The sequence below is a fragment of the Cetorhinus maximus genome, chromosome 31, assembly GCF_964194155.1.
Source record: "Cetorhinus maximus chromosome 31, sCetMax3.hap1.1, whole genome shotgun sequence".
Classification (NCBI taxonomy): Eukaryota; Metazoa; Chordata; class Chondrichthyes; order Lamniformes; family Cetorhinidae; genus Cetorhinus; species Cetorhinus maximus.
This window is the reverse complement of record NC_135909.1, coordinates 1,109,102-1,181,023: the sequence shown is the minus strand read 5'-3', so window position 1 is coordinate 1,181,023 and position 71,922 is coordinate 1,109,102. Positions and strand designations below refer to the sequence as shown.

At 43.9% G+C, this 71,922-nt stretch overlaps 2 protein-coding genes across 6 annotated transcripts; one reads left to right on the top strand and one right to left on the bottom strand.

Annotated features, from left to right (window-relative positions):
- Nucleotides 1-24,628: 24,628 nt before the first annotated feature.
- LOC144670428 (RNA-binding protein 4-like) lies at nt 24,629-69,962 on the bottom strand. 5 transcript variants are annotated; one of them, XR_013573878.1, is made up of 8 exons: nt 69,724-69,962; nt 62,850-63,156; nt 57,747-59,103; nt 55,248-55,359; nt 52,025-52,056; nt 30,417-30,487; nt 26,823-26,891; nt 24,629-25,539 (listed from the first exon to the last, which is right to left on the bottom strand). XR_013573878.1 is itself a non-coding variant. In XM_078532908.1 (4 exons), the coding sequence occupies exons 1-3, from the start codon at nt 69,826-69,828 to the stop codon at nt 58,529-58,531; spliced, it is 987 nt and encodes a 328-aa protein (XP_078389034.1). In that variant the 5' UTR covers nt 69,829-69,962; the 3' UTR covers nt 57,276-57,665; nt 58,522-58,528. The 5 variants fall into 5 exon arrangements, 4 of the variants coding, with proteins under 4 accessions (XP_078389034.1, XP_078389035.1, XP_078389033.1 ...); XM_078532908.1 differs by lacking the exons at nt 24,629-25,539; nt 26,823-26,891; nt 30,417-30,487; nt 52,025-52,056; nt 55,248-55,359 and adding an exon at nt 57,276-57,665 and having other exon boundaries at nt 58,522-59,103; XM_078532909.1 differs by lacking the exons at nt 24,629-25,539; nt 26,823-26,891; nt 30,417-30,487; nt 52,025-52,056; nt 55,248-55,359 and adding an exon at nt 57,276-57,665 and having other exon boundaries at nt 59,025-59,103.
- Nucleotides 38,492-44,290, top strand: LOC144670439 (prokineticin receptor 1-like). Its single transcript, XM_078532930.1, has 2 exons — nt 38,492-38,946; nt 40,472-44,290. The coding sequence occupies exons 1-2, from the start codon at nt 38,492-38,494 to the stop codon at nt 41,163-41,165; spliced, it is 1,149 nt and encodes a 382-aa protein (XP_078389056.1). The 3' UTR covers nt 41,166-44,290.
- Nucleotides 69,963-71,922: the final 1,960 nt, after the last annotated feature.

Here is a 71,922-nt window from a genome sequence, read left to right as displayed (position 1 = left end):
AGGCCAGACCAGGTAAGGATGGCAGATTTCCTTCCCTAAGGGGCGTTAGTGAACCAGATGGGTTCTTACGACAATCGGCAACGGTTTCATGGTCATCATCAGACTTTTAATTCCAGATTTTTTTATTGGGTTCAAATTTCACCATCTGGGATTTGAATCCAGGTCCCCAGAGCATTACCCTGGTCCCTGGAATACTAGTCCAGTGAAAATACCACTATGCCGCCACCTCCTTGAAATAAATACAAGGGGCAGCCACACTGCTAGGAGCGTACTGTAGACACCCAGATAGTGAGAGGGAGAAAGAAGAGCAAATATGTAGGCAAATTTCTGTGTGCAAAAACAATAGGGTAATATTGTTGGGGACTTCGACTACCCTAATATCAACGGTGATACAAACAGTGTGAAAGGCACACGGGGCACAAAATTCTTGCACTGCATTCGAGAACCTTTTTTAGCCAGCACGTAACAAGCCCAATGAGAGGGGGCACACTTCTGGATTTAGTCTCAGGAAATGAAGTAGGGCAAGCGCATGAAATAGCAGCAGATGACCATTTTAGAAATAATGACCATAATACAGTTAGATTTAGCATCATTACGGAAAAGGACAAATATAGAACAGGAGCAAAAGTTCTAAATTGGGGAAGACTAATTTTATGAAGCTGAGAAGTGATCTGGCGAAAGTGGACTGAATACAACCGCTTGAAGGAAAATCAGTGATGAATCAGCAGGAGGCATTCAAAAGCGGGATTCTACGGGCTCAGCGTAGACATGTCCCCACAAAGAAAAAGGACGGTACTGCCAAATCCAGAAGCGTACAGGGTAAAATAAAGTAGAAAAAGAAAGCTTATGACAGTCACAAGAAACTTAATACTGTAGAAAGCCTAGAGGAGTATAGAAAATACAGGGGTGAAGTAAAAAAGGAACTTGGCAAAGCAAAGAGAGGATACGAAAAAATATTGGCAGTTAAAAATAAAGGAAAATCCGAAGATGTTTTACCAGTACAATAAGTGCAAGAGGATAACGAAGGGAAAGGGTAGGGCCTATCAGAGATGTACAAGGTAACTTACACATGGATGCAGGTGAAGGGCTCTTAATGAGTACTTGGTCCCTGTCTTCAAAGGAGAGGGATGATGCAGACATTCTAGCTGAAGAGGAGGATTGTGAAATATTAGATACAATAAGCATAATGAGAGAGGAAGTACTGAGGGACTGTCATCCTTGAAGGTGGTTAAATGACCAGGGCCAGATGGATTGTATCCCACACTGTTAAAGGAAGCCAGGAAGTATTGAATGACCTGAGGATCATTTTTCAATTCTCACTAGATACAGGAGAGGTACCAGAGGATTGGAAGCCTGCGAACGTTGTACCATTATTTTAAAAGGGTGCGAGGGATAGGCCGAGTAATTGTAGACCAGTCAGTCTGACTTCGGTGATGGGAAAATTATTAGAATCAATTCTGAGAGATAGGATAAACTCTCACTTGGAAAGGAATGAATTAACCAGGGATAGTCAGCATGGTTTTGTTAGGGGGAGGCCGTGCCTTACTAATTTAATCAAATTTTTTGAGGAAGTAACAAGGAGAATTGATGAGGGTAGTGCAGTGGATAAGAACCTAAGAAATAGGAACAAGAGTAGACCATTCAGCCCCTCGAGTCTGCTCCGCCATTCAATAAGGCCACAGCTGATCATCTTGTGTTTCGATTTCCATCTAACCCCGATAACTTTTGATTCCCCTGCCTAACAAGAATCTATCTACCTGTGCCTTAAAAATATTCAATGACCCCACCTCACCACCTTCTAAGGCAATGTGTTCCAAAGCCACACAACCCTCTACAAGAAAAAATTTCTTCTCATCTCTGTCCTAAAAGGGTGACCCCTAATTTTAAAACAGTGCTCCCTAGTTCACCCACAAGAGGAAACATCCTTTCAATATCCACCTTGTTAAGGCCGTTCAAGATCTTGTACACTTCAATCAAATCACCTCTCACTCTTCTAAACTCCAGTGGAAACAAGCCCCGTCTGTCCAGCCTTTCCTTATAAGACAACTCACTCGTTCTAGGTATCAATCTAGTAAACCTCCTTTGAACCCCCTCCAATGCATTTACATCCTTAAATAAGGAGACCAAAATTGCACACAGTATTCGAGGTGCAGCCTCACCTATATACCTCCTGTATAACTGAAGCAAAACATCCTTACTTTTATATTCAATCCCTTTAGTAATAAAGGATAGCATTCCATTAGCCTTCTTAATTACTTACTGTACCTGCATACTAAATTTTTGTGACTCGTACTAGAAAACTTAGTTTCCTCTGCACCTCAGGATTATGCAGCCATTCTCCATTTAAGTAATACTCTGCTTTTTTTGTTCTTCCTGCCAAAGTGAACAACTTCACATTTTCCCCACATTAAAATCCATTTGCCAGATCTTTGCCTACTCACTTAACCTATCTATATCCATCTGCCGCCTCCTCATGTCCTCTTCACAACATACTTTCCTACCTATGTTTGTGTCATCTGTAAATTTAGCTGTCATGTCTTCACTTCCTTCATCTAAGTATTGATGTAAATCGTAAAAAGTTGAGGCCCCAGTACAGACCCCTGTGGGACTCCAGAAGGGTCTGTACTACATTAATTTTAGTACATGAATTTTAATAAGGCATTTGACAAGTCCCACTGGGCAGACTGGCCAGAGAAGTAAAAGCCCATGGAATACAAGGAAATGTGGTGAGTTGGATCCAAAATTGGCTCTGCGACAGGAAACAAAGGATAATGTTCGTTGGATATTTTTGCGAATAGAAATGGGTTTCCACTGGTGTCCCACTCAGTGGTGGGGCCCTTACTGTTTGTTTTATGCATTAATGGTTTGGACTTTAATGTGAGAGGCATGATTGGAAAATTTGCAGATGTCACAAAAATTGGCCGTGTAGTTGATCATGAAGAAGATAGCTGTTGACTCCAGAATGATATCAGTGGTTTGGTTGAGTGGGAGGAAAAGTGGCAAATGGAATTCAACCCAGAGAAGTGTGAGGTTTATGCATTTGCAGAGGGCAAACAAAGCTGTGGAATGCACAATAACTGGGAGGACATTGTGAGGGGTAGAAGAAGTGATGTCCACAGGTCCCTGAAAGTAGCAAGACAGGTGGATATGATGGTGAAGAAAGCACATGGAATGCTTTCCTTTATTGGGCAAGGCATAGAATACAAAAGTGGGGGTGTAATGCTGGAACTGTATAAAACGCTGATTAGGCCACAGCTGGAATTTTGTGTACAGTTCTGGTCGCCACATTACAGGAAGGACAAAATACTCTGGAGAGAGTAAAGAGGAGATTTACAAGAATATTGCCAGGGCTTAAAATTGCAACTATGAGGAAAGATTGGATAGGCTAGGATTGTTTTCCTTAGAACAGAGGAGGCTGAGGGATGACTTGATTGAGATGTACAAGTTTATGAGGGGCCTAGATAGAATAGACAGGGATGCCCTGTTTCCCTTAGTGGAGAGGTCAGTTACCAGGGAGCACAGATTTAAGGTGATTGGCAAAGGGATCAGAGGGGACATGAGGAAAAAATTCTTCACCCAGAGGGTGGTGGGTGTCTGGAACTCGCTGCCTGGTCTGGTGGTGGAGGCAGAAACCCTCACCTCATTTAAAAGGCACCTGGACCTGCAGATGAAATGCTGTAACCTACAAGGATACGAACCAGGTGCTGGAATTTGGGACTGGAATGGGCAGCTAGTTTTTTTTTACTTTTCCCATAACTTTTCTATGGTTTTAAGACACAGTCTTCTGGGATTGGGTCCCCTTTCTTTCAAAGTAAGGATTCAAATGAAATGAAGTTGGAGCATTGTCAACCTAATTCCTGCTGGCCATTGACCCTTAACACAAAACCAGCTCTAAGAGGCTGATTGTACAGTCAGCAACATTGTGTGCTAGGTGTCACCTCAATAGTTCAGTTCTATATACTCCCTATGCAGATGTGCACTGGATTATAGGATGGGGTGTCTAATGAAGTAGCACCTGCTAAAGGGCTTTTTAAAAAATCAATTATTTCACGGATGTTGACATCGCTAGCAGTGCCAGCATTTGTTGCCCATCCCTAATTGCCCTTTGAGGGCAGTTAAGAGTCAGCCACATTGTTGTGGGTCAAGGGGTTGCATGTAGGTCAGACCAGGTAAGGATGGCAGATTTCCTTCCCTAAAGGATTTAAGTGAACCAGATAGGATGCTGCTGACAATTGCTGGTGACTTGTACATTTTAACATCCCTGTTCTCACTTGGGTGTGGCAGCATGGAGGAGAGGAACAGGAATTGGCTTCAGGGTGACAATCTTGTGGTGGAAGATTTTAGCCAAGTCAGTCCTCTGTAGCAGACTGGATATCCAATGCCTGAACTAAGTAAATCCAAAGTACTGCCAGCCAGCTCATTCATGGGATGCACTTTCCACTGGAATTCTTCCTGCTCTGCACAGGAACACAAGGAATGCCAATTTCCAAGCCAGAAGAGCCTTAAGAATGCCTGGAATGGTAAACTGGAAGCCAGCTTTCTCAGGTTAAACTCTAGAAGTATCCCTGTAACACTAAGCCTTGGTGCTAGTCAATTATATCTAACCTCTCTGGACTTGAGTAAGTGAATGAGTCTCTCCAGGGACAGAGTTCATAGATTGTACGAACAGAAATTTACCCATCTGGACTTACCATTAGCTGGGGGCATGATGATGGATTCCGCTGACAAGAAAAGTGATCCCTGGTGGAGAGTGGCCTGTAAGACTGGCAGGGTCAGGGTCAATCTCGGCCTCATAATCCGGCAGACTTTCGAGGAATGAACAGCCACTTGGACAAGGCACCGTATACCCCAGCAAGATTCAGAAGAGATGGGGGGGGGAAAGCTGAAAATAAAAAAGGGAGCATGGAAAAAAAATATTATTTTAAACATGTTGCAGAACAACTGGGTGAAATGGAAAGCAATGATAAAATGGTAGTTACAGCATAATTTGTAACTGAAAGCAGACAAGTAGACTAAAACCCTCAGTCACATCAATTAAACCATCTCTCATGTATTACAACTTTATAGCTGCCCTTGGTGTTATGAGTACATTTTATAAACTGCTTCATGGTATGTGGCTACAAGAGCAGGTCAGAGGCTGGGAATTCTGCAATACATGATTCCCCAAAGACTGTCCACCATCTACAAGACACACGTCAGGAGTGTGATGGAATACTCTCCACTTGCCTGGCTGAGTGCAGCTCCAACAACACTCAAGAAGCTTGACACCATCCAGAGGAAAGCAGCCCATTTGATTGGTTAACCCATCCACCACCTTAAACATTCACTCCCTTCACTACCGACGCACAGTAGCAGCAGTGTGTACCATCAACAAGATGCACTGCAGCAATTCTCCTTCGACAGCACCTTCGAAACCCACGACCTATACCAACTAGAGTGATTAGGACAGATGACACATGGGAATAACACCACCTGCAAGCTCCCCTCCAAGCCACATACCATCCTGACTGGGAATTATATTGGCCGTTCCTTCACTGTCACTGGGTCAGAATCCTGTAATTCCCTCTCTAACAGCACTGTGGGTGTACCTACACCACATGGACTGCAGTGGCTCAAGAAGATGGCTCACCACCACTTTTTCATGGGCAATTATGGATAGGCAATAAATGCTGGCCTTGCCAGTGATGCCTACATCCCGTGAAAGAATAATTTTAAGAAAGGCAATTAACCTGTACTGAACTTCTTGGGCAATAACAGCAAAAAACTGCTTCACAGAGGGTGGAGAAAAGATCCAAGAAAACAGTTCCAGGAATGAGGGGTACGAGCAAAATACTGCGGATGCTGGAGATCTGAAATAAAAACAATGTGCTGGAAAAACTCAGCAGGTCTGGCAGCATCTGTGGAGAGAGAAATGGAGTTAAAGCTTCGGGTCCAATATGACTCTTCTTTGGAGCTGAAGAAACATTCGGAAAAAGGGTGATATTGGACTCAACGTTAACTCTGTTTCTCTCTCCACAGATGCTGCCAGACTTGCAGCACACTACGGCCAGGATTTTCCACCCGGCGATTTAGGGGTGGGGTCCGCTTGCCGAGGGGAAAATTCCTCCCGACCTCATCGCAGTCCCTTTAAATTTTTAGGAAGGCGGGCGGACAGCGAAATCAGCTGTCCGCCCGCCGACCTGTCAATGGCCAATTGAGGCCATTGACAGGCTAATTAAAATAATTAAAGACCCTGCCCGTCCAAGCTTAAGGCTGGCGGGCAGGCCAGGAGCTCCAACGGGCTCCAGATTATTCATGAAACTTCATCCACTGGCGGGATGAAGTTTCATGTCTGTTTTATAAAAATGTAATAAATTTTATGTGTTTATTATTAACGTGTCCCATCTCGTGTGACATTGTCACATGAGGGGGACATGTTAATAATTTTAATATTTATCTATTTTTAGACTTGACTTACCTTTCACGAATCTCCCTGAGCCAGCACTTTGTCTCAGGGAGCAGTGCGAACTTTGACAGATGGGGATCCATAGTGCTTCCTGTCGGGAAGGCCGCTGGGTGGGCCTTAATTGGCCGGCCCACTCAAAATGGCAGCAGGCCCTGTTTCGGTGGCAGGGAGTCAGCTGTCCGTCCACCGCCGAGCTGGTGGGGCCCGCACGCCATCCGAGGGCAAGATTCTGCCCTCTGTTTTTATTCCAGGTATGAGTGAGTTCAGTTACACGCACAGATTGGAGAAGCTGGGGTTGCTTTCCTTGGAGAAGAGGTTGAGAGAGAAGAGAAAAGGTTGAGAGGAGATTTAATAGCGGTGTTCAAGATCTGGACAGAATCGATAAGGAGGAGCTGTTCCCATTGGCAAAAGGGTCAGGGGGCCAGAGGATACCGGTTTAAGATGAATGGTAAAAGAGGCAAAGATGACATGAGGAAAGCTTTTTTTTGTTGATGCAAGTGGTTCGGATCTGTAATACTCTGTTGGAGAGTGTGGCGGAGGCAAATTTAATTGTGCCTTTTAAAGAAAAGAGTTGGATCAGGACCCAAAGGAAAAGAATTTGCAGGGCTTTAGGAAAAGGGTATGGGCTCAATGGGCCGAAGGGCCAATTTCTGTGCTGCAACCATTTTATGATCCCAAGATAATTGGGTTCAAGAATATTTATTGACTTTCATAGGACTTAAGCATACAGAGATAACCAATAGTAATAACAATTATACAGATACTCAGGCTCACACTTGCAATCAAGGTAGTTTGGTAATTCACAAGTTTGGAACGCGAAGGTTTAATGGCCACTATGTCTTGTCAAATCCCTTCCACTGCCTTTCCTTTATATATTTGTCAAAGGACTTATAACCTGAAAAGGAAGGAGGCCAGGGAGTGGCACTAGGTAAATCGCCCCTTCGGAGAGCCAGTGCAGACACGACTGGCCGCCTGTGCTGTACCCATTCTGTGATTACCTTTTCCTGCTATTCACTTAATGAAAATCAGTCTCACTAAGAGCAGGGCTGTCCCCAGTGGGGTGCGGGGCCCAGGGCAAATCACACTGTGTGGGGCCCCCGGTAACATTTTTATAAAGGTAAAATCTGGTTACAATTGAGCGTCAAAGGCAGCTGCAACATGCAGGTTGATGGCGCCCAGCTGTATAATTACAAAGTAGTTGTATTATCTTGTACTACTTGTGTATAATTATAACAAAGTTCATATAATTTTTTTAAAAATCACGTCACGATCAGTGTCATGCTGCATACATTCTGAAATCTACCTTCCTAGACTTCCTTGCAGCAAACTCTTGCTATCAAATGGTGGTAATCCAGGTTAGACGGAATTGCCAGTCCACCCAGCCGACCTTGAGACACTAAAATGTCTATCGTCTTGTTGACGAATAAATCTGGCCAATTTGCTGGATCATACGTTTCTGCTTCAGTGGAAATAGCGTCGGAAGCATCGGCTATTTCATCAACACGTGTACATTTTGCACTAATGTCCTCTTCCTCAGCCCTGGTACATTCACTGGAGTCCATTAATTCAGCGTTTTCCTCACTAGCCAAAACACTTACCATGAACTTTTCCAGCGAACTTTTCAGAGCCCAAGCAGTCCATGTCTCAATGCGGTAAGACCTGGACAATATCCCGGCTTGGGCTGACAAATGGCAAGTAACATTTGCACCACACAAGTGCAAGGCAATGACCATCTCCAACAAGAGGGAATCTAACCATTGGCCCTTGATGTTCAATGGCATTACCATCGCTGAATCCCCCACTATCAACATCCTGGGGGTTACCATTGACCAGAACCTGAACTGGACTGGCCATATAAATACTGTAGCTCCAAGAGCAAGTCAGAGGATAGGAATCCCACGACAAGTGACTCACCTCCTGGCCCCTCCAAACCCTGCCCACCAACTACAAGGCACAAGTCAGGAGTGTGATGGAATACTCCCCACTTGCTTGGATCGGTGCTGCTCCAACACTCAAGATGCTCGACACTATCCAGGACAAAGCAGCCCGCTTGATTGGCACCCCATCCACAAACATTCACTCCTTCCACCACTGACGCACAGTGGCAGAAGTGTGTACCATCTACAAGATGCATTGCAGAACCTCACCAAGGCTGCTTAGCCTGCATCTTCCAAACCCATGACCGCTACCATCTAGAAGGACAAGGGCATTAGACACATGGGAACACCACCACCTGCAAGTTCCCCTCCAAGCCACTCACCATCCTAACTTGGAAATATATTGGCCGTTCCTTCACTGTCACTGGGTCAAAATCGTGGAACTCCCTAACAGCACTGTGGGTGTACCTGCACCACATGTACTGCAATGGTTCAAGAAGGCAGCTCACCACCACCTTCTCAAGGGTAATTAGGGATGGGCAATAAATGCCAGTCCAGCCAGCGATGGCCACATCCTGTAAATTAAATGTATTTATTTGTTTTTTCCTGCCTTTTCTCCTCATCCAAGCTATATTTTCTCCAAAACAAAAACAGAATTACCTGGAAAAACTCAGCAGGTCTGGCAGCATCGGTGGAGAAGAAAAGAGTCGACGTTTCGAGTCCACGTGACCCTTCAACAGAACAGCTATATTTTCTCCATTTGTCTCTGTCTCTGCTAATCCTAGCCATTGTATTCTAAATAACAATAGGGCCGCACCTTTTGCGTTAATTAAACTGACGCTTTCAAACTAAACCTCACACCAAAGGTTGCGCCCTTTCAAAAGTCACCCCCATGGTGGCTTCTGGTTCCGTCCCCACGTTGAGTGCAATTCTGTGAAAAGCTAAAGACTTCACTTCCCAGGTACCTATGGTCTCACTGCCCTCAGTGGAGTTTTTTTTTAATGTAAGTACTCATTCGCAATGCACACTCTCACCCTGATGAGTGCGTGGGAAGTGTTACATCCGACACGGTGATGTCGAAGCGCAGGCTCCCCCGAAATGCAAGCCCCCCACCAAACCACGGAACCTGGGGCTGTTGCCCCGATTTGCTGTTCCTTAGGGACAGCTCTGACCAAGAGCCTCCCATACACCTTAACAAGGTTTTACCTCGGTCAGGCTGCTCTGCAATGTTCTCAGAGCAGTTGACCATCTCTGGTAAAGGATTGCAGCATTAACTTGTCCCTCTGCCAAGGCCTTATTTAACGAACAAAGTCTGCTTTTGCCTTTAGCTTAAACCAAGGGCTCCCAAACATTGGGGTCGCAGAACGAGATTTTGGGGTCATGAGTTCCAAGGTCATAATGGCAGCCGTGGAGAGGTTACTCCATCGTGATAGTCCTGGACCAGCTCCAATGATACCCAATTTTTTTTTCCCCTCCTCGCAGTTCACTCAGAGGGGAGGGGAGTGAGCAAGCTTCTCACAGGCAGCCTCAGTATCTGCCTTGAGTACATTCGATTTATATTTTTAGCACATTGGTCTGCATCAAACCTCAATACTGATCAAGCCTGGGTGTCACATCGGAGATCAACCACACTGCCAGACTTCAAGATACTGTGTCACAACGTGCATGCCCACGTGTCTCATTAGGCCCAGTGAATAAGATAACTTTCACACAAAATAGTTTAAATTTAGAAACACGTTTTTTGTATGTTAAAAGTGAGTGTGCACTTTAATAATTAATTAGTTTTGTTTGATCTTGGCACCATCCCCCTGCTCAACAACTCTTGTACCTCCACCTACCTTTCACTCTGGATCATACCAAGCCTGAGGCATTATTAAAATGGGGCCACACCAGGAAAAAGTTTGGGGAGCATTGGGCTGAAATATTGTTAGCTTCCAGTGAAACCAGACTGACATTTGCTGCCTTCAAGAAATTAATATAAAATAAACAAGTGCTTCCAATGGGAGACATTAAAGGGATGACCAAAAACTTGGCCAGGGGTGAGTTTTAAGGAGGTAGGAATTCAGGATGGGAACTCTAGACCGTGATACAGCAATAGCCAAAGATTCAACCACAAATGGTGGGGCAAAGGGATTGGAGATGCACAAGAGATCAGAGTAGGAGGAATGGGGGCGGGAATGTATTGATGGGGAGGAGAGTTGTAAGGTGACATTGTAAGTTGTAAGGTTAATGATAGTAAGGGGTGATTCTGAGGCTTTTCTGGTTGAAAATAAAACAGGAAGGCTTTGCACCTCCACATCTGTCTTGCCAATGAGATTGCAACTTTGTGCCCAATTATGGTCAACTTTGAGTTGACACTTCGTCAACTTCATTTCATTTGCGTTCTGATGAAGGGTGTTTACCTGAGTCATCAACATGCCCTTTTTTTTTAACTTTTCGTCGCTAAACAATATTTCTGTTTTCATTACCCGCCTTACAGCTGTCGATTTGCCTCATTGCTGCAGGCTTCTTCCAACCAACAGAGAGAGAGAGAAATTGTTCATCCCATCATTCTGAGCACGATTGAAATGTCAATCCAGGCGATGAGTGGCCAATATCCAACTCACTGCACCATCTGATCCTTTTTATGGAGCTTTTTTAAAACAACCAGTGACACAAGTGTGACAGAATTAAACCCCGTTAACAAATACAGTATTTATTAGAATCAGTAGAATATTATTGCATTTTTTTTTTAAAAAGCAGAAAGAATTCCGAAGGCATTTGAAAGCATGAGATGCATAGTTAAATCTCAGGGTAAAGGGGAGGGCTGGTAGCTCAATAGCAAGAAGACTGCAAAGTGCTTTAATGTGGCTGGTGGGTGGTAATATTTTTATATTTTTAGAGTAATTCTCAGTGAGCCTCTGCAGGCTGAAGCTGTTGAATTTACCTGCTGATGTCTCCCTGAATGTTCTGATTAAACTCAACCACTCAAAGTCGTGTCTGCGATGGCTAAAATGATTCAGAAGGAATGGAGATTCTGTACCCTTAATAACCATCAAATGAGCATTCATTGTAAATACGTTTAATGCAGTTATCTCTGCATTTTTTACATTCATTTGCATGTCTGAGTGAGACAGGTTGTTCCAACCCCCTCTCCAAATGATTATCTTTGATGATAAAGCCTGACTTTCATTACCTGCATCATATGATTATGTCTGTGGGTGCGTTTTCTAGCTTCGCCCCCACCCCACCCAAAACCCCAACTTGATTAACTGGGCAGTTTTCTGTTAGCATGTTGCTCCCTGTATTCACTGACCTACATTGACTGGCACCCAGTCTGGAAGCACCTGGAGTTTAAAGTTCTCGTCTTTGTGTTGAAATCACTCCATGGACTTGCTCCTCCCAACCTCTGTAACCTCCTCCAGCCTGACAACCCCGTGAGAACTCTGCATTCCTTTAAAACTCTCCTCTTGTGCATCCTCGATTTAATTCACCCACCATTAGCGGCCATGCCTTGAGCAGTCTCATTCTTAAGCTTTGGAATTCTCTCATTCTCTTCACCTCTCTCTTCCCCCTTTAAGGCACTCCTTAAAACCTACCTTTTTGAGCAAGCTTATGGTCACATACCCTAACAGCTTGTGTGGCTCATGCCAAATCTTGTCTCATTATGCCCTTTGAACCATTTTGCTGTTCCACAACATGAAAGATGCTATGTAAATGGTTGCTGCTGCTTGACCATCAAAGCTGGGTCTGATCTTGCTCTCACTCATGGTCCACGCCTGCTCACCTTCTGGCAAGAGTCACTTTATGTAGAAAAGGAAACTTCACTTGAGTATTGCTGAAGAAAAGAGACATTCTGTCAAAGCGTTTCGCCTTGTACTCATCAGGACAGGCACAAGAATGCCAAATTTCAAAGAGAGCAATAATTTACTGCAGAAGAAAAAGGTGCTGATTGGTTGGAAAGTTGGCTCGTGATTGGTTGAGGCATTGCCATAGAGATTGCACCTCCTCCCCACCCTTTTGATTCATTCAAAAAAGGTGCAACACCGAGGCATATTCCTTTTGCCTGCAGAGCGCAGGTCCCTATGTATGAATACAAGTAGCTTCTAGCAAGTGTAAGCGTGCCTAACTGTGCTCTCACTCCCCACTCCCAACCGCCCCCCCCCCCCACCCCTTTCCCCATTCCCTCTTTACCTCAAAAGATGTTCAACTGAAATGAGTTGACTCAGCCCAAATTGGGAGTTGAACCTGAAACCTTCTACATTTAACTCACTCAAGGAATTGTTTATCATTGTTTATTGAATTGATCACTCTTGAACATTTTTTCTATTCATCCATGGGATGTGGGCTTTGCCAGCATTTATTGCCCATCCCTAGTTGCCTTTGAGAAGGTGGTGGTGAGCTGCCTTCTTGAACCGCTGCAGTCCATGTGGTGTAGGTATACCCACAGTGCTGTTAGGAAGGAAGTTCCAGGATTTTGACCCACCGATAGAGGAGGAACGGCCGATATATTTTCAAATCAGGATGGTGAGTGACTTGGAGGGGAACTTCCAGGTGGTGGTGTTCCCACCTATCTGCTGCCCTTGCCTTTCTAGATGGTAGTATTCGTGGGTTTGGAAGGTGCTGTCGAAGGAGCCTTGGTGAATTCCTGCAGTGCATCTTGTAGATGGTACACACACTGCTGCTACTGTGCGTCGGTGGTGGAGGGAGTGAATGTTTGTGGATGGGGTGTTAATCAAGCAGGCTGTTTTGTCCTGGACGGTGTCAAGCTTCTTCAGTATTGTGGGAGCTGCACTCATCCAGGCATGTGGGGAGTATTCCATCACACTCCTGACTTGTGCCTTGTAGATGGTGGACAGGCTTTGGGGAGTCAGGAGGTGAGTTACTCGTCGCACAGTTCCTAGCGTCTGACCTGCTCTTGTAGCCACAATATTTATATGGATAGTACAGTTCAGTTTCTGGTCAATGGTAACCCCTAGGATGTTGATAGTGGGGGATTCAGTGATGGTAATGCTATTGAACATCAAGGGGCAATAGTTGGATTCTCTCTTGTTGGAGATGGTCATTGCCTAGCACTTGTGTGGCCCGAATGTTACCTGCCACTTGTCAGCCCAAGCCTTGCTGCATTTGGACATGGACTGCTTCAGTATCTGAGGAGTTACGGATGGTGCTGAACATTGTGCAATCATCAGCGAACATCCCCACTTCTGACCTTATGCTGGGGGGAAGGTTATTGATGAAGCAGCTGAAGATGGTTGGGCTGAAGACACTACCCTGAGGAACTCCTGCAGTGATGTCCTGGAGCTGAGATGACTGACCTCCAACAACCACAGCCACCTTCGTTTGTGCTAAATATGATTCCAACCAGCGGAGAGTTTTCCCCCTGATTCCCATTGACTCCAATTTTGCTGGAGCTCCTCACAGGACTGCTCTCGATATAAATGTCATTTGCCAATCTTCCATTTGCCAACTGAAAAAACCCCAGAAGAAATTCCCAGCACCTTTTATTTTGTAAGACCTTAGACCAAAATTGTAAGATGGCTGCATCAGTATAAGACTTTGGGGGGGTATCGCAGTCGAGCCTGATCTTGTCCTATTTTGATGGCAAGCCCTTTTCTTTGCCATTTACCTTCTCAATTTTCCATATCTCTTTGCTTTCTACTTACACAATGACAACAGTGAATCCACTTCAAGAAATATTTCAGTGGCTGTAAAGCCTTGAGATAATGAGGGGTGCTCATAAATACAAGTAATTTCCTTTACAATTTATCCCCTTCAACTCTTTGTCACTGTCAGAGAGACACCTACGCATTACTTCAAGGTAAAACGTGTACAAGTGAAATACAAATTTAAGATTGATTTGAAGGTATCCTCCTTCACAGAGCTATAAACTCATAAGCAATTTTACAGCAGTTGTAGAGAGTTTTGGAAGGCAGTTAGAGTTTTTTTTTACATATGTGAGCTAGGATATACTGAATTGTCTTCCTCTTCTGTATTATGTTGAGAGAAGTTCACAGGATCACAGAATATTTACAGTGCAGAAGGAGGCCATTCGGCCCATCGAGTCTGCACTGGCTGTCTGAAAGAGCATTCCACCTAGTCTTACTCCCTTGCCTTATCTCCGTAACCTTGCACATTATTTCTTTTCAGGTAGCAATCCAATTCCCTTCTGAATACCTTGATCAAACCTGCCTCCACCACCCTTTCAGAAAGTTCATTCCAGACTCCAACCACCCTGTGGGTGAAATTTTTTTTCCTCACATCACATTTACTCCTCTTGCCAATTATTTTGAATCTTTGCCCTCTAGTTCTTGACGCTCTCTTGAGTGGGAACTGTTTCTCACTATTTACCCTGGTCCATACCCTTCAAGATCTTGAATACCTCTGCCAAGTCTCCTCTCAGCCTTCTTTTCTCCAAGGAAAACAGTCCCAACCTCTCCAATCTATCCTCATAGCTACAGTTCTTTATCCCTGGATTCATTCTTGTGAATGAATTCTTGTGAATGTACTCCTTTGTACTTTCTCCAATGCCTTCACATCCTTCCTCAAGCAAGGTGCCCAGAACAGGGTGCAGTACTCCAGATGAGGCCTAACTAGTGTCTTATACAAGTTCAACATGACCTCCTTATTCTTGTACTCAATGCCCCTATTAATAAAGCCTACGATACTATATGCTTTATTAACTGCTCTCTCAGCATGCCCTGCCGTCTTCAATGACCTATGTACATATACACCGAAGTCTTTCTGTCCCTGCACCCCCTTTAGAGTCTCTGACTTAATGTTATGCTGTCTCACCATATTCTTCCTGCCAAAATGGATCACCTCACATTTCTCTGCGTTGTTGGGACTTTATAAAACCTGGTTTTTCTTTCCTTCATCGAGAAAGCTTGGTTTTTAACTCAGTGCATCCTTCTGGTATTTTGTTTGCAGGGTAACATATTCCCTTTATGATTATGAGAGGGTTAGGGGGCAACCATGTATTATTTCTTAAAAGCTTGTGCTATATTATATCCCTGTCAAAAGTTCCAGCTACTTTCAATTTTAGACATGGCAAACAGTGGCCACCCTAAACCAGTTCCCCCTTGACTGACCAGCAGTGCTGGTATCCATTTGGCTCACTTTAGCCTAATTATGGAAGTTCCCTATCACATTAGGGAATTTTTCACAGAGCGGATTCCTGCCAGAGACTCACTGACTCAAAAATCCCGACTCCAACGCAATGTTTGTTGCAATTCCCAAGCCAAATAATGAACACTGCCCAGCTGTTCTGTATTTAACGTACAGCAGTAGACAATACTGTCCAATCTGTTCATTGAGACAGCAGCGACATTTCAGGAATCAAATTATTTTTGTTGGACACACTTAAGTGTTGTTTTCGCGTTTGTTGAAATTCAATTATTGAAGGAATGGGTAAATGGATTTAAGGGAAAAGATTTACCAATTGACTGTTTCACGATTTAGAGAGGTTTGGGTCTGAGTGTTATCATGATTTGTGCTTTTTTGTGTCACTGTTCTCTCACAATTTATCTGTATTAGTTTTAAGGAGCCTCGTTCTCAAAGGAGCATTCCATCAGCAGACCCTCAAAATGAACCTTTATGAGGAAGGGATTGATAAAAGCTAATGCTGAAGAAGATTTGTTGAAAGTAACGTTCCTTCCAATTCCTTGGCTGCATTAAATGAGGAGATGGTGGCCAAAAGCACTGCTTTAGCAAGCAGTGTCTTGCTTGAGAACCTCTCTGCAATGCTGGAACAGCAATAGAATGTGGATAATAGGCCAGTGGTTTCCCCACATGCTGAGCTTCCCACCTCATGTTGCTGTGGGCAGTTCCCCACAGGAAGAGGCTACTGCTACAATTCTGTCAATTCTGGTTTACAGAGTCTGGTCACTTGCTGTATGGAAGTTACCTCCAAACTAGAGCCAGACTGACCAGTGCCATGTTCGGTCACCATCCCAGATCCAGTGGACGTGGAGGGCTCATGAGGTTATCCGATTCTATATTTGCTGACTCGGTAGCCATTATTCCTACTGCTGCACACTAAATCCGCAATAATATCACTTTTTTTTCCTGCGGACTGCTTGCACACCATGTTTTGGAAGATGAAACCTGGTTCCCTTGGGAGTGTGTCAGTAATTTCAGGGGTCCCCAAGAGTATGAAGTACAGGAAGTTCCCAGGAGTGTTGTGCAATTTTTTTTTATTCATTCACTGGATGTGGGCATCGCTGACTACGCCAGCATTTATTGCCTATCCCTAATTGCCCTTGAGAAGGTGATGGTGAGCTGCCTTCTTGAATCGCTGCTGTCCATGTGGTGTAGGGACACCCACAGTGCTGTTAGGAAGGGAGCTCCAGGATTTTGATCCTGTGACAGTGAAGGAACAGTGATATATTTCTAAGTCAGGATGGTGTGTGGATTGGAGGGGAACTTGCAGGTGGTAATGTTCCCATGCATCTACTGCCCTTGTCCTTCTAAATGGTAGTGTTCATGGGTTTGGAAGGTGCTCTCTAAGGAGCCTTGGTGAGTTCCTGCAGTGCATCTTATAGATGGTACACACTGTGCACCGGTGGTGGAATGGATGTGGATGTGGTGCCAATCAAGTGGGCTGCTTTGTCCTGGATGGTGTCAAGCTTCTTCAGTGTTGTTGGAGCTGCACTCATCCAGGCAAGTGGAGACTTGTGCCTTGTAGATGGTGGACAGGCTTTGGGGAGTCAGGAGGTGAGTTACTCGCCGCAGGATTCCTATCCTCTGACTTGCTCTTGTAGCCACAGTATTTATATGGATAGTCCAGTTCAGTTTCTGGTCTTGTATAAGCTGCATTTGGCCAGCTGTACAAAAGGTGCATAAACAGCAGCTCACTGAAAACTGTAGCTCATCTGTTCCCATTCCATTTGTGAGTTCTCTCAGTAAAGGTGATAACAGTTTTTGGGAAGTTAGTTCATCCATTGAGTAGGAAGACTCTCATTCCGATTCTCACTCTGTACTCTGGTCACAGTCGATGGAAGGTGTTTGAAGTACTCCAATTGGCTTCAGCACCCTTCAGATTGGAAAGAGAGAAATCGACCAGAATTCCTGCTACTGACAAGTCTTTGTGGAGATGTAATCACTTCAGCAAGTTAAGGACCAGAGAGACTTCTGAAAAGATGCTTAATATGGATGAGTAGTCACACTGAGTTGCAGAGAAGTCGCACTATATGAGTAGTTGCACCCAATTAATTGTTTCTGAACTGCCCAATAACGATGTGAGGTTGAAATAAGATGGGGAACAGAACATGTGCAGTACTGTTTTAATTAGACACTGAAGTAGCCCCTGAACCTAGCCATCATGCATATGTTAACCGACTGAAATTGACTGGAGCCAGACCACTTTGTGAAGCCTTGTCCCTTTTTGAAAAGATCACTGGCACAGACTTCTACTGTCATAGGCTAGTTTTCCCCAACTCTGTAGTCCCAAGGCCAATTGTAGCAGCCCACATGCATACAGGTACTCCTAAAGCAAAGGAAAGCAGCCTCCCCAACTTCTTGTGGTTTGTCTCCTAAGGATTCCAGGTAGGTGTGTATGTGTATGTTTGTGAAATGCATGCACTTTGCTTATGATCTTACTCACTGAGGCTGTATTTCACTGTAATGTAGACCTTAACCCAGAGGGGACTTCAGTGGGCTTATCTAGGACACATACACTTTCAAAGCCATCCCCAGGTTTTGTCTCTCACACTCAACTGTAGAGTCAGAAAGTGGTTGTCTCTCTCTCTCTCACACACACACACACACACACACGTGGATCAGCATTCTTCAGTCCAAAGGGGTCAGAAATCCATCCATATCCTTAGGAATGTCAGTGAGAGGTTTCTGAGCTACTGGGTCAGCACAGATAAGTGATTAAACCTGGGACCTTGGTGGTCTATATGAAAGAGTTAATTCTTTTAGCCCTTAAACCACTGCGAGAATGGGCAGCTTTATAGGAGCTTAATCATCTAGAAAAATCTGTGAGGGGCCACAACTTGTTAGTCAACACTCTTGATCAAAGTCCCATTTTTGATTAAATTAGGCTGATTTAAAGCTTGCAGTATCTCTAATCGCTAATTGGTCAGGTAAAATGTGTCTTCATTCAGCTGCATCTCCTCTTGCTTCTATCACCTCTTACTGTCTTTAAGAGCTCTCCTGTATTCTGAGAGATGTCTGAATGGCTTCAGATTAAAGAGAGATGCTAATGAGGGCACCTCTAAACCTGTACTCCCTTCAAACGATGCCTTTCTTTGATCTCTCACCTTTGAAGTCTTTTTTAAAATCCTGTTTGTGTGTTCAGTAAAACTTCATCTGCATGTTTCTGCTAGTTAAATCTTTGTCCATAAAATAATCTGTTCAGAGAGCCTAGGGAGATTTGGCATTTTATACCAGTCGCAGTTTTTTCTATATTTTCTTCATTGGGCCAGGCAGTTTTTTTAAAATCTGGAAGTTGTTCTTGCTAAAGGGCAACAGCCCCAGGTCCCATCGCTGTTAGTCACCTCATCCTGGACAGCAGAAGTGACCAGGAGTTGGGATCAGGACCCCTAGGCTAGGGAAGAGAAGGATCAGCCAACATTCACCACCCAGTGACTGATCCTGGACAATGCATGCATTAGAACTATTTTTTTCTTTACTCTTTCAAGGGATGTGGGTGTCAAAGGCTGGCATTTGTTGCCCATCCCTAATTGCCCTTGAATTGAGTGCCTTGCTAGGCTATTTCAGAGGGCGGTTAAGAGTCAACCGCATTACTGCAGGTCTGGAGACACAAGTAGGCCAGACTGGGTAAGAATGGCAGGTTTCCTATAGGAAGGGCATAAGTGAACCAGATGGGTTTTTACAACAATTGATGATAGTTTCATGGTCACCATTACTGAGATTAGTTTTATATTCCAGAGTTATTAACTGAACTTAAATTCTACCAGCTGCCATGGTGGGATTTGAACACTGTGTTCCCAGAACATTAGCCTGGGCCTCTGGATTACTAGTCCAGTGACATTACCATTACACCACCACCTCCCCAGGGAGACATTAGGTGAGGGTCAGATTGGGCTTGGATGTGTCGCCTGGTAACATCCACTATCCCAAGTTCATACATGAAGAGCATGAAGGATGGGGGTTGGTGGGGGAGAAGGGAAGAGGCAGAACCAGCTTCCTTAGAACTGTGGCCCCCAGTAAGGGTCATATATTTCAAAGAGGGAGCAGAAAATTGGGTGGTGTAAATATATAAGAAGCGGGATTCTGCTCATGGTGGTAAAGATTAGCATTAAACGGGGCAGAAGAATGGAAAACTAACAACGCAAGAGACCTCAGCTGATATAACCATTGGTAGTTTTCAGTCCTGTATTTTATGTTGCCACTTTGTGATTGACTTCTGGGCCAGGATTTTCCCAGTGGGGTGTGGGGCCTGCTCGCTGACGCATAAAATGACGCGCGGTGACGTTGGGCGGAACTCCCGACATCACCGTGCCCCATTTAAATTTTCAGGTAGGCTGGGGCTCAGTAAAATCAGCTGTGTGCCCGCCGACCCGTCAATGGCCAATTGAGACCACTGACAGAGTCATTAAACTAATTAATGGACATGCCCGTCCAACCTTAAGGCCGGGAGCCCTGGCGGAAATTAGAAAAAGCATGAAACCTCATCCACCGGCAGGATAAGGTTTCATGTAGGTTTTTAAAAATTTAATTAAAGTGTTTTTAAAAGTTATGCACATGTCCCAACTCATATGACAGTGTCACATGAGGGGACATGTCAGGGAACTTTTTTTTCTATTTTTTAATGTACAGCCAATCTCCCTGAGGCAGCACTTAGCCTCAGGGAGATGAGTGCGCTCTTTTGTGCACGTGTGAATGAGCTTACTCTCGGCTCAGGGAATTCCCCCGCCCACACAGGGAGCGCATAGTGCATCCGTGCGGATGTCACACTGGGCAGGCCTTAATTGGCCCGCCCACATTAATTGGCGGTGCGCTTCCGCTCTTCAACATCCCCCCCCAACGGGGGGAAAATTCTGCCCCTGGTGAAGGGTGGATGGATGTCCAGCTACTGAGCCACTTTGGCCTGTATTCTGCTAGGTGAAATAAATTTGCCGGTGGTGCTCCTTCCTCCTCAGTGCTGGCAAACATGTTTCTGATACTTACATTTCAAACGATGCCTTACTAATAAGAATGGGCTGATAAAACACTAATGTCTCTCTTTAATATTACAACTGCATTATATCGGTGTTAAAACGTGCATTTTTTTTAGCAAGGTCATGGAAATGAATAAGCTAAATTGACAGTGTCTGAATGGCAGTGTGAGTGAGTGGACCTAATGCCTCTTCTAAAATATCCCAATTCACAATGGTCACTGGACCCACTGAGCCAACTATAGCCCTGGGGGTATCTCCACTGGCTGTTGTTGTTGTTGATGCTGCCCAGTGTTACATACTTCATGAAAAGTATGAGACTGGACTTCTCGGCCCGACATGTAAAGGCAAAACGTGCCAAGTGCACTATCAGCCACCCACTACCTCACCCAAGTTGGGGATCTACGTGTTGACATGTGATGCCCTCTTCTGTGCTCACCTGGCGTCCGTGTGTTTTACACAGACCAGACCCAAGTTCAGTCCCCAGCCTGTGCTGACTTCAGTACCACTGAGTTTCAGGGATTGAACAATTAATCTCCTGATTCCAGCTGGAACTCAATACCAAACTTGATTGTGCATTATATAGTTACCCAGTATTTCCAGCACCGAAACAGACTATTTGACCCAACAAGTCCATGCCAGTGTTATGCTTTGTCCTGGATGGTGTTGAGCTCCTTCAGCTTTGTTGGAGCTGCATTCATCCAGGCAAGTGGAGAGTATTCCATCACATTCCTGACTTATGCCTTGATGGTGGGGACAGGCTTTGGGGAGTCAGGTGGCAAATGACTCTGCAGAATTCCCAGCCTCTGACCTGCTCTCACAGCCACAATATTTATATGACTGGTCGAGTTCAGTTTCTGGTTAATGGTAACCGCCCCCCCCAACCAAGATATTGATAGTGGGGGATTCAATGATGGTAATGCCATGGAGAGATGGTTAAATTCTCCCTTTTTTGAGATGGTCATTGTCTGGCACGAATGTTACTTATTAGCCCAAGCCCGAATGTTGTCAATTATCCCATCAGCATATTTTTTATTCTTGTCTCACTCGTGTGTATCTAGAATTCCATTCAATACATCTGTGTCTCAACCACTCCTTGTAGTGAGTTCTCACCACTCTGAATAAAAACGTTTCTCTGAATTTCCTATTGGATTTTCTGGTGACTACCTTATATTTGTAGTCCTCGTTCTCGTCTCCCCAAACAAGTGGAAACATCTTCTGTACATCTATCCTATTATGTGTCCACTGAGCCATCCTGGGCATTATTTAAACTGTTTGTATTTTATATTATTTACTTGAAAGACTTGTTTTCTCCACAATATTGTGTGAGGCCCCTCAAAAATCCAAGTTTGATGCAAATTCTTGTCTTTCCCAATCCAGAATGCTTGCTACAATCTTCACTGTTTCCAAGCAAAATACTGAATTTCAGTAATAGTTTAGATAATTTCTTTGTTCCCACTTTTTGTTTTAAAAAAAACAAGGTCCTCTTCAACGAAGTGTGTCTATTGGTTTATTTTCATTTTAACACAGGACCTGGGGGGTACTAGTAGAAAACCTTGGAGAGTGATGATGCTACCAGATCCAATCTTAGTAATGTGGAACAAGGATGTTGCCAGGACTGGAGAATTTCAGCTGTGGCGAAAGACTGGATGAGCTGGGGGTTGTTTTCTTTGAAAAAGACTGTGTGAAGAGATTTAACTGAGGTGTATAAAATTACAAGGGCTCTGTTCCACACTGCAGAGGTCAATAACCAGGCGGTATAGATTTAAAGTAATTGGCAGAAGGGAGTTGAGGATTTTTCATCCAGAAAGCAGTGGGGGCCTGGAACTCATTGCCTGAAAGGAATCATTTTTACTTGCCCTATTTAAAAAAAACTTTGGAAAAATGTAGATTGAGGAAAGATTGGATGGAGGTGTACAACATTATAATAGCTTTGGATAGGTGGACAAAGAAAAGCTATTGTTAGCTGATGGTAGAAGGAATTGGGGCACAGATGTAAGGTTTTTGATGTGCAGAAGGGCCCTTAAGGGAATTAAACTTTCAGGGCTATGGGGATAGTGTGGGGAAGTTGTGCAATGGTATCCTTCTGTAACAATAATGACTCTGCAGTGACTGGACGTGCTGTAATTTACAAGACTGTGGACAAATGGCTAGAATGTAGGTTTATGCTGAAATGGCTGCCTAATGCGCTGTAAATCTCTGATTAGCAAACAATATTAGGAATTTAAGTACAAAGTGAAACAACTCTATTAGACCAGCTCCTTGTCAAAGATTACTCTGGTAAAACTGAAATCAGTTGGGTGTAGGAAAATAATAAGCAGAAATATTGGAATAGTGTCTACAAATGTTCTTTGAACTTCATTCTACCAAACTACAGAGAAAAATACTTTGTTTTTGTCTTTGTTTAGCAGAGTGGGATGTGTTATACTGCATGAAGCATATATTCATTCATGGTTAATGTGCTTTATGTTGTGTATGAAAACTCGGTTTGTTGAATGGATGATGCCCCAAGTTCATTGTCAGTTATTAGGAATCTTAGAGCCTCCAAAGAAAGAGATGTTTTCATCCTGTCGGTATGAGCTGGGTTTGCACATGGGTTGGAGGTGAAGTCAGCATTCCACCATTTTCTAGTACGTGTTAGTGTATTTCTGCCTTTTCTATGTGTAGATCTCCCAGTTCTATAGGTCATATGGCAGGTTTTGTATTTAATGCCTGACCCACATTCAGATCAAGGCCACTTGTGGAAAATTTTTCACTGATGAATTAGAGGTGGTGCAGAATACAGTAAACTCTCGTTCTAATCCCGTGTTTCACCTGCCCTGGGAGTGTTTGATTAGGGACAGTGTAGAGGGAACTTTATACTGATTGGCATAGGTTAGATACAGAGTGAGAGAGAACTTTACTTTGTATTGAACTGTTGACCTTAGATGTCCAAAAGGTAAACTCTATTTCCAGCCTCTGATTTTTTTTTTCACCTTGAAGGGCACAAATTATTGAAGAAAAAGTGCTTCACATTGTGTTAATTGATGAGGGTAGAATAATAGAGATTCCAACTATAATTTTCTTGTCAATATTCTCCGTCCTTGTACAGTGAAAGCTAAGTTGAAAAAAATTTGATTTCTGACTGCAGTACAAAAGCAAAGTAACAGAGGTTCAGAAAATGAAGGGGTGTTATGATTCAAGTCTCTATCTTGTTCCAGTCTTTTCACAACAACATCGCTTTGAAAATGGGTACAATTAATTTTCCCCAGTGATGAATCATGGTCATTAGCTTTCAGACTAGGCAGCCGCCGGCATGAGATATTCCCAACTGCAAATGTCCTTTGATAAGTTATGTAACTAGAGAGCATCCATAAACCATTAGCCTTATAAAAAGCAGGCCTGCTAAATCATAGAATGATGGGGTTGGGATCCCCACATGGTGAGTCCTGATTTCAATCATGTTACAAAGTGAAGGCCAATCAGCTCACGTGGAGGTAAAATCATTTGTTTTTAAGTGGAGCCCTTTCGTTTGCTAGACTGGGATAATCTTGCCTCCTTTGTTGCACAAGTTGAAAGAAGATACAGCATCCCTCAGCCAGGCAGGTCAGGTCAACAGGTAATGGTGAGACAAGCCGCAAATTAATACCTCCTTGGCAACTGCGCATAGGCATGTGTTTTGGAGGGAGGGAAGTGTTTTAAACCTTTTATCAATCAAGAAAGAGCTGACTTCAGCTCAGGAAGGAATGGTTGTAATTGAGTTCAATACTCATGGTGAGTAAAATTGTTTACTCTTGGGATGTGGGTATCACAAGTAAGGCTGGCATTTATTGCCCAGCTCTAATTGCCCTTGAAAAGGTGGTGGGCCACCTTCTTGAACTGCTTATTATCCATGTGGTGAAGGTGCTCCCCTACTGTCAAGTAGGGAGTTCAAGATTTTGGCCTACCAATGAAGGAAAAGCAATACAGTGCAAGTCAGGGTAGCATGTGAACTCGGAGGCAATGGACTTGAGAAGTGCTACTGAATCGTTAGTACACCAGGCCAAAGTGCTGCACACCTATGATTTAACTCCCGAGTATAAACTGCTGTTTAGCGTGCCTATAACCGTTGGAGCTCATTTTTAGGTATGCCTGGTGCTGCTCCAAGAATGCTCTTTTACACTCTGTGATCAATAGTGGTAACTTGGTTTGTAAAGAGAACATCAGGCACTGAGGTCAGGTGTAGCACTTCAACTGTCAACTCAGTTTTTAATAGAACATGTGTGTATATATAGTTCTTACAACATAATCAAATGTTGAACAGCCATAAGTATAAATTAGGATAGTGCAGGAACTTTATTGGATAAACTCAAGTCCTGATTGAGGGTGGAAGATGGGAGAATATTTCTAATAGTTAAATTTAACAATTCACGCATCAGATGTTCAGCTGTAGGACCAGTACAAATACACTCTCAGATTTTTTAAATAATATTTATTCATCATCAGGATGCAGGCAAGGCCACCAACATTTATTGTCCATCCTAGTTGCCCTTGGGTTAGCTGCCTCGTGCTGGAGTCTATACGTTGAAGGTGTGTATCCACGCTGTTGTTAGGAAGGGAGTTCCAAGATTCTGACCCAGTGACAAGGAAGGAGTGGTGATAAATTTCTCCCTCTATCCCCCTTTCTTCTCTCTGCTTCATTTCCTCCCCTCCACCCATGCACCTGCACTCCCCACCCCCCCACCCCCCATTCTCTCTCTCTCCCCACCCCCTTGCTGCTGGCCTACCTGAAATGCTAACTCAGCCCAGACTCAGCAGCTTATGATTCACATGCCATAATAATATTGTCTGCATTGATCTCATCCACCATAAAAATATACCATTCACTGACTGAAGGTTTAAATGGTGTAAATTACAGACTACAATTGTCTCCTTTTCCCAAACACTACTCACTTTAAACAGGTAAAAGGATCGCACCAAGGTTCCCTGGGTAAGTGCCATGTTCCGGTGCAGTTCAAAGCTATACAGACCACTGAAGTTTTGTCCCTGTTGTGTGCTGTTAGTTATCTGAGCCACAGAGGCAGGAAGGGACACTAACCAATGGGCTCAGGAGTGTCCAAGTGAGAAATGATTCCATTCCCAACTGCTATCTCTGCTGAAAAGAGCACAATGGATATTAAGTGAGGAGAGCATCAACTGCGATGCCCAGCACCTTCAAGACAGGATAAGATGTAAAAGGAGACATAACACATTGATCAGAAAGATCAGCTTTCTGGCACTTCCTCTCTTGCTTAAGGTATTGTTCTTCACCTGTTCTGGACTATGCAGTGCAGTGAAACCATACAGCCTGTTGATTAGAATTCCAATCCATCCCCAAGCTTCAATTTTCCTGTAGTGACGCACTGCACCTTGTACTGACTGCTACTCTATTAGATCTGCAGTGTGCTGAATCTGATATCACATTGCTATGTTCAGGCCCCTGCATAATTCAGTTCTTCTGTTAATTCCAGTCTCTCTTTTTTATTTTGCCAGCCTCCTCCCCATTCCACATGTCAATCCATAGACATCCCCAGTTACACTACTACAACCCCTATTTCCCCAGCTCTCCAACCCTTCTGATTCTGCATTCCATTTCGCTGCCCTCTAATTCCATACTTCATTCTCTGATTTGCTGCCAAGAAGATCCATATGCCTGGATAGCGGGTGAGGAGCAAGTTTGGGCTGTGATGCCCTTCATGGTTGAACAACCTACCTACACTCTTGTATTGTTGAGTGAGATACCAAAGGTTACCTGCTGCTTTTGGAATGTTACATTACAGAGACTTGAGCACAAAATCTAGGTTGACACTCCCAGTGCAGTGGTGAACAAGGGCTGCACTTGTGGAGATGCAGCATTTTGGATGAGACATTAGACCATTGCACTCTCAGGCAGTTGGAAATAGATCCCATGGCGTTATTCAGAATAAGCAGTGGAGTGTGCTAGCCAGCATTTATCCTTCAAATCAATACCACTTAGAACAAATTCTCTGGTCAGTTTCCCATTGCTCCATTTGGGATCTTGCTGTGCACAAATTGGCTGCCGCATTTCCCAACTTGGGGGGTTTTTTCCTGCACCGTGTTTGGGTCTTCAATGTCACCCCCAACTCCATCCTCCTCCTTTCTGCTGTGGTGACCAGAACAGTGCTTGCAACCAAATTATAGCACTCCTCTACTTGTACACCACTATTTTAGATCACTGCATAGTTATCTAAAGTGGGAACTTTGACTAATTTCCTCCCACGCCTGAACTAAATTATAACAATTACACACTTCCACAGTAGCGCATAAAGTGTCAGCCTAAATTAAGTGCCTGAGTCTCTGGGGTAGGGCTTGAGCCCACGAGTGTACTAAACATGCATTACAGAAAGCAGCCCGTTAGCACGGACACAGTACACTTACCAAGGATTATCTCAATACGTGCAATTTCAACTACGAGCAGGACTAGACGCTTCAGATTGAGTCAGGAGCCTGGAACACAGCAAGTTCATTAATTTTGTTAGTATTGTTGTATTAATAATGATCATGTAGTTTTGGGATTATGAATTTTCTTGTTAAAAGTGAATTATTGCTAACAGACAAATTCAGCATGTCAAATTTTTAATAGAACTCTGAATCTGATGGGACAAGTGCTGTCTGCACAGTGATGGTAATGGACAGATAAATGTGTTTAGCCAGATATTTCTCCCATACACTTAATTACATCAAAGATCCCTCTGCATATTGTCAAAAGAATTATTTCCAAAACTTCCCAGTACAATTATTCTTGCGCCTAAATTCCAGGTGTTTGATGTACGAGATTGGTGTGGAGCGGTAATATGAACCCAGTTATCAAAACTAGTTCAGTATCTGATTGAAGTTCAGTCAGGAGAAATGTTCTGTGGATTCAGTCTGGAGATTAAAATGACTGCCTCAATTACATATTAAAGGGGCACAGTCAACTCTAACCATCTGGTTTTCCAAGGAATAAGCAGCTCCTTCTGTGCTGCTCAGCTACACATTTCAGAAGGGTCCTTAATTGATCTCACATGAGCTAGCGATACAGGGTGCCACAATATTGTTAACATGCTCCTGAGTCATTTTCTTTTTATTCATTCATGGGATGTGGGCCTCCCTGGCTGGGCCAGCATTTATTGCCCATCCCTAGTTGCCCTTGAGAAGATTGGTGGTGAGCTGCCTTTTTGGCAAGGGTGAAATCAGCCAGAGTTCCTAACTCCTGTTTGCTTTTCAAGTGACCTCTGCTGGAAATGCATTTTGTGGATGTCAGCTGAGAACAGTGCCAAGGCTCCGTGCCATTGATACTCTGTTTGTAGTCTAAGCTCACACGAAGAAAAGCCACTTGGAAGAGTTACTGGGGACTGGGAGGTAAACATTTCAGGTCGATGACCTTTCAGTTGAACTCTCAGATGGCAGACTAGCAAGCTAAGCCACCACACGACAATTTTCCAGAAACATCCATTTATATTTTAATTGTGCCATTCCTGTTCCCTTTCTTTGTGGTAATTGCTGACAAATACTGGAGAGTCTGTTGGCCTGAGCTGTCAGAAGTGCTGTGGCGAGAAGGAGGGCAGTGTTCAGGAGTTGAATTGTTTTGCTTGACTACCTTTAGCAACCAGGGAGATTTTGACTTCAATGGAAATGAAAATCATTCGATATATAAAAGGGACCGCCAACTTTTATCACCCCTTTTACACTATTGAATGATGTGCTTGGTATTTGTTTAATTATATTTTACTGATTTGGAAACCAACCTGTATAGATGTTTTTTTTTTCTCTCTAACATCACATTGCAGAGTTTGTGTGGTGATGAGAGTTTCACACTGATTTATGCATGCTGCTTTGAGTCACATCTTTGTTCGGGGGCCTGCTGATGATTAATCTTCTCATACACACTGGCTTTATCGTATCTCAAACCCCAGAGTTCTCCCTCATTGATTAAGTGGCCTTTCTGAGACAAAGAGGACTGATTCCTTTAAAGAGGAATAAGCACCCAAGGAAATGTGGAGCGATAATTTCTCTCCCCGTTTGCATTCTGTTCAAACAGCAAGAGCACATTTCAGGCACCAATGATGATGCAATCACTTCTGTGCCACAGATGGCATTTGGTCCATTTTAATAAATGGATCAAACAAAATTCATTCTGGCCGCAAACCAGAAAGAACTTGTATTTATATCGCGCCTTTCAGTCTGGAACTTAAAGCAAATGCTTTATTCAGAGTGCTAACAAAAACACGGAGGAAATTAAACCTCTGAGATGGCACCGTAATCTGGCAGTGCCTTCATTCAATCACTAAATTAATTATTAGTTTCCAGAAAAGTTGATGACAACTGCCCTGTAAAGGTGTCTGAGTAAAAAAGGTAATGTTTTGTCTGTTTTCATTCTGTTACCTTAAAAGAAACGACACCATTACTGAGCATCAGCTTCTCACCCAGTCAAACACTTAACCGTCACAGCTGTGGCCCATTATATTCAGCACCAAACTAATGACACACACGTGACCACAGATCCAAGCAGAACGGTTGTTCAAGTACAATTTTGGACCTGAAAGTCTGATTTTGAAACAGCTATTTAAGCAACAACTCTCAGAAGTTGAATTAGCCACCAAACATTTTGACTTTTCCCATAACAGCTGGTTTCCCCACTCAGTAAATCCCTTGGAGGGACAGCAAGTCTGATGATATAGTCCTCTCTCTGAGGTGGGGAGGCGGAGAAAGGCACTGCAGGTTTGGCAAGTGATCAGACTAGAGCCATCAGTTATTTAGAACTTCACCAATCTCACTTCCAGACATCACCAGTTACATTCCCAAACCTGGCCACTTCTCGCCTCACCCAGGGAACGTTTCAAATTCCTGGCCCATCCAGCTCACCTGCTTCATTTTGAATTTATCCCCTTTCCTATGATAAAGTCTGTGCTAACCCATATTTATGACACTTGTCGTCTTCAACAGTTTCAGTTTCTCTGGCCCCAAATCTCTTCCCCATGAAGGCCAGTGCCACCACCCCTTTCTCAGGCAGCACTCCAATCTGTCTCCATCTACCACCACCAGTTTTGTGACAACAATTTAATGTACATCCTTCAGTGGGAATCTGCCACCTACTGCTTCTTCTATCTCGTCCCTCCGTGGCCCCATGCCTTTCCCCCACTTCCCTATCTCTATAGCCTACAATCTGCCTTCCAATTCTGGCCTCTCGTGCATCCCCAATTTTAATTGCTCTACCATCTAACATTTCATCCAAAAGATCTCCTTTTGCTTTGGGCAAGACCAATGAAGGGACAATGAATCAGCCTTTGCTTTTCAGCTCTGATCAACGGTATCCACCTGAACCATCAGTTTGACTCTTCTCCTTGTAGAATCTGACTTGCCAAGTATTTTCAGCATTTTTTTGCCTTTACGAGACAGACAGAGACTGAATGAATTCACAGTTGAACCTAGTGATGTAGCATTAATGAAGGCTTTCATAATCCAACACCATATGTCAGACATGGATAGTATTGTAAAGACTGCAGTTTATCAAGATAGAGATGATAACAGACTTTATTCAGGTTGTACATTACTCAACAGACTCTGAATGTAATGCTATGTGCTTCACTCTGTATCCACTGGGGCTGTGGAAAAAATACACCTTAGATTAATTGGAATAATATCAGGGGCAAGAGGATAATAGTAAGAATGGAGTCTGAAATTTGTACTCAAAGCTCAAAGGACAGCAGAGAAGGAATATTTTCCACACAATGAGTTAATGGCATATGCAATCCATTACTACAAGGGCTTACTGAAATCATGTCAGTTGCAATATTTAACAAGCACTTTTAGAAAAAAGGTTTAAGGATATAGGGAAATTGATTACCAGAATAAAAGATACCACAGACACACAATCATTATGGGCTGAATGACCTCCTTTCATGTAAATTCTCTATGATATTGGTCCTCCAAGAAGCACTTAGATATATGTGTATATTTTTAATTAGTCCATATAGCCCCTCTAGGACATACCTGTCAGTTCCACAGTGGGCGAAGAAGACCTAAAGTGTTGCACAGCTCTACAGAGAGAAGAATGACATATCCTGTGAGGAGAAGAAAAGTGATTCAGCTTTTGAAATGATGCAGACGGAAGAATGTTTTACAGTGAGACCACCCCCCCCACCCATCTCCAAACTTTCCTTTACTATTTAAGTACGTTAGCTTTGTGAATGAGACAGTGTTTGTTTTTCTCACAAATTAGTTTGTAGGGTTGGAAGAGCTTTCAAAAGAAAAAGCTTGGGTTCCGACTGATAGAAAGTGCTGACTTAACCATTGAGAATTCACTGTTTGTCACCCTTTGTCGACAGTGCCCAACAACGTTTGCAACAAAACAGTGGTCCCATCTGCCTGGTGGTGCCTTCATCATGGCATAAAGGGACGGATTAGAACTCAAACAGGAATAGGAGAACAGAGGTGACAGAAAATACGTGCAAGAAAGCACAGGAACATAGCAGTAGGCCATTCAGCCTGTCAAGCCTGCTCCGCCTTTCAAACAGATCTAGGTTGATCATCTACCTCGATGCCATTTTTCCCCATATCCCTTGATGCCATTAGTATCCAGAAATCTATCAATTTCCATCTTGAACGTACTCAATGATTGAGCTTTGTTATGACACAGCAGTTGGTAAAGGCTGAGTTGTTTAAATCCCAGAGGGAAACTTGAACAACTGTCATAATCTATATTTTCAATTAGTATGTTTGAGATGCAGCTCTGAATTCAGGAATAAGACCACTGAGCCTCAAAAGGTTTTTTTTATATAAAACTAAATTAAACATTTATTAATTTAACAAATTTAAACACATACATACATCTGTAAATTACTATCATAACTTCTCCCGCTAGGCGCAAGATTTTACTCCCACACTTGAATGCTTTATTCAACAAATGCAAATTTACACTTTACCTTTTAACTTCCTTACATTTATCTAATTAACATCTCAAAACTACTATATATCAAAGCACCCAGACTAGCTGGCTTTAATCCAATTAAGACACACGCCCCACTACAATTCTACTTTAAAAACTAATTTCTAGTAACATTATAGACAATATCTCTTCATGACAGCTTCCACAGTCCTCTGGGGTAGAGAATTCCAAAGATTCACCACCCTTTGGGTGAAGAAATTCCTCCTCAACTCAGTCTTAAATGGCCCTCCCCTTATTCTGAGGCTGTGTCCCATGGTTCTAGATTCACCAGCCAGGGGGAACCATCCTGTCTACATCTACCCTGTCACACCCTGTAAGAAGTTTGTAAGTTTCAATGAGATCACCTCTCATTTTTTCGGAACTCCAGAGAATACAGGCCAAGTTTCCTCAATCTCTCCTCATAAGGCAATCCCGTCATCCCAGTTACATCCCCTCTATGTTAAGTATATCCTTCCTTACACAGGAGGCCAAGACCGTACACAATACTCCAAGGCTCTATACAATTTTCTTTTTTAATTCGTTCACAGGATGTGAGCGTTGCTGGCTGGGCCAGCATTTATTGTCCATCCCTAATTGCCCTTGAGAAGGTGGTGGTGAGCTGCCTTCTTGAACCGCTGCAGTCCATGTGGTGTAGGTACACCCACAGCGCTGTTAGGGAGGGAGTTCCAGGATTTTGACCCAACAACAGTGAAGGAACTGTGATACATTTCCAACTCAGGTTGGCGAGTGGCTTGGATGTAACTTGCAGGTGCTGATGTTCCCATGTGAGTGGTCGTGGGTTTGGAAGGTGCTGCCTAAGGAACCTTGGTGAATTTTTGTATTGCATTTTGTAGATAGTACACACTGCTGCTACTGTGCATCAGTGGTGAAGTGAATGTTTGTGGATGGGGTGCCAATCCAGCAGGCTGCTTTGTCCTGGATGGTGTCAGGTTCTTGAGTGTTGTTGAAGTGGCACTCATCCAGGCAAGCGGAGAGTATTTCATCATACTCCTGGCCTGTGCCTTGTAGATGGTGGACAGGCTTTGGGGAGTCAGGAGCTGAGTTACTCACTACAGGATTCCTAGCCTCTGGCCTGCTCTTGTAGCCACAGTACTTATATGGCTAGTCCAGTTCAGTTTCTGGACAATGGTAACCTCCAGGATATTGATAGTGGGGGATTCAGCGATGGTAATGCCATTGACTGTCAAGGGGCGATGGTTAGATTTTCTCTTGTTGGAGATGGCCATCGCCTGGCACTTGTGATGCGAATGTTACTTGCCACTTGCCAGCTCAAGCCTGGATAATATCCAAGTCTTGTTGCACTTCGACATGGACTGTTTCAGTTTGAGAAGTCACAAATGGTGCTGAACATTGTGCAATCATCAAACATCCCCACTTTTGACCTAATGATGGAAGGAGAATCATTGAAGAAGCAGCTAAAAATGGCTGGACCTAGGACACTACCCTGAGAAACTCCTGTAGTGATGTCCTGGAACAGAAATGATTGATCTCCAACAACCACAACCATCTTCTTTGTGCTAGGTATGACTCCAACCAGTGGAGAGTGTTCCCCAATTCCCATTGACTCCAGTTTTGCTAGGGCTCCTAGATGCCACAATCAGTCAAACGCTGCCTTGATGTCAAGGGCAGTCACTCTGACCTCATCTCTGGAGTTCAGCTCTTTTGTCCATGTTTCAACCAAGCCTGTAATGAGGTCAGGAGCTGAGTGGCCCTGGCGGAACACAAACTGGGCATCAGTGAGCAGGTTATTGCTAAACAAGTGCTGCTTAATAGCACTGTTGTGACCCCTTCCATCACTTTACTGGTGATTAAGAGATCGATGGGGCAGTAATTGGCCGGGTTGTACTTGTCCTGCTTTTTGCATACAGGACATGCCTGGGCAATTTTCTACATTGCTGGGTAGATGCTAGTGTTGTAGCTGTACTGGAACAGCTTGGCTAGGGGTGCACAAATTGCCAGAATATTGTCAGGGCCCATAGCCTTTGCAGTATCCAGATTCTTCAGCCATGTCTTGATATCATGTGGAGTGAATCGAATTGGCTGAAGACTGGCATCTGAGATGCTGGGGCCTCCAGAGGAGGCCGAGATGGATCATCCACAATTGCAGCAAGACATGTTTATTTCTGTACTCAAATCCCCTTGTGATGAAGGCCAACGTACCATTTGCCTTCCTAACTGCTTGCTGCATCTGAATGCTAGCTTTTAGTGACTCATGAACAAGGACAACCAGGCCCCTTTGGACATCAACTCTTCCCAACCTCTGATGTTTCAAGGAGGGTTACTGAGAGTTGCACAAAGGCATACTTCAACCAAAATACACACGCTTAATCAATTAAGGCAATGAGGCCGATGATGTTGTGGACAGTGGAAAGCAGGACATACCATGGTCTTGCTCTACTTCCTGTGGCTAAATTTTTTAAGTTAATGACAAATTTAGTCATTTGGCTGAGGACGGGGAGCCAGAGGAAGACAAGGGTGATAGACAAATGGGATTTTAATAGGATAAGGTGACAATGTTGTCAATGAGTGGATCCTGTATGTATGGAGGAGTTCAGGAGGGTGACTAGAAAGAAAAATTAAACCTGATGGGTAATAGCAAGAAGAGGGATGAGGTAGGGATGGCAGCATGCAGAGGGGGCAATAGGCAGTCAGAAAATTAGCTCAGAGTCGAATCAGCAACCAAGCATCAGGCATACTGAGCAGGGCACAAACGAGTACAAGGGAAAGCTAGAAAATCCCTGCTTTTCTTGAAGATAAACAAGCCATTGAGTCCCAGGTTAGAACTCAAATAATTCAGCTGTGACCAATGAGTTCTGGAGCCTCTGAATTCTCTTTAGGATCGGCCAGGTATCTGACAGACAAAGGACATCGCCATGTTTAAGAGGTTCTGAACCAAAACTACTGAGGAATCTATACCTTTAGGCTGCTGTTAGTCTATAATGGAGTGCACAATCTTGCTGCATTGGGAAACACACCACTTACGCTCAAATCCAGAGACAGCCTGAACATAGCTAAACCAAAGCCAAGGACTCGCAGGATGGCGAACCAGCTTGTTGGAGTCACGTGGAGCCAAGAGCAAAGGATCCCAGCCCCTATTGACAGTTCTGTCCCATCAGTAAGGCAGGATACTCAAATCACAGTCACACCACCCTGCCAATTCTTCTGTCCCTGATCTCTTTCTTACCTATTATTTTCTTGATACTGCTATGGTCAGTGTTTCTCTAAACAGCTCTTGTTCCTCTCAAGTTCCAGATACCCCTGTCTTGCGCACACACTTTCCATTCTCCAACCTCTGTTGAAATCTGTGCTTTCATTCTGTGGAAATCTTTTTCTCTCCCAATCATTCTTTCCTTCTACATTTTGCAGGGTTTTAAAACCCAGGCTTGGCATCACTCCTTCATTTACTCCATTCTCTCTTCTATTTTCAGCTGTGCTAACGTCCTGCACCTTTCATTTAGGGTTCTCATTCCTTTGCATGAAGGCAGGGGCCCTTTAAGAAGTTGAGTATCAGCAGGAAGCCATCAGGAATAATTGATGAGTTGCACATTTCTGACATACTGTTAAATTACACGAAGACCTTTGTGTAGTTCCTCAGGGAAAAGAAAGAACCTTTTAGTTGCTAAGCATCTTAACCTTGGAAACCACCTCCCTCCCCCCATCCTAGGGAACTGCCTCAGTTTACTGGTCTCAAAATCCTCACGATCATGATGATACCATGGGACAATAGCTATCTGGGTTATCTTTAATTCAGTCTGATTAAAAATGGGACTTCTCCTTTAAGATGACATTCTGGTTGGTGAATCTGCTCCTCCTCAAGAAGAGAACTAGGCAGTCAGACCAGCTGCGCATCAGTGAGTGAGTGAGCTACAAAACCAGCCACACAAACAAAATCTTAAGAGGCAGGGAGAGGAGAGCATTCCGTCAGGATAGCTCCAGAGAAACATATAATTTTATTTCAGAAATCTAAAATTCCAATGAACAAGAAAGGATTAGCAACGTAGTGGGGAATTTTTTCAGACATTTACCCTCCCACCATCAGAGAAATTTTATAACAAAGGACAGCATCGGTGTATCAACTCGGCATCCAGCCCTTGGAGGAGAAACGAGACTGCAAGGCACGCTTCTGGGCTAATCAGAAGCAATGGGACATTAAACTTGCTCGTTATAGAGAAATTGTAGGAGGAAGAGATAAACCTGCTCCATTCTCTGCTGCTGATTTATGGAGACTTAACATACGGTCAATTTTAGCCTACTGGCGTGAGTATAAAAACAATCAAGTGATCAAAGACAGAAAACCATTCAAGTTGCCTTCCAGTAATTGAATTCTGTTACCTAGTGTTTGGTGTGTCCAATCAACTGACCTGAGTCTAGCCTTTTCTAACATTTAGGACAAAGATTTTTTTCTTGTTACTTCGAACATCTGAAAATATTAAGCTTACAACTTCATCCAGGTAAGAAAGATTTCCTAATTCAGTTGCTTGTTTCAAGAGACTTTTTAAACTGAGCTGTAAAAAAAAAACACGTTTACTTGATTCATTACAAATGACCTACCAAAAGTATACAAGTCATGAAGGTTTCGGAGAGCTTTATATGATTCGGTGGTGTTGGAGGGACTTGGTTTGGGGAAAATGGATGAGTTCCTGCCCCCAGTAACTAGTTTGCAATTATGGTGGGAGCTGGTCTGACCTATCCTTTCCCAAGGTGAAGGAATGGAGGATATTTCTGGTAGCACAGCTATCTCTAACCAGGGGTCAAATCAGGACCTTCTTCCTCCATGTGATGTAGTGACATACCAGGTGGATTTACACACCAAAGAACCACTGCTTATTTAAAGGTCCCAACAGCACCAGCACCTGTGGAACTTTACCTGAGCATGGGTGAGTGCCTTCAGGAAGAGGGGGAGCAAAAGTCTTAGCAGTAAATTAATTTTAACTGTTCAAAAATCAGAAAGGGTTTCGATAGTATGGATAGAGAGAAACTCATTCCACTGGCAAGAGAATCAGATACCACAGATGTAAGATAATTGGCAAAATGCTGGGGAGGAGATGAGAATTAAAAAAAAAAATCAGGCAGTGAGTTGTTTTGCAGTGATCTGGAATGCGCTGCCTGAAAAGGTGTGGAAGCAGGTTCAATAGTAGCTTTTAAAAGGGAATTGGACACACAGTTAAAAAGGAAAAAATGCTCAGGGCCATGGGGAAAGTGTTAGGGGAGGATGGGGACTACTGGATAGCAGTTTCAAAGTGTTAGCACAGGCATGAACGGCTGAATGATCTCCTTCAATGTTCAATGATTCTATAAATTCAAAACCATATCACACAAGGACTGCACTTTTCAGGACTTTAAAAGAATAAGTATAAGATGGAGTGTGTGGGTAAATAGGCTTTCCCAGGAGACTGATAAGACATGTCTGCCGGTTTACCTGTGGAGATGAGCAGCCTGTGGGCCACTAATGGGAGTAATAACAAGTTCAGCAATTAATCCAGTAAAAATCCTCTCAAGCTCTAGTACAAACACTGTCTATTCAGTGATAACAGAAATTGATAGCAGAAATTTCTATTCAACCGAGTTTTGTGGTGTTGACAGAAATTAACAATTTCTGTTAGTCAATGTTACTTAATGAAATAATTTAGAAGGCACTTAATGTACAGGTCCCAGATTATCCTAGTTTTTTTGTGGGGTGGTGGTGGTGAGAGTGAGAGGATGGGTATAGTTATCACCTGGTGGAGCAGTGCCACAGTGAGCGGGTGAGTGCAGATGTCCCCATTGGGGAACAGGGACAGAGACAGAGTGAGTGCAGATTCGAGTTTTGCACAGCTAACTAATGCCACTTGGGCAGGCACCAGGCTGTGCCTTTTTCCCACAGGGTGGCAAAAAACTTTAGAAGGGCAAGATACCCATCTGTCCCATACCACTCCGCGACCTGGGGGCATTTGCCAGAAATCCAGGGAGGCCCACTTTCTGGGCTGACAGGTGCTTTGGTTGGGGGGTGGGGGGGGAGAGAGAGAGAGGGGTGGTAGTGAAGGAGGGAGTCAAATGGACAGCAAATTATAAAAAGAGAACACAGCAAAAAGGGGAGCTTAGTTAGAAAAAACCCACCAGGAAAGTACTTCCCCAGAGGTCACAAAAGCATTTTCAGTATAGAATCCTCTGCTGGGCAATACAAGCTCAGATGTGCTGTTTATGCTTTCATTTACTCGTAGCTGGGGTACAAGCCATCAGGCTGTGTCAAAATGCCCACTGATCGAGGTAATGAGTAACTGTGGCTATTCAGCTGTGTGCAGCTTCACACTCCTCAACAAAAGCCAATACTTGCATGCTCCCAGGTGGGCGCAAAGACTAATTCTCCCTCACAAGCACAACTGTTAGCACTTGTAGCACTGGCCTTGCCACGATCCACATACTCAACACATGGCACAGTTCAAACCTGGGGAACATTTCTGGTCTGTGTGGCTCAATGAAACCATCAGAACAATTCCAGTTTTAGCATGGGTCACTGAATATTGGTCAGAAGCGGGGGTGGGAGTTGAGGTGGGGGAGGTGTGGAAAGAGACTTTGAGGGCAGAAGGGACTGAGTCAACAAGTAGAATCTCAGAATGGTTACAGCACAGGAAGCCATTCGGCCCTTCATGTCTGCACTGGCTCTCTGAAGAGGCAATTTACCCCAGTGCTACTCCCCAGCCTTCTCCCTGTAGCCCTCCACAATCTTCCTTTTCAGATAATAAGCTGATAGATATCTTTTTTTCCCCTCTCTAGCCAAGCAAAGGCTGAGGAAATGACATCTCGCCAACACCACCCTGGACAGAGGGCAGTAAATTCATGGCAGACCAGGACTGAATCTGTTCTTTGATCTGACTCAAAGCCCAGAGGCACCGGGAAGCTTCAGCATCATATTTTAGCAGTCTTTCACAACAACACAGAAAACACTGCAATTTTCTACAAGTTAAGTACCTTGCAAACTTTAAAACAAAGCCTATCTTCATCCAGACAGAACATTTACACAAGAGTTCTTCCATTCAAAAATTTCATCCTGCAGAAATATTGATAAGCTCTTGCCAGAAGAGAAAATTCCACCAAACCCGGAAGATTGCAGGATTTTGGTGAAAATTGTAAAGATTCAGTCATGACAGATCACTGTGCCAACTTGTCACAATACGGTGACTTGAGTTTGATTGATGTTGGCTCCTTTTGGAACCAGAGTTGTGAGTATGAACAATACATGACATCTCCTGATATCAGAGGACAGGAGACTGCTGACAAAACCTTCTACCAAGCCAGGGTTGTGATTGGTGTGGCCCTTGTCTGCATCATGCTGGTCTGCGGTATCGGCAATTTCCTCTTCATTGTGACCCTGGCCAGATACAAGAACCTGAGGAACATCACCAATCTTCTCATAGTCAACCTGGCCATCTCAGATTTCATTGTGGCCATTGTGTGCTGCCCCTTTGAGATGGACTATTATGTTGTCAGAGAGCTGTCCTGGAGCTTTGGACATGTTCTGTGCTCCTCCGTCAACTACCTCAGAACCGTGTCCCTCTACGTCTCCACCAACGCATTGTTAGCTATAGCTGTTGACAGGTGAGAACTTCTCATTTGTTATGCTCTGGGCCCTTCTGCACGCTGTTAAAATTAATCTTTGGCCAACAATCTGAACTCTGTTTCCCAGCCATCAATTCCATCTCCTCTCCGGCCACTACTCTGCATGAGGCTGAACCAGACTGTTTGCAACCTTGCGTCTTATCTGACCCGGAGCTGAGTTTCCAAACACAAATCTTCTCCATCACCAACATCGCCTCCTTCCACCCCTATAGTATCACCCGTCCTCACCCCTGCCTCAGCTCATCTGCTGCTGAAACCACTATCTAGTGTTACCTCTAGCCTTGACCATCCCAAAGCTCTCCTGGCTGGCCTCCCATCTTCTACCCTCCTTAAACCTGACATCATCCAAAACTCTGTTGTCCCTTGTCCTAACTCACACCAAATCCCCACCACCTATGACACTGGCTTCCAGACCAGCAATGCCACAAATTTTAAATTCTCATCCTTGTGTTCAAATCCATGGTCTTGTTGCTCCTTATCTCTGTAATCTACTTCAGCCCTACAATCCTCAGAGATCTCTACTCCAAATTCAGCCTCTTATACATCCCTGATACCCTTTACTCCACCAATGGTGGCTCTAAGCTCCCTCCATAAACCAGCTTGCCCCCTTTCTCTCCTCCTTTTAAGATGCTTCTTTAAAACAATTTGAGCAATCGTTTAGTCACCTGTCCTAATATTTCCCGAGGTGGCTCGGTGTGAATCTCTGTCTGATTATGCTCCCATGACGTGCCTTGAAATAACTTTAAAGGCACACCTACTTTAAAGGCGTTATATAAATGTTTTTTATTATTGTTTAAATAATACTTATAAAGTCATAACTTTTTTTGGGGAAGTGTGATTTTTTGCCATCACCTGCAACTCCTGCCCTTTTTGTCTTCCTTCATGTGTGAGCTAGTGCTGACTATGAACAACTACCAATTGACTTGGTTTCAATCCAAAGGCTGTCTCACCTGCCTTCCTCAGTCTGCATGGAGTTACCTGAGTCCTGCCAGGGCAGTGACCATGATGTTAGGAGACTTCTGCACCTCCTGGGTTAGGGATGGGGAGGCCGGGCGGGGGGGGATCATTAACTAGGATTCTTACTGCTGATCACTATTCAATTAACTTGCTTTGAAAGTAGGTGTAGGTGAACATCAGGTGAGGAATGGATCACCTCTGCTGTGACAGCCCATGGTAAATTAGCATGTTAGTCAATAGTTGAGGCTCATACGTGAAGAGAGGTCATTTGGATGAGGTCACGGTGAATTGAAGTGCCCCTGAATTCTGTACCTCAGTAAATATGAGCGCTGTCAGGAAAAGCAAGAGAGCAAAATCAGACAGGATGGGTAATTAAAACATTAAAAGAATTATTATAAGATTTGACATAATTTTCTTTTTGGTAACGATCAAACTGGGTTAGAAGTTCACTCAAGTCATTGCATCTTTTGGACTAACCCAAATCTTCCACTTACTAGACTCTCCCACTTTACCTGTTATCTTTGTTTTTCTGCTATACGTATTGCAGGTATTTGGTCATCGTGCACCCATTGAAACCTCGCATGAAATTTCAGACAGTGTACTGCGTTCTGACTGCTGTCTGGTTAGTCTCCCTGCTCATCTCCATCCCCTCAGCCTACTTTACCACAGAAACAACCTTCGACGCTTTTCCAGGCAGCAATGGGAAAATATTCTGTGGGCAGATCTGGCCAGCAGACAAGGAACTCCTCTACAAATCCTATTTCTTGTTCCTCTTCATCCTGGAGTTTGTGGCACCTGTAATGACCATGTCCCTGTGCTACGTGCAGATCTGCAGGGAGCTGTGGTTCAAAAGCATGCCAGGTGTGCAAACCAGCCAAATCAAGAAGCGGCTTCGAGCACGGAGGAAGACAGTCCTGGTCCTTATGGGTATATTGACCGCATACATCCTTTGCTGGGCTCCCTATTACGGATACGCCATCGTCCGAGACTTCTTCCCAAATGTGCTCTTGAGAGAAAGGCACTCCATCACAGTGTACTACATTGTAGAATGCATAGCGGTGAGCAACAGCATGATAAATACGCTCTTTTTCGTCACTGTGAAGAACAACACTTTCAAGTACGTGAGGAGGATTCTCCTTCAGCACTGGAGGGCTACCTACACACCGGACAAAAGCACCGTTGTGCAAGAGTGCCGAACCTCAGTGCTGCCGGTGTCTGAGTTGCTGCTTCGACAGCAATAGCCAACATGGGTTGAGAATTAGGGTAACACTTGTTACGGCCACAGCAACATTAAACAGTGATTTTACTTATATACTGATGGGACAGCCAGCCCTGGTTACGAGTATTTATGTTGTGGGTGGCTGTAAACTCAGCAGTGAAACAAAGCAAAACATTGGTTTCCTGACATAACTACTGTAGAGGCCTTTGGTGGATGTGAGGGATGGGGAGAAGACAAGTTAAGGTGCCCAAGCAGTTTTGCCATAAATTAGCAAAGCCTCACCCCAGGAGCCAGGTTGGTGCTAAAGTCCCAGGTCCTGATTCCAAGGAAATGTTGAGAATGCAAAATTTCCTCAGGCTCCCCAGTTCTCCATCCTATCGACTTTTAAAACTCATGCTCAGCAGATATCTCATTGCTATGTCCTGATATAACCTTAGTCTTTACAACTCTACATCGTTCGTGGGCTTCATCAGGGTTTGCTCGATAACAACACAAACTTTTGATGTCAATGGAGCCAAACTCATTGCTAACCCAGAACTGATTGACGCATTGAGCTCTACCAATGCTTCGCCCATTTTAGATCAAATATGAGGCTTGTGATTAGCTGCACTGACAGCCAATCAGAATAGCTCCCAAATCACTGGATGACTCAGTGAGTCACTCAGTGCCTGAAGTGTGCTGTTATTTTATCTCAATCAGGTGCTATTGGGTCAAGAGAAGGGAAGGAGAAAAGATGATTAGCAAAAGCTCCTTGATTTCCATCTGGTGACCTATGTTGGAAAGTGAGAGTTAGGGCAGGATTAGGTTTGGGTGTGGTGTAATGCAGAATCTGGTAGTATACCATGCCCTCACTGTGTCTAGGATCACATGGAGTGAGATAACAGGTCAGCTAATGCTATGGAACCACATCTCAAAATCACAGCCTTCCGCAGCAAAGGGGAGCAGAGGAAAGATGCAAGGTCTCTGATGTTGATGACTTGAGCCTCAGTGAGTGATTGGAACAGGCAGTGCTCACAATGTCTGGGCTGGCACTGCAAACATCCAGGTGTTAGTTACCATTCTTGCCCTCAAGGGAAGATTGGATGGTCTTAAGATGGGAGTGCAGTTTGGGGCAACAATAATACAAAAGGCAAGCATCAGTCATGAATTTGATTCTGGTGAGGTTTGGGAAAGGCATTGGTGTGTAAATGAGCAAGTCTGAGTGTTTCAATAACCAGTGTCTATTCTAATAACCTTAGCTCAGTCGGTGGCATGAAGATATTAATGTATATAATGTTATTGGAAATTACTTTTAAATTGGACTTGTAGGGGGTGTGTGTGTGTGTGTGTGGCTTAATTGGATTAAAGCTAGATAGCCTGGCTGCTTTGATGTATAGTCGTTTTGAGATGTTAATTGGGTGATCAGTAAGGTAAAGAGTACATTTGCATTTTTTGAATAAACAATTCAAAAGAAGGGAGTAAAACCTTGCACCTAGCTAGGAGACACCAAGCAATATATTACTAATAAAATTGGTGCTATGAAAGGGGTTTTCTTGTTAAAAGAAGTGGAGTTCAAAGACCTAGTGATACAATGAAAATTTACATTCAAAGGGAAAGCTACGTATAAACAGAAAAGAGTTTGCATGTGCAGGTCAGAGGCATGTAAGATCTAAAACAAAAACAGAATTACTTGGAAAAACTCAGCAGGTCTGGCAGCATCGGCGGAGAAGAAAAGAGTTGATGTTTCGAGTCCTCATGACCCTTCGGCAGAACTGAGGTCTAACCTCAGATCTAAGCAGCCTGTAAGCCCTACAACTGTCTGTGAAGGAAGCAAATTGAAAGGAACCTCACCTTGAATTAGAGAGATAAAATGTGCTATGCCAGGTGTCTGTTTAAAGTCTAAGGGTTGTTGTTGCCTTGGTGAAGATTTACCTGTGAGTGATTAATTTGAGGATTTGTTTAAAAGTTATTATGGCAGTAATTTGTAGACATGTGTAAATGTTTAAATTTGTTGTTAAATTAATAAATGTTTAATTTAGTTTATATAAAAACCTCTGGAGGCTTGGTGGTTTCATTTCTGAATTCAGAGTTGCACCTCAAACATACCAATTGAAAATATAGGTTATGACAGTTGTTTAAAGTTTCCCTTTGGGATTTTAAATAACTCAGCCTTTACCAACTGCTGTCATAACAGTAGGTTACTTTTGCATTTGAACTTCTACATATAGACAGGGAGGTGGCTATGTGATGTGCTCCTTCTGGCACTGGATTGATGCCTAATATTGAAGACTTCAGTGCTCACAACTCTGGGGGTGCTGCTCCAGTTATGATCATATACAGGGCCAAGTTCCCTAACCACATCCCCAAAATGGGACTCTGACATGGATTAGTCCTTCCTAAACAGGTTTGCTGGTCTCAATGGCTTCAGAATCTGCCCAGGAGCCAAGAGATGGTTATTTTCTTAAATAACCTGCTAAACCGGGCTGTAGTATTCCACGAGTGACATTTTGCTTCAGAGCTCCTTATCCAAAACTGATCTTATGGATAAGGCACATCAATTCTCATACCACCACCAGCTATATGTAATTCCAAGACACATTTATATGTTTGTGTGTTTTGCCCAATTGCACTCCCATCTTAAGACAATCTTCACGTACACGTTCTGAGGCAGGGATCGGGGGATTGGCCAATTTGCTGATCCTACAGTGAAGGGAAGGCTCACTTTTATACAAGTACCATTCCATGACTCTCAGAAACATCTCCAGAACTTATCATGCTGAAGACGTTATGCAACATCCTGAATAAGCATATTTAGTTCAGTTTGAGCTACAACAGGAGAGGGAGAAATGAAGAAACCAGAAAGTATCGATTATGAAATAAGACTGACTATTGGCGTTGAGCAATACTTTGTAAATAGCTTGAAACAGCATCACAGACCATTCCCTTTTCGGGTGTTTTCTGTTGTCATCCAAATTCGGATGACATCCACTTGCTAAAGCTTGTGTCCAAAAAGAGAAACATCTGAGACTCTTAGATTCTGGTTGTGCATAAAGTGAGCTGATTCTTGTTTAGTGTTATAGTGTATCATGTCAATGGTTCTTTATCCAATTGTAGCTGCCCTCTGTAAGTGTTTCTCGTTCCTGCAGTGTCAATGGCGTTGAATAAAATTAATGGAAAGAAAGGTTGTTCCTGGGTTTTTTTTCTTTAGAAGGTTGAATTTCACAGGTCTTTTTTTTTCTCTTCTACCATCTCATCCTACCATCACCTACACCCAAGGGGAGAGTGAAATTGACCACATCATTTTTTTAATTTACTGCCTGGGATGTGCATAATGAACCATCAGCCTGAATTAATTGGCTGAACGTGAATGCTGCTAGAAGATTTGGGGGTGATTATTGCTGCTGGTGAACTCCAACATCACCAGATGTTTCAAACACCAGCTTTTTTTCAGTGTTTTAGGCAGTGGTAATCACACGGAGAACCAGGAGGGGAGAAATAGTGCGCTGAGTTGGGGGGGTGGGGTAGCGAGTTGAGCAAATTGATGTTGCTCAGTAATGTACTGAATGGCAATCTCAAGGATCAAAGCAGATTGCTCAAAAGATTTTTTCCAATTTAATGAGAAAAAACACAGCCACTTTGGCACACTCTCAAGCAGCTGAAGGTTCTCTGAATAATGGCAACTGAAGAGCTGGAATATTTTACAGTGCAGCAAGTCTTTCATCCGCATAACAGATGAAATGATACCTTAATTACAATATAAATTGAAGCTGATTCCGCACAGAGAGGGACTGCAGACTAGGAGGGGAACAAGGAACACTTTCACTTCCCCAATTTCCTCCCCATTTCACTCAAAACCAAGGACGGTTGTCGGTTAAGTTAACGGGCACTGAGGTCGAGAGCAACCATCCATACAGATATCAGCTCCTCACAGGATCCCAGTGGTCTGGACAGCTCAGGTTCATGCCAGGAACTGCACAGCCAGACTATGCCATTTGCTGAATGCTCTTAAGGTTCAGGAGAGAAGTCTGGCCTGCGCACAGTGGAGAAAAACGAAGAAACCTCTGGGCAAAATTTAACCGACCCAATTTCTTCTACCGCTCTCCAAATTGAATTTATTCCACAGGTAGCATCACAGGAGCATTTGCGCATCTCCTGTATTCATCAAGAAACGCCCTGAAGTCTCCCTTGTCACAGGACTCAATGATGGCTGAAATGATTCAATAGCAACTTTCAACGGGAACTGGACAAATATCTGAAGGGGAAAAATTTGCAGGACTATGGGGGAAGAGCAGGGAAGCGAGGGTAAACAAATGGGACTAATTTTATAGCTTTTTCTAAGAACGGGCATAGGCACAACAGGCCAAATGGTCTCCTTCTGTACTCTATGTACGAATCTAAGTTCACCAATGGATTCTGTTGTTTTATGAAGATCTTCCTGACATTTACCATTCCTCACCCACGATCCTGGACAACAAACACCAGCGCTCTATTCAAATGTGGAGTGGATTGCAGCCCAGCCCAATTTTGCCCTTGCCTCAGGTCCACACTTAATAAGTCAGAAGTGGGAACCAGGAAGTGCAGCGTCATCTCAGATCAGCAGCAGACACAACCCAGACTGAGGGTCAATCTAGTTTGATTCAGCTGTTCACTGCCTGAGCTGTCAGAGCTCAGAAGCTGCCTTTTATTTGTTTACACAGGTTTGGATGCTAACTGGGCCAGGCTCTCAACACTTTGCACACAGTGAATGATGCACCTGGCGTGGGTCAGATGTATCATGGTGATTTAATAGACTAAAAACGCCATTATGGCACAAAACACAGAAGCTTCTGCAGTAAATCATCAGCTTTTCGCTAAAGATCAGACTCACTACAAGCCTCAGCAATCTAATAAAAATTCTATCAGCAAATTAGATTGACATACACAGGACTGGGACTTCAAATCTGATCAAAATCGAACCGTGTTTTTCTATCATTAAAATCGAACCGTGTTTTTCTATCATTAAAATCGAACCGTGTTTTTCTATCATTAAAATCGAACCGTGTTTTTCTATCATTAAAATCGAACCGTGTTTTTCTATCATTAAAATCGAACCGTGTTTTTCTATCATTAAATCGAACCGTGTTTTCCTATCATTAAAAATGCACCGTGTTTTTCTACCATTAAAAATGCACCGTGTTTTTCTACCATTAAAATCGAACCGTGCTTTTTCTATCATTAAAAACGCACCGTGTTTTTCTATCATTAAAAACGCACCGTGTTTTTCTATCATTAAAAACGCACCGTGTTTTTCTATCATTAAAAACGCACCGTGTTTTTCTATCATTAAAAACGCACCGTGTTTTTCTATCATTAAAAACGCACCGTGTTTTTCTATCATTAAAAACGCACCGTGTTTTTCTACCATTAAAAACGCACCGTGTTTTTCTACCATTAAAAACGCACCGTTTTTCTACCATTAAAAATGCACCGTGTTTTTCTACCATTAAAAACGCACCGTGTTTTTCTACCATTAAAAACGCACCGTGTTTTTCTACCATTAAAAACGCACCGTGTTTTTCTACCATTAAAAACGCACCGTGTTTTTCTACCATTAAAAACGCACCGTGTTTTTCTACCATTAAAAACGCACCGTGTTTTTCTACCATTAAAAACGCACCGTGTTTTTCTACCATTAAAAACGCACCGTGTTTTTCTACCATTAAAAACGCACCGTGTTTTTCTATCATTAAAAACGCACCGTGTTTTTCTACCATTAAAAACGCACCGTGTTTTTCTACCATTAAAAACGCACCGTGTTTTTCTACCATTAAAAACGCACCGTGTTTTTCTATCATTGTTTTCTCATTTCACTTCTCTCATCATTCCATTTTCCTCCAAAAGGCTTCGCCAGATATTTCTGTCCTACCCTCCCACCCCCAACCCCGTTATCTTGTGAAGTTATTCACTTTGGTCAAAAGAATATAAGAGCTGAATATTTTTTACAAGGTGAGAAACTTGTAAATGCTGATTTTTAAAAAATATTCATTCATGGGATGTGGACGTCGCTGGCTAGGCCAGCAATTTATTGCCCGTCCCTAAGAACTTGGGTGTGCTCAAACAAGGAACGCAAAAAGTTAACATACAGGTACAGCAAGCAGTTAGAAAGGCAAATGGCATGTTGGCCATTATTGCAAGGGTATTGGAGTATTGGAATAAAGAAGTCTTGCTACAGTTGTACAGGATTTTGGTGAGACCACATCTGGAATACTGTGTGCAGTTTTGGTCTCCACATTTAAGAAAATATATACTTGCACTGGAGGCGACACAGCGAAGGTTCACTAAATTGGTCCCTGGGGTGAGGGGGTTGCCCCAGGATGAGAGGCTGAGCAAACCGAGTCTATATTGTCTGGAGTTTAGAAGAATGAAAGGCGATCTCATTGAAACATACAAGATTCTGAAGGGGCTTGATAGGGTAGACACCGGGAGATCGATTCCGCTGGTCGGGAATCTAAAACACGGGGGTACAGTCTCAGGATCAGGGACCAATCATTAGGACTGAGATGAGGAGAAATTTCTCTACTCAAAGGGCTGTGAATCTTTGGAATTCTCTACCCCAGAGGGTTGTGGATTCTCCATCATTGAATACATTTAAGGTTGGGATCGACAGATTTTTGGTCTCTCAGGGAATCAAGGGATTATGGCGAATGGGCAGGGAAGTGAAGTTCAAGCCCAAGGTCAGCCGTGATCGTAATAAATGGCGGAGCAGGCTTGAAAGGCCATATGGTCTACTCCTGCTCCTATTTCTTATGTTTATCCAATATGGGCTTTCCTCACACACAAGTTCAGAGACAGTCTGCTGCATGACTGTGTGTGTGGCAGGAGCAGTGCAAATCATGGAGATTTTCAGTTGGGGGCCACAAGTGATGAGCAGATGAGGAGAAGTTGGAACTTTGGTGCTTTCTCTGCTCTCCAGATCGGGGCAATGAGGTAAACAGTATCTTCACTATACTGCAGTCCTAGTTGGGCTCAGCTAATTCAGCACACATCAACAACTAACCTTCCTGATCGGATAGCGTAGCACCATCAGATCTCACATTTCAAGAGAGAAAAACAAATTGGAGCTAGCTGATCTCAGCTGGGATAACAGCGTGGCTTGAGCCAGGGTAGTAAGGAAACAAGACTAAAGTAAACCCAGCTGATGCAACTACACCTGACCACCATACAGTGAGTTCTGCTCGAAAGTGCATTTAAGATGCATGTTGCGATAGGATCAGGCCCAGTCATGATGGTTCCAACAGTTGAATAGGGTGCTAACATTCATTCTCGTTAATATCCCATACTGCAAATCCCCCTGTGGGTTCACAACATCCACTGCACAGACAACACTACCCCACACTACAACAGTGGCTACATTTCAAAAAGTATTTAATCGGCTGTAAAGTGTTTTGAGAGGTCTGGGTGATTGTTAAAAGCGTTGTATAAATGGAAATCTTTTGCTCTGTGAGCATACCTTCCACCCTAATAACATGAAAGTGAGGGGGAAGGGGTCTTCCACCATTTGCACTCAAGACTTAGCATTACATTCTGGAGCCAGCTATCTCTGCCTTAGTTTGAGAGATTGCTATCATGTGCAAGTGAATCCTAATTAACAAGATAATTATAGGGCTGCCTACAACACACTCTCTTACCTGGACTATTGATCAACACAGTCTGACCACACACAACCACTGCATGTATCGGTTTACACAGAGCCATAGCATCACCTGGTGGCAGAGGCACAAAACGACAAGCAGTGAAATTCCCACATTGCTGCTTTTTGTGGTTTTAACCAGAGTGCAAATTTACAATCAAAACAGAAAATGCTGTCAGCGGGTTGGGTGTGGGGAAGAGGGAGGGAGGTTTAACATTTCAGGTGGGGAGATTTTACAGTTCAATAGCTTATAAAGGAGCCAGAGAAAGGGAAAAGAGAAGACATGAATAAAGGTCTGCAATTAGGAGGATCAAAGATGATTAAGTAACAGAAGTGATGCTGGTGATAGAAAAGGAGGCAATGGCGTTATCATTACTAAATTCTCCACCATCAACATCCTGGGGGGTTACCATTGACCAGAAACTCAAATAGGCCAGCCATATAAATACAGTGGTTACAACAGCAGGTCAGAGGCTGGGAATTCTGTGGCCCATAATTCACCTCCTGACTCTCCAAAGCCTGTCCACTATCTACAAGGCACGAGTCAGGAGTGTGATGGGATATTCTCCACTTGCCTGGATGAGTGCAGCTCCAACAACACTCAAGACCCTCAACACCATCCAGGACAAGTAGCCCATTTGATTGGCACCCCGTCCACCACCTTCAACATTCACTCCCTCCGCCACCAACGCACAGTAGCAGCAGTGTGTACCATCTACAAGCTGCACTGCAGCAAATCGCCAAGGCCCCTTAGACAGCACCTTCCAAGCCCCACAACCTCTACCATTTAAAAGGACAAGGGCAGCAGACACATGGGAACACCACCACCTGGAAGTTCCCCTCCAAGCCACTCACCATCCTGACTTGGAAATATATCTCTGTTCCTCCACTGACACTGGGCCAAAATACTGGAACTCCCTCCCTAACAGCACTGTGGGTGTACCTACACCACACGGACTGCAACAGTTCAAGGCAGTGGCTCACCGCCACCTTCTCAAGGGGCAATTAGGGATGGGCAATAAATGCTGGCCTAGCCAACGACTCCCAAATCCCGTGGAAGAATAAAAAAAACTTAGTGAAATAAAAAGATGTAACTTCAGTTACCTCCACCTTTCCTAAAATATGCTCCTCTATCAGCTGAGAGTTTCCAGCAGTTTCTGATTTTCGTACAAACCTGCATATATGTGACTTCTCATATCTCAAAGCACCTGCAAGAGCATTTTGTGTTTTTGAATAACGCTGACTACTTGGATGCAAACTTGGCTGCAATTCTGCAGCAGGAATAAGACAAACAACCATTTGTTCTGTTTTTGATATCACTGGTTGAAGAGGGAATCTCAGCCAGATCCATGGGAAAACACAGTACTCTTTTAAATAGTTGCTCAGCTGAACAGGCAAGCAGGTGGAACCTGGTTTTTAGTCTCATTTGTAATAATAACCAGCTTTCCTTTCAGAAGCCAATAGATCACACTAACAGGAAGAAGCCATTCAGCTCCTTGAGCCTGTTAGAGCCATAGGAAAGTTACGGTGCAGAAAGAGGCCAGTCATGTCTGCATCATGTCTACTTAATTAGATTGTGGCTGATCTGTGTCTTAACTCTATCAGCCCACTGAGAATCTGTAATCCTTTACACCCTTGGCTGATGTATATTATCCTAAATATCTTTATCCCTTTTGGGAGGGACCGCAAGGCTTGGGAATGCAATATTTTTGACTTGGGACACAGGTGATCAATATTACTTACACCAGTCACACAGAGTTAAATGCACAGCAATAATCCCACTACACTGCTCAAACACCACACACTGACTTCAGCTGTATTTAAAAGCCAGAAGGTAGCAGAAGGTTCCATGTGAAAAAGGTTTTTTAAATCTTTGTCCAATTAAGATGGTCATCTTGAGAATCCCATCCGCAGGGGTTTAGACACGCACACAACTATCACTTTCCCAACCCCACAAACTTTCCTCCTTTATCTTTCAAAGGCAACAACAGCTCTCCTATATTGCTTAATTTTTGCAATCTAGGCATAGGTGGTCAACTGTTCAATCACGGAGAGGCATCACAGCCAAGTTTCACTGCTTCTGCTCTTCGCTGAAGCATGGGGTCCAAAGCCAACAGCAGTCACACACTACAGCCACCCCAGCGAGATCGTCGAATCTGGGATCTTGCTGATTGGTGCGGTGCACCTACAGACTGGATAAGACCGAAGCGCTCAGTGGTTTGTTTTCCACCCCTTCACTCCCGAGGCACCAACTCTCGTTGGGTCCACCTCCACAGGCTCTACTGGGCCTCCTGGCCCTTGCCCAACTCGGCTTTCTCCATGTGAAAACCTGGATGGCAAGCGTCAGTGGGTTGCTCAAGTGTGACGGGGCATTAAAAAGTCGAGTCTAACCCTGCTCTCCCTGACACACACACACACACACACACTTCCAAGAGATGTATAGTTTTCAGGTGTTGGAACTTTGGGTGATTAACTCAGATCTAAAAGGCACAAAATCAGACAGCTTCATCCAAGGACCTTTTAGCTTGTGTGCATCACACAGATGGTGGGAGAGTATAGTTCACTGTGGTGGTTTACAATGCAAGCGAATTCCAAGTTAGTTACACAGCATCAGGCATCACACAGCTCTCAGTATTCACCATAGATAGGTGCAGGAATTTTTAAGACATTAGGTTCTCTTTTCAAGTAGCAATGCCGACACACTCCCTCGCCCCTCCTACCCCATCGGCTCAGCTGCTTAAGAGGTTTGCTGAAATTGATCTCTTGTTTGTGCTAAGATACCTGATCTCAGTTAGAAACGGTGCTCAGGGGACCCTTAAAAATATAGAAATCAGCCTCGGTACCAAGGAGCCCTCTATCTTGATCTAGTGACTCCTGTTGGGAAGTGGTTGCGGATACTGACTTCGGATAGGATCGCAATCAGCTGTTGCTGTCCTCCATTCCACAACTGAATGACCTGTCAACAATCACTCTCTGGTCCCGTGCATTAAGTGCTTTTGGCTAGCAGAGTGGCCAGAGTACCAGGGGAATTTACTGACCTTCCACTCTCGGAGAACCAGGCAAATCAGACACCACAATGCCGCCTTGTACTTTCCTGCAGCTGCTTCAAGAGGGTACCATGTGTAAGCAGCTGAGGATATGTATTTTTTTTAAATTGAAGGCAAGTTCCTCTATTCTGTAATACTTTGATTTAGAACAGTTAACAGGTTTAGCGTAGCTTAATCAAGTCTTACCAGCACTGTTCACTCGAGGCAACCTCGCAGCTCTGAAAATGACAAAAGAGATTTGATAAAGGTGATCCAAATTGTTTGTCCTAATTAAAATTGAAAACAAAACAATATTTAGAAGTTAGGAGTAAAATCGAGGATTCAGGTAGGAGTGTTTTGCACCTAGAGTCACACACATTAGGAATGAGCTACTGGGGAAGAGTCAATAAAACACTTCATAGGTTGAGGAGTTTCTGGAGATAAAGGGACAGAGGGAAAATAGGCAACATCTTTTGGATCCAGATAGTGGGGCCAATTGGTTAATTCATCACGCACAGCTACCAACCTGTCCACACAAACATATTTTCTAGCAAGTTTGCCATACGGCAATCAAGAGCCCTGACTGATGTTTAACCTCTGCTCTAGTTCAGCTGTCTGAAAGCCAACTGTTATAAACTAATCATTACCCCAGCCGAGATTAATCAGATCGATAGATTGAGCATTGAAGTCTGGTCTGCTTGGCTCAGTGTCACATCACAAGTTGCAGCTTCCCACATTGGCATCACAGCAGCTTTCAGAAGGGGTTTTTCTAACAACACTAAACTACCCGAGTGGCTGTCTTTACCCTCCATCATTTATCCCAGGAAACCTGATCAGATGGCCTCGTCCTACACGTCAGTAAAGGAAGCCCTGCCCCACACAGTGAGGTGATGAGGAAGAACCATCTCACCAGAGGGTTGCCTTTAAGTGCCTTGAGTTTTACTTTTGATCAATCTTTTTAGCATGGAAGTGCATATTGAAAATATTGTTGAGATGCAGAAAGGAAATCGCAACTCCATTACCAAAATGCAAAACTAGAAATCGGACCCAGAAACAGGTTTTAATATCAACAGACCTGGCAAAATTCCCCAGATAAACATTCAGAAATAACAAGGCAAATTTCAAGTTGATAAGTCAACAATACTCCAATTCTTTCGGTTTACTCTAGCTATCTGCCATCTCCAATGTAATCAGTGCTTGGTGCAGATTTCCAATCACGCACATAGGCTGAAGAGATCTCATGCCCGCATCAGAGGAATCGGAAAGTTAAAATAGGGTAAAATTAAGGCATAGATTGACACAGCATTAGTGATTAAGCACTCAAGAACCATGATAAAACACTGCCCCAATGTGCCAATCTCGAAACAATGCACCGTCATACAGAAATCTCTCAAGTTCCGCTTTCCAAACCAGCTATCCTTGTGCTAACGGTGTCAATTTTTTGGTGAGCAAGAAACAAGTCACGACTATTCCCAAACGTCTTTCACTGAGAAACTTTACAACTAGCAGGGCAAGAACCACCAACACTCATTCATTGTCTACCTAAACAGTGGCTGATCCTTCAGCATGAATACATTCAACTTTAAAAGCTGACAGCAAAAGTTGACGCACGAGGTCTTGGCTCAGAGAGAAACAGGAGAAGCGGTTTTAAAATAACAGATACTCCGAGGAGTCAAACATCAGTCACTTGGGGGTCAACTCCGGCAGCTGGTTGTTCAGCAAGATCGCATTCAACTTAAAAACAATCCAACATTTGAAAGCACAAAAAAAAGGTAATGCAAAAAGGCCATTAGTAATGGATAATTTTCAGAAATTGGCCAAACTGTGCCTCCCATCACTCTACAGAACTGTAAATAATACCTACAGGTTGGAGCCATCGTGTCTGAATGTGCCCCCACATTCCTTGGAAATGCTAATCCCAGAGGACATTTTGATTAGAGCAAAACTTGATGCAGGATCTTCCCCATTGGAACATCTTCATATGTTAACGGACTATTCATGGCATCCAGGGTATGAGATTGTTACAATATGTAAGAAAGCAGAGATTTAGGGAGGGGTTTGGTGGTAGTCATTGTCATGGGTGAGAGTTTTTGGTAGTTTTAAGAAACGTGTGCTTAGCAGTAAGTAGGAGACAGCAGTAAAGGCAGCAGCAGAGAGCAGTGGCAATACTGCACAGTGTGGAGTTTCTCAAAGTAATAACTTTAATAAAGAAATCAGATGAACTAAAACAGGACAACTAGGCTAGAGGGACAGCAGTAACAGAAGCAGCAATTTTCTTCGAGAGAGAGAGTACAGCTCAGAAACCAGAGGAATGGTGTTTGTGAGTATGGTACTGCTTTAATTTAAGGGGAACAGGGTACTGAAGTTTGTAAGTTTAACAGCACTAGAATAAACTATTAAAAAGAACAGTTGTGAGTCCTGACCATTTTCTCTACGTGGATGGGTTCAGGCCAAACCTTAGAGTTAGGAGTATAAGAGGGGAGGGTGTTTAACCTAGCTACAAAACTAAAGCTGTTTCCATTAGCTGATGGTACAACTAGGGGACACAGGTTTAAAGCTTTGGGCACAAGGTGCAGGGGGAATGTGAGGAACAGTGAGTGGTAATGACCTGGAGGGTGGTGGAAGCAGAGACCATCAATAATTTCAAAAGGAAATTGGATTGGCACTGGAGGGAAATAAACTTGCAGGGCTATAGGAAGAGCGGGGACAATGAAAATGACCGGGCTGCTGTACAGAAAGCCAGCATGGACTAAATGGCCTTCTGTGCTGTAATTACTCTATAGACTGGATTTTACATGGAGACTATTTGCCACAGCCTTAACTAATTTAGAGTGGAACCTCCACCCCCATCTGGGAGCAAATCCTGCCTTACAGCGTCCCAGCAGCAACAGGATCGAGCAGTAGCCACTGCTGTGACTACACTCAGCCCCCGAGGAGGAAGAGTCATGGAGCCCAGGCAGTCTGGTATTTTTGATGGGCCTGGCTGGAAGACCCCAGTGAATGGAGTGGGGGAAGACTTAGGGGGAGAAGGGTATGATCTTGGGGGCGGGGGGGGAGGGGGTGGTGCCCCTTCTCTCCACAAAGGAGGTACTCTCTTCCTGTCTGTGCAGTGAAAGCTGCTGGGCTGCCCGCCTTTCACTGCTGCACATAAAATTAGCAGTAGAGGCAGAATGAGGCCCTTAAATGGCTGCTTAAGGGCCTCAATGGGCACGCGCACCCCCCCCCCCCCTCCCCCCGCCCCGCCCCAGTATGGGTGAGCTGTCCGACACCTTCCCCACCCACTGTAATAAGGGAAGACAGGTCCAGGGTGGGCGGGAAGGCCACCTGCTTTATTTTGCAAGCCCCCCGCCTTCAAATACACAAGAGCGGGGGGGGGACATCAAATCCAGCCCTATGACTCATTTACAAAATTGGTAAGCTTTATTCAAACCTTGGCTGTCCTGGTTAACATTCCTCCCTCGGCCAACACCAGCAGAAACAGTCTTCTGTCCCATTTGCTGCATGGGGGATCTTGCTGTGCCCACAACCGCTGCTGCATTTACCTACACAACGACAGTCAATAGAGTTCAAATTACTTCACCAGTTGTAAAGTGTTTGGGATGGCTGGCGGACATGATAAGTTAGTGTGTAATTGTGAGCTTCTTTTGTCTTCTATTACCCTGAAATGCAACACACAATGAATCACAGCAAAACAATCACTCTCGTCGCACCACTAACCCCTTCCCCCAACGAGCAAGAAGTTTGGCAAAAGGCACCAACCTACCAGCAGCTCTGCATAATGTATATTCAAGGAAATAATGAAGAAATATCTAATTCGCTCACCACTCAAACATTATAATAATGGACAGTCTTTGTAGGATTAAAGACTAGAATTTTATACCAGGAGCACTACAATACTAGAGGTGAATTTCTATTTTTAAAAAAAGTTATGATTACACTCTTAGAACCACTAGTTAACAAACCTGTTCCAAAAGACAGGTTAATACTGGCACTAACACAGCAGCCAAGAGAATGCCAAACAACTTCAAGGTTAAAATGCCCAACTCATGCAGGGCTAGAAACCCTTCATTTAATCCTTTGTCAGCAAGGAGCTAGCAGACATTTCCTACAGACTGTTGTGTTGATTTGTACTACTCTTCGATACCACACTTTCAGCATGTTGCTCAAATACATCCCCTTTGATCATGTAATGCGCACCCTAGCTGTACAGGTAATGCCAGATAGAGTGCCACAGAGGGACACTCATACTAGTGACCACTACGATAGGTAGTGACATCTAGTGGTTATCCATCTGGTCTATGCCCTGTACAAATACCACATGGGAATGCTCCGTTTATGCAACTCAGTGTTGAGCAAAACTTTAGCAGTTTATTAATAAGTAACCAGAAGATGCGTGCTTTGATCCTCATTCTGTGCCAAGTTATGCAACCTTTCAGGGCTGCAGTATGGCTGTGATCCATGGTGAGGTGGTTAAAAAATCACCCTGGGGCTTCTGCAATCTGACTGCTGGTTAGTGATCCCTGCTGGATAGTGTGTATAGGTAGACATCAGTGGTTGGTGGGGTGTTGCTGGTGGCAAAAAAACTGCAGTTTACTGTTTTGCTCCAAATGGTTTAGGGTGGCTCAAGAAGAATGGTTTGGCAAGTTTGGTCAGCAAGTCAGGAGAGAACACAGAAAAGGAACAAGCATGGAAAATTGTCATGTAGCTGCCGAAGGAACAGCATTTAGAGGCACTACAACAGCACCTCCTAGCGAGGGAAGGGAGGCCCTTCAGGCAACTTGGGCCACGAGTGAGGGCAGGACCTGTCGACATTGTTTTCTGAAGAGTGGCCGTGGCATCAAGCACTCCCAGGTCAGATAATGGATAAAAAGTTTCCTCCATATTGCCCTACCAACTCAGAGAAGTCCAACTTTTTCCCACTGCACCATTAATTTTTCCACTGCCCAAACAGAGCCAGATTTATGTCCTTGAATGATACATAGTATAAATGACTGGTAGTTTTCCACCATGGATCCCAAGTCTCTCAGGCTTAGGTTCAAAGGGAGAATCCAGTGGATCATACAATCTCCTTGCTAGCCAAGTCAATCTCGAACAATACAACCTCCAAGGTTTTGAATCCCAAATATCCTAATCGAGTTTCACACATCTCAGCCCAAATGACCATTTACCCATGTTCAATCACAGAGGGCACTAGGTAGAGCCAGATCCTGTTCTCATCTGACACTTTCCAAAAGGAGTCAGTGAGCAGCAGGCATCAGCTAATTTAACAGTGCTCGGGGACCTCAGGGTCTGTGCGAGCGAGTGTTAAACTGGAAAAGTGCCTGACCGCAATAAAACTGCCTGAAGCTACCTCCTATTATACAGAGAAACCGCAGCCCATCTCATACACCACTTAACAATAAAAAAACGCAAGACAGTGAAGGGACCAAATGCAAAGCAGCAACTCAGAGCCAGGAACTGAATGTGAAACACCTGGTATTTATTGTATAAGCTTTCAATACAAGAAAATGCATAACTAAAAAAAAAGAGTAAGTTTTCTACTGCTGACAGAGGCGCAATATACTCCTGACTAGCACAAAGAACTGTTACTATTTAAAAATAAAACACGCAGAACGAGCCCGGTCTTCGGAAAAAACAGGAGTTTGGCCACCGCTCACTACGGATAAAGTGAGCTCGTGTCTGGAACCAAGTTTTACTTTTTTAACTATTTCTAAAAAAAAATTAGGGTGGGGTATCGCACCAAACGTCCCTTGCGCTATATCCCGCTGATGGACGCATCCCGCACAACCCGAAGATTCGCACGTATACCGGGGGACCCGACTCTCTCATCAAGGGATACTTATCATTCCTGTAAGAAACAAAAAAAAAGCACACACGGACGTCAATTTAGATTTATTTTACATATCTGTAAAAAAGGCACGCGCCTCACCTTGAGATCACAGCCTGAATCGACTGCCCTGAAACACGCAGCCATTTCACCCTGTCCTATATGAGCCATGTGGGTAACAGACTCGGAGACATTCAATGGCTAATGCACAAAGAACTGAGGTCCTCGGCAGCAGAGAGAAAACCTGTTTTATATAAAAATAAACGTCAATTGAGCGTGAAGTTCTGGTTACACTCTGGTTAAGAGCAAGCACTTAACTACTTCAATAATGGTGCAGGCTGCAGACTGCTTTTCTGGTCAATATTCTCCCCATCACTTATTAACATCGACCCTACTGGGAATTACAGCTCCACAGATTTCCTTCCAGTGAATGTCTAATTGGTCTCAATTCACGCGTATATCTTGGAGTGCATCCGAAGCTTACTAAATAACATGGGGAATCCTAGCCCACTCTGATCCCATTGCCACTCAGGTCACCACACATGTACTTTAGAAGGGGGTGGGGTGTTAAGCAGCAATCGGAAGCAGCTACATCTCAGCTAATACGCCCCTTCCCACCTACCTCCCTCTTCCCATTAGTGCCAAGGTTTTCATTAGCAAGGACCAGGAGAAGCTAACCGGGGGGTCCTCTCAGTTAGTATGGGTAAGACTTAATTAATCAATGGATAAATTCTCTGAGCCCCTTGGGTTGGGGGAGAAGGGGGAGGGAAAGGAGCCTTGAAGCTCCTTGTACATTAGCCACTGAATATGTTCCGGCCGAAGCAAAGTCTGCAATGTCAGACACACACCTGCAGTTTGAAAGAGGATGGTGCCTCACCTTCGGATCAGAACATAGAGTATCGCGAACGGTCCATGTAGGTATTCCCTGCTGTGCTCGGCACGTCATACGGAGATCTAGTGGACATTGCTGCTGCATTGACTTGTGTGTAATCAAACCCATATCCGGTGCTCGAGGCCGCCATGGGCATCCGTCGCAGAGGGCTCCTATCCCTGTCGTAATAGGAAGGGGGTGGGGGCGGCACAGGGTGCCTCCCGTAGGGGTCTAACCCGCCAGGGACGCAATTGCTCATCGCGGTGCCTATAGGAGCAAGCTGAGTCGGCCGCCGATCAAAGTAGGGATCTCCCGTCGCCGCGTATGGCTGTGCCGGATAGCTCTCGTAGTGATGAGCCATCCCGTACCGCTCATTGTACACCGGACGCTCTCCGTACGCTGACATGGGCCGCATTGGGTAAGGTTGGGGGTAGTCGCAAAAGAATCCACCGTCAAAACCACCGCGATCTTTGGGGCATTCTTTAGACCAGTGGCCCTCTTTACCGCACCGGAAACAGCCGTTTTTCTCGCCCATCCCAGGTTGTGTCCGAAGCCGGCTCCTCGACAGCTGGACATGGATCCGTTTGCCTTTGAAAACAAGACGCAAGACAGTTTGCTCAATGACATTTTTTAAAATGTGGTCTCTTGCTGTGTGGCTCAGTTTAAACCCAATGCAAAAGTGGGGGTGGTGGGAGGGGGATGGTTGGGAGGTGATGGGGAGGGGTAGGGAAATCTGATTATAACTGCTACCAAAGGATGTGAGGATAATCGCCATGTTGCAGGGAAGTCAAATAACCACCATTTAGTTACTGAGGGACTGGGAATCGTGGATGGGTTGAGGGGGGCGGGAAGAGAGAGACACTAATTCTATAAAATTAACTGTTGATGAGGCTGAACAGGGATTTCACACACACATCTGCTGTACTGTGACAAATTGTCAATTACCTCTACAAACAAGAGACTTAAAAGAGGAAGAGAGGGGAGTACTTTCTTGTTTAAAGTACTGTATTCCCCTACTCCATAAAGGAATGAAAATTTCTCACAAAAATACGGCTGTTATTTCCTGAATGCTACAGGTCTGACTGATTGAACAATATGGTACCAGTCAAGGTACCCAAAGTCCTGCCTCCCTCCCTCAGCTGATGAATCGTGGCTGATCACTCCATGGGTGGCATTACATACTAGGCTGACAGAGAAGGAGAATCAAACTGACAAGTCTCCAGGCAGATCAGAAAAGATGACTTTAAAAAAAAATAAAGACAGCCTTTTCACTGATCCTTGTAAATGGAAGAGCATTTTTAAGTAAAGATGCACTTTCCTAGATATGCTTACCCTTTAAGATAAATGATTTTGGTACTTTTATCTTTAGACTTTTCAATTAAACCTGGAGAGTGAAGAAAAATCACCTGAACAGGTGCTGAGACAGAGCGCGAGGAAACCAAATGTGTCAGTAGAAAAGATGCGACATTCAGCTCCCTCACACTACTTACCACCCATAAATTCACTGAGGTCCACACGGAGCATCAGTTTTCCAGAAACACGAGAAGCAAATTTCTAAAAGGGGCAAAATGGCAAGGCTCCCTCCAAGCAGATCAGTCAGCTCAGCGCTGCAGAGTGGTTTTTCTCCTCCAGTGGAATCACACGAGATACTTCCATGGACGACACCGAGCGGCAGGACCTTGGCCGGGAATGCAATAGTTTCCAAACAAAGACCGACGTCCAAAGTGGACTGACGGGGAGGAGTACATCTGTCGGCAATGAAACCAAAAATGCAGCTGCAAAGAACACCATGTTTTTGTAAAGCTTCAACAGCAAGTGTGCAAGACTTTTACACCATGTTCACTTGAAAAAGCAGTGGGTACCATTAGGGATTCTCGAGTTCTGTTTGCAAACACGAGGGTGATGGACTGATCTTACCTCGGCACCAATTGAGATGATGAATGAAGAGTGTTACATAAGGACGACATTGATAAGCTTTTCTACTCAGTATTGCTATCAACACACCAAATCAGAGATGACCAAGCTTTCAACTGTGCATGCCTCAGAGGCCTGGAGCAATCTTACACTTTCCTGAAGCTGCCGATACCAAGAGATCTTGATGCTCTCATTTAGGATTTATCCAACAGTGAGGCAACAAGTGTTAAGAACACTCCCAGGCCCAGGAATTACAGACAGAGCAAACTCGAGCACAAAAAGGGCCAAGTTATCCCTGCTTCGAGGACCACATGGTGAGTACCTGCTGGTCGCAGGATGAACATGAATTAACATTGGTGACAACATTAAGAACACAAAAGGCAGGCAAGACAGGACAGGATGCAGAGGTTGGGATTAGAGCCAGCCAATCTCTAGATAAACCTTCCGAGCCATGGGGGCAGCAGCACTCAAATTATTTCAAAGTTGTATAGAGTGTCTTTTGAAAGAAGGCCAAATTCTATTCTGAGCTTTCAGGAGATCAGCAGCTTTACAGATTCAGATTCTGCCCTGTAAACAGAGCATGTGGGGTAATGCCGTGATGGGAAGCCGAACTCAATAAGAAACATAGGCTGGTGAATCTGGGCTGGGGACGCTGGGGACACACTGCCAGAGCTCTAATTCCTGCCTGCCTGCGCTCCCTTCCAGTGTGTGGCCTCGCTGGGAGAGCAGCGTCATCGTCTTAGCACTTTTATGTACAACCATTATATCACTGTACAGAACAGCGCTCGCAAACTCAGATAGCCCATTACTGAAAAACATTCTTGGTCAGCAACTGGGAGTGCACCCAAGACGGAAAAAGTACAAATGCCAATTGAACACGAACGCAGCAGTTTGTCCACAAACCACTGTGTACCAGCAGTGAAATCAACACAACCTCAGCATTTACAATTTCAATCCCACTGGCGCAAAATAATTTCAGCGACGGATACCAAAAACTGAACTTCCATGTAAAACAAAGTCTCTTTTCAGCTCAATTATTGTAATTTAACCTATCAATACTTGGATTTTTCATATCTCTGGCTAATGGAAATGGGCTGCACACAAGTTATTTGACCATTTTCTGGTTAAACTACCCTCTCTCAAACTGATTTCTTCTGAATGTGACAGACCCTGCCAGAGTACAGCACCGCTCACGTGTGGCCACTTTCACTTTCAAGTGTAGCTGATGGGCTTTTTGCCTGAGTTGGGGAACAGAGCAGAGCCCAGTCCTGTTCTCGCTACATCATCTTTTCAGCAGTTGTCAGGGAACATTTCTGGGAATCCTGAATAATCTACCATCTCCACATCCCTTTGCCCCCACCCTTCCGGTGAGGACCACACAGCTTTCACCGGACAGCCTGGGGAATCAACCCAAGGCCTTTTGCACACATAAAATTCAGTGATTAAACAAGGTGCCCATCAGAGTAACATGGGTGCTTATCATTTCCAACATTGTTACCTGAGCACAGTACTTTGTGTAGCCTGTTAGGTCCACAGCAGCACTTGCTGAAGTGACCCTGCACTCAGAATCACTTCACAACCTATGAGGGAAGCCCAAAATGAAGCAAATAAACATCAAGATGACTATTTCCCCACCCACCCCCCGCTGTGAAAACAGAACTAAAATTAATAAATGTGAAAAAAATTACAGTGAAAGAACCCATCGCTACTCATTTACAGAAATCATCAGACTCTCAAGTTCCAAGTGATTCGCATATTTGGAACCAACTCCAGGTCTATCAGCAGCATTCAAATAGGCAGTCTTCACCTGTGAGTATGGGCAACCTATTGAACTGTGAGGAGCATCAAAGCCAAACCCAACCCTGTCTTCAATGCACATCAACAGGTGCAGTTTCCAACTGGAGGAGGGGGGAGTTCTTGGATAGTGATCAGCTGCTCACAGATTTAACCCTCTCCCCAAGCCCCTCACCAGACCAACAGCATTGGATTAATTGCTATCTGCCAATTCAGCAGAGGCGAGGAATTTGAACAATGACTTTTATGATGCAAGATTCAGTGCAACACTGACTGGTAACTTTACCCAGAAACCTATTCAGGACAACTATAGCATATAACATCAGGAAAACTATAAGCATAGATGTAGAAAAGATAGCAAAATTAGAACTTGCAAAATCAGGTACCTTCTCTTAAAAAGGATAGTTCTTTTATTTTACTGAAGGACGGTGGGGGGAGGGGTGGCTGACAGATTTTTTTTACTGTTTCCTCTGATCTTCCACTTCCATCCACAACAACTTACAGCCAGTACTGTGGGATTCTAAACGATAAATATCAATAGTCAGTGCTGTGGTGGTGCCCTTGCCTGGCATGGTCAGTACCCATGCCGCCCCCCCCCCCACCCACCCACACTCCAGCAATTTCACCTTTAAACTCAGTGCCATCAAACCCTCGGATGGCTTCCATGGCATCCTCCTCCCGCTCCATGTGCACAAAGGCGTAGTCCTTGACAATGTCGCACTCGATGACAGGCCCATATTCTTCGAACCTGGCCCGCAGCTCCTGGTTCGTGCACTCAGCACCGATATTGCTGACGTGCAGCTTGGTCGAGGTCTTCACCTTGCTCTTGCTGGCCTCGACGTTGATGGGGAGCCCATGGAGTTTGTGGTGATGCAGGTTCTTGATTGCCTCATCTGCCGCCTCTTTATCCTCCATGTGCACAAAGCCATAATTCTATCAAACAAAAGAAATACAAACAACATTTTACTTTTCTCCTCTCGTCCAGCCCAGTGAACCTTGAACAAGGATAGCTATACCACCACCTAATTCTTTGCCATGGTCTTTTATATAAGATCATTTAAGAATCCTCCTGTACCGCCTCGTGCTCCGTTTCAGCTTTGCATTTATTCAAAGCTGTGAGCTCTTTAGCTCCATTCTGCCGACAGTCTACAGACATATCTCCTTGTTTATGTCTAAGTGCCACAAGACCCCACAGGGCAAGACCTAAAACAAACACAATGCTGCCATTAACCTGCACAAAAGCTCAAGCTACGGACATAGCATGTGCTCCACACTACAGGAAGGGCAGAGGCTTTAGAGAGGGTGCAATGCCAGTTCACTGACATGTTGCCTGGTGTGAGGAAACACAATACAAAGGCTTCCAAAATTGAATGTCTTTTCCCTTTTGAAGCGATCCTCATTGTGGGGCCAAATAATAAAGGTTTCAATTTAGGAAAGCATGGGACAGGGTAGATAGAAACAGGTTTGCAGTAGTTGAGGGATCACGAATACAGGATTAAACACAAGAGCTCTAGAACAAAGAGGAGAACTTGTTAGACAGAGTTGCGAGGATGTGGAATCCCTTCCAACTTTAGTCACCGATGCAGAAACTGTTAACATCCAGCATCAGATTGGATGGGTGGATGAAGTTCATGAAGTTGAAAGGATGTGGGAGCTGGGCAGGTAAATGTAGTTTGGAGTTCAGATTTAGGGAGTCACAACATTGCTTTTGATGAGCCCATAAATTTCAAAAAGGAATAAACTAGAAAACAAGAAATTAAGCTAGTTACAGACCCCAACACATTTTAGTGTTATCCCGTGCTGGCTCTCAGAAACAACAATTTAGATAGTCTTGCTCTCCTGCCTTTTCGCCAATGCCCTGCAAATTTTCTCTCCTCAGGTGCTTATCCAATTTGCTTTTGAAAGCCATGATTGAATCTGCCTCACCCTCTTCCACTCTCGTAGGTAGTGAATTCCAAATTTTAACAGCTCACTGCTTAAAGAAGTTTTCCCTCATGTCATCTTTGGTTCTTTTGCCAATCACTTTAGATCGGTGTCCTCTGGTTCTCAATCATTCTGCCAATGGGAACAGTTTCTCTCTATCTATTCTGTCTAGGCTCCTTATGATCGTGAACTCTTATCAAATCTCCTCTACGGAGAACAACCCCAACTTTTTCAATGTATCCATGGAACTGAAATCAGTAATACTGGGAAGCATTCTCATAAATCTGTTTTCTTCCTAAAGTGTGATGTCCAAAACTGGATACAATACTCTAGTTGAGCATGAACCTAGTGTTTTATAAAGGTTCATTATAACTTCGCAATTTAGGTATTGGCTGTGATAAAGAGGCCAGGACTCTTCTGATCTGAAGTGGGTGCAGGAAAGGTTTATATCAGGGATTCCCAAACTGTGGGTTGCAACCCCCAGTGGGGTCATGGGACAAGCAATTGAGGTTGCAGTGGAGTGGAGAATTGAGAGTCCTGGGATCAGCTGTGAGGCCCCTTTAAAATGCACGTGATTTTTCTTTTGCCTGTAGGCATGACCTAATCCAATGAGTTCCGAGTCCCGATTGCTAACACCAACAAAGCTTGAAAAATGGTAGGTATCTTAGTTGTTTCTGTGCCTATATCCCTGCTCTCTGAACCCCCACCTGGCTCAATGCTCTCCATACTCCCCTTCCCAATTTTCATTCTGGGGTCACACCAAGTGTGATGCTTTGGATCACAGCAGAAAAGAAGTTTGGGAAACGCTGCTTTACATTCACCTGGGTGGGCGACTCAACTTAATGTCTAACCAAAATGATGGCACATCTAAAAATGCAGCAATCCCTCAGTACTGAGGGTGACAGCTTGGATTTTGTGCTGAAATATCTGGAGTGGGAGTTAAATGTAAAAACTTTAACTCAAGTTAGGCGCACTTTAAAGCTCCTACGTGAAGGCCTCCTCCTTCAAAGAAAGACTGGCATTCATAGTGGCTTTTATGAAGCTTGAAGCACTTTAGAGCCAATTTTAAAATGCAGTCACTGTTGTAACGCAGCAAACGCAACAGCCAATTTATGCACAGCAAGCTCCCACAAACAGCAATGCGATAATAATCAGATAAGGGAGTCATTCAAGTGGGGGGAGGAAATAGAAACATAATAGTGGTAGGGGACAGTATAATTAGGGGGACAGATATTGCTCTCTGCAGCTGTGAACGTGAGTCCCGAAGGCGGTGTTAATGCCCAGTGCCTGGGTTAAGGATATCTCTTCAGGGCTGGAGAGGAACTTGGGAGCGGGAGGGGAGAGATCCAGTTGTCGTCATCCACATTGGTACCAATGACATTGATAAGACTAGAAAGGAGGTTCTGCTGAAAGAATTTGAACAGTTAGGAGCTAAGTTAAAAAGCAGAACATCCAAGGTAATAATCTTGGAATTACTACCTGAGCCACAGGCAAACTGGCATAGGGTAAATAAAGTCAAGGAGTTAAATGCGTGGCTCAAAGATCGGTGTGGGAGGAATGGGTTTCAGTGCATGGGGCACTGGCACCAGTAATGGGGTAGAAGAGAGCTCTTCCAGTGGGACAGTCTTCACCTGAACCGTGCTGGGACCAGTGTCCTGGCGATTCGAATAACTAGGGCTATAGAGAGGGCTTTAAACTAAATCAAGGGGATGGGGTTCTGGAGAGGGGATACATAGGCTTACAAAGCAAAAGGATACGTCAGCTTTGCAGGGCAGCTATTTAGGTAATGATACCCAGAGTGTGACAGGAAGGGACAGAGTGTACAAACATAAAAAAAAGCAGCAAATAGGGTCAAAGGGGGGAAAAAAAGCAAAATTAATGGCTCTTTACTTAAACGCACACAGTATTCGGATCAAAATAAATGAATTAATGGCACAAATAGAGGTTAATGGGTATGGCCTTACAGCCATGATGGAGACATGGTTACAAGGAGATCAAAGCTGGGAACTAAATATTCAGGGATATGTGAGCTTTCGAAAGGACAGGCAGGAAGGAAAGGGTGGTGGGGTAGCTTTGTTAGCACGGGATGGAATAAGTGTGATAGCAAGAAACGATCTTGGATCGGGAGATGTAGAATCCATATGGGCGGAGGTAAGAAATAACAAGGGGAAGGCGACACTGGCGGGAATAATCCATAGGCCCCCTAACAGTAGCTATATTGTAGAACACAGAATACATCAGGAGAAAATGGGGGCATGTAAAAAAGGTAGTACAATAATCATGGATGACTTTAATCTTCATGTAGATTGGGAAAATCAAATTCGCAGAGGAAGCCACGAGCAAGCATTCATAGAGTGTATGTGAGACAGTTTCCTAGGACAATATGTTGTGGATCCAACCAGGGATCAGGCTATTTTGGATCTGGTAATGTGTAATGAGACAGGTTTAATAAATGATCTGAGAATAAAAGATCCCCTCTGAAAGTATGACCATAACATGGTAGAATTTAGCATTCAGTTTGAGAGTGAGAAACTTGGGTTGGAAATAACTGTGCTAAACTTAAATAAGGGTAATTACAAAGAAATGAGGGCAGAGTTGGCTGGAGTAGACTGGGAAAGGAGTTTAGCAGAAAAGACGGTTGTTGAACAATGGCAAGCATTTATGAAAATAGTTAATGACACACAACAAAAATATATCTCAGTGAGAAAGAAGGATTCAAGGAAGGAGATAAACCAACCATGGTTAACCAAGGAAGTTAAGGATAGTATCAAATTGAAAGAAAAAAACATACAATGTGGTAATGGTTAGTGGTAAGCCAGAGGGCTGGGAAAGTTTTAAAAACCAACAAAAGATGACCAAAAAACAATAAAGAGGGAGAAAATAAACTTTGAGGGTAAACTAGCAAATAATATAAAAACGGGTAGTTAGAGCATCTTTAAATATATAAAAAGGAAGAGAGGCCAAAGTGAACATAGGCCCCTTAGAAAGTGAAGCCGGGAAAATAATAATGGGGAACCAGGAAATAGCAGAGGAGTTGAAGAAATACTTTGCATCAGTCTTCACGGTAGATGACATTAATAGCATTCCAAAAATATTAAATAATCAAGGGGCAAAAGGCAGGGAAGAAATAAATATCACTAGAGAATAAGTATAAGGGAAACTAATGGGGCTAAAGGCCGATAAGTCCCCTGGACCTGATGGGCTGCATCCTAAGATATTAACGTAAGTAGCTACAAAGACAGTGGATGCACTGGTGGTAATCTTCCAAGAAACCTTAGATTCTGAAAAAGTCCCAGAGGATTGGAATACCTCCAATGTAACACCCTTATTCAAAAAGGGAGACAAAAAACAGGTAATTATAGGCCAGTTAGCTTAACACCTGTCATAGGGAAAATGTTAGTGTCTATTATAAAGGATGTAATAACAGAGCATTTAGAAATGCATAATATAGTCAAGCAGAGTTAGCACGGCTTCATGAAGGTGAAATCAGGCCAGATAAATTTATTAGAATTCTTTGAGGAGGTTAACAAGCAGGATAGATAAAGGGGAACCAGTAGATGTAATATATTTGGATTTCCAAAAGGCGTTCAATAAGGTACCACACATAAGGCTACTTAAAAAGATAAGAACCCATGGTATTGGGGGTAGTCTATTAGCAGGCATAGAGGATTGGCTAACTAATAGAAGACAGAGAGTTGGGATAAGAAGGGCATTTTCAGGATGGCAACCTGTAACAAGTGGAGTGCCACATGGATCAGTGCTGAGGCCACAATTATTTACAATATGTATTAATGACTTGGATGAGGGAAGTGAATGTACTATCAGCAAGTTTGCGGATGACACAAAAATAGGTGGGGAGGCAAGTGGTGAGGATGACACAAAGAGTGTACAGAGGGATAGAGCTGTGTTAAGTGAGTGGGCAAATACTTGGCAAATGGAATATAATGTGGAAAAATGTGAGGTTATGCACTTTGGCAGGAAGAAGAGCTGAATATTATTTAAACGGAGAAAGACTGCAGAAAGCTGCAGCACAGAGGGATTTGGGGGTCCTCATGCATGAATCACAAAAAGCTAACATACAAGTTCAACGGGTAATATGGAAGGCAAATAGAATGTTGGCCTTTATTTCAAAGGGATTGGAGTATAAAAATAGGGAAGTCTTGCTAAAACTACACAAGGTACTAGTTAGGCTATGCCTAGAATACTGTGAACAGTTTTGGTCCCCTCATCTAAGATAGGATTAACTGGCATTGGAGGCGGTCCAGAGAAGGTTCACGAGGTTGATCCTGGGTATGGAGGGATTTTCTTATGGGGAGAGCTTGGGACTGTACTCATTGGAGTTTAGAAGAATGAGAGGCAGCCTTATTGAAATATATAAAATTCTTAGGAGGCTTGACAGGGTGGATGCTGAGGGGCTGTTCCCCCTTCTGGGAAAGTCTGGGACTCACAGTAAGAGGTCGCCCATTTAAGACAGAGATGAGGAGGAATTTCTTCTCTCAGAGGGTGGTGTATCTGTGGAACTTTTTACTGCAGAGGGCTGTAGAGGCTAGGTCATTAAGTATATTCAAGGTTGAGACAGACAGATTTTTAATCAGTAAGGGAATCAAGGGCTATGGGGAAAAGGCAGGAAAGTGGAGTTGAGGATTATCAGAGCAGCCATGATCTCATTGAATGGTGGAGCAGACTTAATGGGCCAAATGGCCTACTTCTGCTCCTACGTCTTATGGTCTAATATGTTTTTGAGATGCCAATGATGGAATAAAAATTCCCCCTGCTCTTTTTCGAAATAGTGGTCGAGGGATCTTTTACGTCAACCCAAAGCTCAAACAGGGCTTCGGTCATTTCATCTGAAAGATGGCTTTACATTCATCTGAGGGGGCTGAAAGGGGGCTCAACTTAAGTGTCAAATTTGAAATAAGGCACCTCCAACAGTGCAGCACCCTCTCGGTACTGACACCCGAGTGCTGACAGCACCTCTGGCAGCGCAACATCCGCTCAGTACTGGCACTGGAGTGCCTGCCTAGATTTTTGTGCTCAAGTCCTGGAGTGGGGGACCTGGAACCTTGCGACAAATGTAATGCAGGCCCGGAACTAATGGCAAGAATATCATGTTCTCCGGTGCCATAAAGTTGCTCTTCATGGGGCTCTTCTTTTTTTTTCCCCCCAATTTTCTCCCTTTCCATACTGAAAACAGACTTGGGGGCATTATGGAAACTGAGATTGTACTTTCTCTTCCCACACCCCAAGAATGGGAAACCCTTTGTAGAAAAGGGTCTCTCTCTCTCTCTTCCCACCCATCAGCATCAGAGAATTCCCCAGACAGGTGTAAACTACTCCATGGGGTTGAGCTAATATTGACCCTGGAGCTCATCCAGTGTTTTTGGAAGGGGGGGAAGGAATTGACGGTAACACCTTCCTCATCAGATCAGTCCATCCTCAATTCTCTTCCCCTCGCCGTTACTTGAAACTAAATTTTTTTTAAAAACTCATTCGTTTCGCCCTGAAGTGCAGACATTGGCCACAAACTTGAGTATTTTAAAACCAGTTTATTCATCTGTACGTTTCAGACCCTCTCACCTTAATGATGTCGCACTCGGTCAGTTTGCCATACTTCTCGAATAACTCTTTAATCTCTTCCTTCGTCGCGATGCGCGGCAGATTCCCGATAAATATTTTTACCATTTTTCCCCCTCCCCCCCACCCTTTGAGGATAAAAAAAGGATAATTTGTGAATTCCGATGCTTCTATTTAAATAAAACCACCACCTTTATTCCACCCTCAAACCCAACCGCTCTCCGTAAAATGGCGGCTCCTGCGTACTTGCAAGGATTCAAACATCCCGCCCACCGCGGTTCTCTGATTGGCCCCTTCCTCACACCGGTCCCAGCCCTGATTGGTCCGCCGGCTTGTCGGTCATCCCGGTCTCTCGTCGCTCATTGGACCCTCGCCTGACCGCTGCACTCTTGATTGACTAGTCCCCCTGTCAACCAGTGTCCTCGTCCCCGCCCAAGCTCAGGAGTGGAGCCTTGAAATGTTGAACAAAGAAATAACTTGCCCTAATCAGTGAAAACTTGAACCTTTCGCGACCACCGGACACCGCCCGCCCTCCAACAAAAACAGGGGTTTTACAGCTAATGAAGTGCAGTTACTGTTGTACATGGCAGCCAATTTGCACACAGGAAGCTCCCACAAACAGCAAGGTGATACTGACCTAGATGTTGATCAAAGGATAAAATATTGGCACCAGGGCACTGTGGAGAACTTTCCCCTGTCTGCTATTCTTCCAAATAGTGCTGTGGGATCTTTTGCATCCACCTGGGATGGCATATGGGGCCACCGTTTAACATCTTGTCTAAATATGGCTCCTCCAACCATGCAGCTTCCATGCTGAGCTTGGCTCAGTGCTTTGCATGACCCTTCAGGCTGTCCCAAGGCACTTCTCAGCCAATGAAGTAGTTTCTGAAGCGTTGTCATGCAGGGAAATGCAGCAGCTGGGACACCACAGCTAACTCCCCTGCTCTTCTTCAAAAGAGGGCATGCACCCAAGCAAGGGGACCTGGCTTAATGCCTCATCTGAAAGACAGCACCTCCAACAGGGCGGTACTCCCTCAGTACTGCACCAGTGTCAGCCTTGATTTGTGTGTTCAGTCCTTGGAATGGGACTTAAACAGAGCCTTAGTTTAACCTCTCATCGAAAAGGCAGTACCTTTGACCATGCAAATACTCCCTCAGTATTTGCAACTAAGTGTTAGCCAAGATTCCTATGTGCTCAAGTCTCTGGCATGTAGGGCTTAACACAGTTGGGAGTGTTACCACTGAGCCAAGGCTGACACTTGATAGTTCTGGTTATTAGCTAGTGGCCACAAGGGCTAGTCTGCCTTACTCTTCTAGCGCTGTTGACCCAATAATCAAGTGGTTGGTTGGTGGATCTGGGAGCTTGCTCCCCATACTTAAACTTCATTTCTAGCCCTACAAGCCACTAAGCTAAGACTATCCAAAGCTCAAATTGTCTAGGTAAGGCGGAATTTGTATTTCTTAATATCTTTTACAAGTCCGGACAGCCTTCATAATCTAATGTAAAATTTGTAATATTTTAAAATATAGACAAATAGAAGAGGTCATTTACACATATCAAGGTCCTGCAACAACATGATAAATGATCAGTTAATCAATTTTTAGTGATTTTGTTTGAGGCACAGATATTGGCCAGAGCACTAGAACTACTCTGCTTTAGGGCATATGCAAAAGATCTATTTGAAGGAAAGAAAGAGTTTTGTTTTAACATCTGAGAGACAGCTCTCTGACAGTGCAGCACTCCCTCAGTGGTGTACTGGAGAGTTAGCCTAGATTATCCAATAAAATCTCTGGAGTAGGGTTTAAATCCACAAGCTTCTGACTCAGAGGCAAAAGTGTTACAAAGTAAGCAGAGCCTTACATTCACCAAGACTGAGACACGAGTTTCATTGAACTAAACCCAAAATAGCTGGTGTCCAATGCACAGCATCACCCCAAGCCCTGGAGGACTACCTATTAATTGCGTGAATGTTAACCTCGTGAGGAATTAGGGATGGGCATTAAATGCCGGTCGAGCCAGCAATGTCCACATCCTGTGAAAGAATAAATACAGAAAAATGGGGTCATGGGTATTACCCATTATAACTGATGTCCCAGAGACGCAGATAAATTTCCTTTTTACTCATCAAGTTGTGGTGATTTGGAATGCATTTCTTGAAAGGATAGTGGAAGCAGACTGAATAGTCAAGGGAATATTTGATT

Excerpts from the sequence above, each read along its gene's own strand:
- LOC144670439 (XM_078532930.1), top strand. The coding sequence starts at position 38,492 with ATGACAGATCACTGTGCCAACTTGTCACAATACGGTGACTTGAGTTTG. Across the intron at positions 38,947-40,471 it reads TTAGCTATAGCTGTTGACAG|GTATTTGGTCATCGTGCACC; the intron begins GTGAGAACTTCT and ends TACGTATTGCAG.
- LOC144670428 (XM_078532907.1), bottom strand. The coding sequence starts at position 69,828 with ATGGTAAAAATATTTATCGGGAATCTGCCGCGCATCGCGACGAAGGAA. Across the intron at positions 63,157-69,723 it reads CCGAGTGCGACATCATTAAG|AATTATGGCTTTGTGCACAT; the intron begins GTGAGAGGGTCT and ends TTTGTTTGATAG. Across the intron at positions 59,104-62,849 it reads TGATGGCACTGAGTTTAAAG|GCAAACGGATCCATGTCCAG; the intron begins GTGAAATTGCTG and ends TTGTTTTCAAAG.